Raw genomic sequence first — 72,089 nt, forward strand, 5'->3', positions numbered from 1 at the left:
GTATGGAGTAGAGATCATGTGTAGTAGCTATGGAGTGGAGGAGAGTAGGCGAATGAATTTTCCGATCCTTCAAAATGCAAAGGTCTTGCCAGTCGGCAGACCCTGACCAATCATACTGCTGATGCGGTAATCCCTTGATCACCTACTGTATCTCCACCGACCCCACCTACACACTTTGCTTCGCAAAGTGGGTTTTGATCTTCAATGCATAGGGTCCAGCTCAACTCTTCTGCATGGTTAGTCCTCCAAGAAACACAAAACACAAGAAAAATAAAAGAAACATGAAACTAAAGCAGTAATGGTCATACCAACGACCTTATTCTGGGTTGCCTCCCAGTCAGCGTTCTTGTTTATTGTCTCGAGCTCGATGTTGCCCATCCCTACATGAGTTGGATCAGGGTGGGCTTCAAGTTCAGGTCAGCCGGGTATGCAAGCTGACGTATGGCCTACGAGGCAGCAGCTGCCATCCCACGTCTCGCCGTACCGCATCACACAGTAAGCAGAAGATGAAAAGTGAAAAGTAAAATTATTGCGCGTCACTCCCCAACAACGGCGCCAATTTTGACACGCACCCGTCGTGCGGTACGATCAAAATACTTGTGTATGCTCAAGACAGACAATACACGCTCCTACGTCTCACAACCAAAGACAAATCTTAGTGGTAAGTATAATGTTGAATCCCACAGGGAATGAGGAACCACTTTGTTCTCTGACGACAAACAGAGGTGCCACTGGTCTCAATCTGTATACTCTGCACAAGAAATTAAACAAAGATCAATAATAACAAGGGGTAAGGTTTACGGTTAGGTTATAACTATTGTCAATATTTATTTCGGTCATAGGCATACTGATGATCCGTCCATGATCCGTAGACTCAAGGCATGGCCCAAAGACATTGGGGCGTTTCAAGAGGCTATACTTCACATTTAGGATGGTTGAGTCCATTGCGATCACTTGGTCCGAAGGTCACATAATCCCCGGTCACAAGGCAGTGCTTCACTCCTCCTTAGATAGTAGTCATACCCGTTACTCACCAAATATGACCCTCACCAACCTTCTCTCCCGAGGTCCCCAACTCTGCACTTTGAGTGACACATGCCACTTGGACACAACCATTTCCGGCTTGTCAACCGACCAGTCATAGACATGCTACGGCGCAGTAGTTACCTTCCTCGTTTGATAGCCATGGCTTTGTGCCTCGTCACAGTTGATGGGTAGTTTCTAGAGAAGCCCAAGACTGAGGAAGGACAGTGTATCCCATCAATCCTTTCCTCACCTTCCGAATCTACAACGCCTTTTGTTGACGCTGCTCAGCTACTCGGTCGTGGGTATACCGATTGTCACGCCATGGTATGCCCTGGCCTTTGCTTAACACGGACAGCGTTTTACCGAACGGAGATCACCCGTTAGGCCCCTACTGTCCATGACTTGGCACAGATCCGTCTGGAACCACGAGACTCAACCGAAAGAACAAATGCCTTACGAATGTTTACATATTGACAACAATTATTTCCACCCCGTAACCTTACCAAGGGAACTACTCACACATATTGAAAAACGTAAATGTAAAATAGAATGAACACATGAATGAAAGGGAATTTGAAATACTTAATATAAAAATACCTAAGGCAACAACCTTGGCTTTGTTCGTCACAACGGAATTTAAATACGAAAAGCAACTAAATCGTTTGGTGCGAAAAATGTAAAAGAACTGAAATTGGGATGATCCCTCCAACCTGGATTATAAGTGTTCAAATACGGGTCTCTCTTTGATGGTGGATCAGGGCAACTATAAAAATTATGGGACGAGTTTACTTGAGCATGGAGATCTTCATCGTTTCCATTGCATTGCAAGCTCGTGTGGCCAAAATTACCAAAATGCTCCACATGGTTTCTCCAGCTGTCCAGCACTCGCCACTTTCTCCACCACAGTACTTAGCATTATTTCCATCCTACCCAATCTTTCTTCAAACTTGTTCTCAAAGTTAGAGGAACTTGTTTGTGCAGCTTTATTAAGCAAACGAATTGGCTCATCATATTCTCTTGTCGCTTCCACCAAGTGTTGAAGAAGCTTTTTAGCTCCACTCACTCTGCAATTCGAAAATCCTCCTCCACTTGATGAGTTAACAAGATTCTTGGTGTCGACGGTCATTCCTTGGTAGAAATATTGCAGCAAATCTCTATCAGAAAATTTATGGTTTGGGCAACTATCCACCAATCTCCTGAATCATGTCCACTAAGCTCTCAAGGACTCGTCGTACTCTTGTTTAGCTCCACTAATCTCCTTTCCAAAAACAGCTTCTTCATTTCAGCCCATGTCGTTATGAAGTTCGGTGGAAGACTTGCAAACCAAGAATTCACCTCTCATTTTTGAGTAAAAGAGAATGCAGCCAATTTGAACTGTTCCTCCATCACTCTGGTTGGTCGTTTCTGCACCTTGCCAATCTTGATAAACTCGCTCAGAAAATTGTATGGGTCATCTCATTTTTTGCCATAAAACATGGGAAGAACATTGAGCAATCCGAGCTTTATCTCAATAGATGTGGCAGCCTTCGGCATCCTTATCGGTGTAGGAGGATCATCCGCCTCGTGACTAGAAAGGTCACACAATATGGGATCATTAGCAGCCATATCGCCTTGAGTGATTGCGACGAAAGTAGACTCAATTTCTTCTTCGGTGTCTGTTCCTGCTTCTGCGAAAGGATCCGTTTGGGCAAACAGATCCTCTTCAGTAGTTGAGGCACTGAGTTCAGTTTCGAAAAATGATTCTGTCTGGGCAGAAGGAGCAATTTTTTTATTCTGACAGATTCTGCTACTTTCCCTCCTTTGTCTCATTCCTCAACCTTTTCGCAGTTTTCTCGATTACAAAATCGTAAAGGAGATTTGACTTGGAAGACCAGCTCATAAACAACAGAAAAAAAAAATAATAAAAAAAATCAATAGGAACAAGAAAAACAATTAACACCGTTCCCCGACAACGGCGCCAATTCGGTGGACGTCGTCTACCACCAAATAATTCCTGCAATAGCTAAGAATTAGAATCGTATAACAACAAGCAGGGTCGAACCACAGAGAACGGAGTAATAATATTCAATTTCCTAAAGATCGGATTCGGTGTAGCCACCACGCCTTAATTTGGATAAAATACTAATTAACTACGAAAGCAAATAAATTAATAAAAATCGCGACTACAAATCAATCAAAGAAAGGTAACTCTGCTCAAATAAATCTATACTAATTTAATAACTCTGATCATCGACGCAATGATAAATTAATCCCTATTAACCAACCAGTTATAGGATACCGTGAATGCAGCGGACGTACCCCAATTCCTATTTACTTTGTCGATAGTCAGCTGTAGACGCCAGACCTAGATTTAATGTTTCAATAGCATTAAGATGAAGGAACCCAATTTAGACAAATTACCCAAGAACGCAAATAATTCGTCTACCAGTTTATCCCTACTACAAACATGGTAGCTTTATCACTAATCAGCCTTATTCCAACAATTACGGATTGGAGGAACCAATTGACTTTAATCCAATTAAATCTAAGTTGATCAGACTCAAATAAAATCGGAATTGAATCTAAACACATTGAATAAATCGAAATCTAATATAGGAATCAATTATATGAATAATTAGGTCTCACATAAATTAAATTAGTATTTCAATATTCTCTCCGAATCAAGAAAACAAATTATTGAAATTAAACACAATGAAATAAATATAGAACATAATAACAAAATCTAAGAATTGAAAGAATCAAAATATTGTTATCAGACAACTGATCGAAATCTTGAAAATCAATGAACAAGTCTAACTATGAAATTAAAATGAAATTAAGAACACGTCTCCTGCTCGCATCCAGCCATCAATGCTCTCTTTCTACTCGCCCCAAGGATCAGCCGCCAAGATGAAAGCTCTAATCTCCTATTGCACAATCCCCCTTAATTGATGGCCAAAGAACAATATATATTAAAAAAAAAAAAAAAAACACTAAACTCGTAAGCCTCCTATTAATGGGCCAAAAGGAATAATCTAATTCCTAGCCCACTAATCACAAACATAATATAATAATATTCTAATATCAGCATATCATGTTTTTTTCTTAATTAAATTCAATAGCTTTTCTTTTTCTTGTCTTATTCGAACAGTTCCAATTTTTCCACCAAAATTGCTTCTTTTCATCTTCCTTTCACTCGACTCTGTTGACATCAAATTCTTCAATTCCTGCACAAAAAATCACTTAATTGTGTATATTAAATTTCATTAAGGCACAAAATAATTCAAGAATATATGAACAACTAAAATACACACATCAAATATTTATTAAAATCAACAATCATAATTAATAGTAGTAGATATCTTACGAGACTGAGGGAATACATGGCCATATTTGAGTCTTTATAAAACAATTATAAACGATAAATGAAATAATAATGTTATTTGGACATAATATGTTCAAATATAAAGAGTAGAATTTTATTACATTAGTCGAAATAAATTTAAACTAGTGAATGTTGTTATTTATTTCATGTCACATATTTAAGTATATATTTTTGATTGAGAAATAAATTTAAACTAGTGAATGTTGTTATTTATTTCATGTCACATATTTAAGTATATATTTTTGATTGAGATATATCATGAATAAACATTAACAAGTTTTAAAATGGAGGGAATAAGTGTGACGGATTTGTGCGAGGGAAACACTTAATCCGATATTGTTTGGAGCCAAAACAAGTGAAGGACAAAATAATTACTCCAAATATTATGTAATATTCAATTAAAATTAAAATAGTAAATCAAAATCCGAATAAATCACATTTCATTATATGGGTACATATCATTATGTCTAAATAGTACTCCCTCCATCCTATTAGCCTTGTTCCATTTTTTTTTTCACGATTATTAAGAAAAAAGTTAAATTAATGTAATATAAAGAGTGTAAAAACGTGTGGCCATATTATTTATAGTGTAAAAATATTACCAAAAATAGAAACAAGACAAGATCAATACAACAATCCAAAAAAAAAATAGAACAAAATTAATAGGACAGTCCAAAAAAAAAACAGTACAAGATTAACGGGACGGAGGAGTACTATCGTATCACTCTAGGTGCTCGTTTGGTTCAAGTAGAGGAATGGAAAGAGAATGGAATCAAATAAATGAGTGGAATGGTAACAATAATCATTGCTTTTATTGAATGTTTGGTTTATCAATATAAAAGAATCATTAGTAAGGGATTCTTTGTTTTTTGTTTCCCCTCTATTTTGAGGGATAACAAATTGAATTATCATCAAGTAAGAGTAATGATTATCTCATTACTCAAAATTAATAATAAAAAATGGATTTAATTAATTGAATCCCCTTCCAATCTCTAAAAATATCTAGTTAAACGTGGGCTAAATGTAATACGGATAAGGTTTAAAATTTCGAGGGAACCATAGCAATAAAGTGGACGTCTTTGAATGGATAAATTCACCAACTATTCAGAAAGCTAGCTAGTATAAATGCAGCTTTCTTTTCCGTTTTTGGTGGGAGGAGCAATGCTGCTTTTTAATTCATTCTAGTACTATATTCGTCAAATAAATAAATAAATAAATCATTCTAGTACTCTTCTTTCTACCCGCAATGAGAAGAAATGTTCTCAATATCCATGTTTCGCATGGGATCTCTTTTTAGTTTGAGAAAAGTTAATTAATGAGGTTTTTCTTAGAAAAAAAAAAAATGGGGGAAGGAGATTTTGAATCTTAGACCTTGCTACTCTCTCCATTTCACCTATTTTGAGACAATTTTCTTTTTGAGCGTTCAATATATCTTGAGACATTTTTTTATTCGATAAATTTTTTCTCTTTATTTATATTTTCACTTTCACTTACTACACTTAACACAAAAAACATTAATTTCTTAAATCTCATGCCAAAAAAATTTGTCTCAAGATAGCCGAGACGAATGAAGTATTAATATAGGAGATTGTTTGGTCGTTTTCTTAATCATTTTTCGAGTCATTTTAGCTCTACGTCTCTTGTGAAAGTGTGTATATTTTGGGTGATTTCTATTTTGAATTGTCGAGTTGAGCTTATTATTGTGTTTTTAATGATTTAGGTACTCGGCACTTGAAAATGAAGGAATTTTTGGTGAAAAGAGGAAAACTATAGAATTAAGGAAAAATTGGAGTGAGCCGCGGCTGACCAGTGAACCGCGGTTGACTAAGGAAGCTGTCAAGGGCAGAATGACGGGTGAGCCGCGGCTGACTGTAGCGGTTATTGACGAAAATTTGATTTCAAAAGGAGTCTTTAGGAGTTAGAAAACCACCTCTCTTTCATTCTAACTTCTACCCTTCACTTTGATGAAGCACAAACATTAGTAGAACCTTAGTTTTTCATTTATTTCGATTTCTCTACGCTTTTGGAACGGATTACACTTTTATTTAGCAAGAATTTCTTTATTTTTCATCTTTGCTTTCATTGTATGGATTACTTTTGCTTTTTCTTTTATTTTTACAGCATGATGAACTAATTTCCATAATCTAGGGTTGGAGATTCAATTGGGTTTAATTGATTTGCTTGTGATGTATTGATGAACTTTATCCGATTCAATTGTTTGATATTCGATTTAGCAATTGATCACTGCTTGATTGTGTTTGCAACGTGTGAAATCGAGAGAATAACTCGTTGCTTGACCGTGGTTGAATTGGAATTAGACTTAATAGGAAACGTGTAGTCTAATAATTGATGAATTCATGTGATTTAATTAGCGTAGACTCATGCTTGAATGTGAAAACTACGCAAGAGAACGAGGTCAATCGTAGAGTGACAAGTTGACCCAAGTCGTATTCCACGAGAACGACTTAGCATGGCTAATTATCTATGTGTTAAACACGTAAAAATAATAACACCTAAACATTCTAACCAATTTTCAAGTGATCAAGTAGTGTATCAAAAACAACGAGAAATAAATTCAAGATAATAAAACAAATGGAAATTCAAGGATTAAAGATTCTAGGGCGACATATCATCTTCTTGGGAAATCAATAAACAAGTGAAGATCATGCACAATTCATAAACTCACAAAATTCTCCTAACGTAGGTGCTCAAACCATAGTTTTCACATTCAAGCATGAGTCTACGCTAATTAAATCACATGAATTCATCAATTATTAGACTACACGTTTCTAATTAAGTCTAATTCCAATTCAACCACGGTCAAGCAACGAGTTATTCTCCCGATCTCACACGTTGCAAACACAATCAAGCAGTGATCAATTGCTAAATCGAATATCAAACATTTGAATCGGATAAAGTTCATCAATACATCACAAGCAAATCAATTAAACCCAATTGAATCTCCAACCCTAGATTATGGAAATTAGTTCATCATGCTGTAAAAATAAAAGAAAAAGTAAAAGTAATACATACAATGAAAGCAAAGATGAAAAATAAAGAAATTCTTGCTAAATAAAAGTGTAATCTGTTCCAAAAACGTAGAGAAATCGAAATAAATGAAAAACTAAGGTTCATCAAAGTGAAAGATAAAAGTTAGAATGAAAGAGAGGTGGTTTTCTAACTCCTAAAGACTCCTTTTGAAATCAAATTTTCGTCAATAACCGCTCCAGTCAGCCGCGGCTCACCCGTCATTCTGCCCTTGACAGCTTCCTTAGTCAACTGCGGTTCACTGGTCAGCCGCAACTCACTCAATTTCTCCTTAATTCTATATTTTTCCTCTTTTTACCAAAAATTCATTCCTTTTCAAGTGCCGAGTACCTAAATCTTAAAAAACACAATAATAAGCTCAACTCGATAATTCAAAATAGAACTCACCCAAAATATACACACTTTCACAAGAGACGTAGAGCTAAAATGACTCGAAAAATGATTAAGAAAACGACCAAACAGAGATCGTCACCGTTTGGATGCCCTCGAAAAAAAATACTCCCTCCATCTCACAAAAATATGAACAATTGAGAGTGACACAGATCTTAAGAAATGTTAGTTGAGAATTATTGTGAATAAAAAATGGGTCTCACTTTGTAAAGTATTGTGAGAGTAATGAATTAATTGAGAAAAAGTAATGGTGGACTATGATGATTTTTTTGTGAATAAGTATGAAAATTAAGGATAAAAAATAAAAGAATAGTGTACAAAAATAGAAATGTTTATGTTTTGTGAGATGCCCCAAAATGACAAATTGTTCATATTTTTGTGAGAATGAGGGAGTATTTAACTGATCTTATTTCTTATTAAATATATTTAACACAATATTTTCGTTTACTCCCTCCGTCCACAAAAAATGGGCACAATTACTATATTTGGTGTGCACGAAAAATATGACACTTTCCTTTTTAGTACATGGACCCACTTATTTACAAAAAAAAAATCACATTTGAATCAATCTCAATCGCTCTTCTTATATATAATGGTGGGATCCTTTCTCCACTAACCACTCATTTTATTAAAATTTGTATCCAAAATATGTGCTCAATTTTTTGTGAACGGAGGGAGTAGTATTTAAATTTTAATTGTTCATAGAAAATACTTAGGGGGTGTATTCGTTGTGGATTTCCACAGACTTTAAAAAGTCCATGGAATTCACATAGATTCCAAACGACTTTCAAAGAATTCGTGGTTGGATTTCACCCTGATTTTCACTGATTTTCAAAGACTTTACGGGATAATTTTGGAATTGAATTCCATGAAACCAGCGTCCGCGGAGTCCCAGCACCGCTGGAAACCCAGCGACCACTGAGTTCCAGCGAGCGCTGGAAACCCAGCGACCGCTGGGTTCCAGCGAGCATTTATGATGTAAGAACATAGCAAATCCAAAGTCACCGGATCTGGTTCGTAACCGAGCTTGAAGATGCAGCCCAACATAGCAAATCCAAAGTTCACCCTCTTCACAAGGCAATAACAATTGATGGCGATATTCATCGTGCACAAATCTATAGGTGCACCTAATTGACGCATTTCGTCGAACATGTATAGGCCAGTCGTGTATTCTTCCATCTTCACAACAGCATTCAGCAGTTTGGCGAACATGGAAATACAAGGCCGTGGCCTAACTCTCATCATTTCACGAAACAGGAAACGAGCAAAATGTATGTCGTTTAAACAATTGAAATCTACTCGGAGCATAGATGAGAAATGTCTCGTACCTTGTAAACCGACATTACGCAGATCAGAAGGGTAGAGAGAGAATGGATGAGTCAGAGTACCGAATTTAATACCAATTCCTCTTCGAATGAGAGCTGTTGCAGAAGCCCTCATCTTCTACAACGAGATTTTGAAATTCCTCTTCGAATTTAACACCAATTCCTCTTCGAATGAGAGCTATTAGTGTGTAGAAATTGAGAGGGGGTGGGAGTCTCAACAATTGCTGAGTTCCAGCGCTCGCTGGCTTCTTGGCCGCGGGTGTTGGAACTCAGCGCTCGCTTAAAACTTCATGGATTTCAATTCTCGTGGTTCTTGGCCGGATTTCGTCGTGTGTATTTTTTGGATGAAATCCATGAAAGTCATTCCGGATTTTAAGTCAATGGAATAACGAATACACCTAGATTTGTATGGATTTTAAAAAGTCTTGAACGAATACACCCAGATTTATATGGACTTTTAAAAGTCTTGAACGAATACACCCAGATTTCTGTAGACTTTTAAAAGTCTTGAACGAATACACCCAAACTTTTAAAATCCATAAAAATCCATCAAATTCCACAACGAATACACCCCCTTAATCTTCTACTTTTCTTTCTGCCATTACTTCCCAGAAGTATAAACCTAAAACCACACTTACAAGCTTAAAGAAAATGTTATTTTAACATAATTGAACTTGTATTGTGTAGATAGTGTTCATAAAAATAAAAAAAAATAAAAAAAAAACTCATATCTTTCTTACGTTTGAGAATTTAATAAATATACTATTACTTTTAAGAAAGTTCAAAATGAATAACTTAGAGAAATAATTTAAAAAGAGTTTATAGCAAATTCAAATAATGAAAGGTATTCCGATGCTAGCTAATTAGTTTCATGATATTATTGAAAAAATATTAAAGCATTGATTTATCAATTTCAAAGAAAGGAAAAACAACGACATGATATTATTTAAAATAGGTTGAAACATTGTGCTGTCTTCTGGTAATTTTCAAAATTAATAAAGAAAACGATTAGAACAACACTGGCTCGAAGTCGAAGCCTTTCTGCTTTACCCAAGAGAAAGTCTGAGGTCTTTTTCATATCATCATCATTGGAATTTGGAGGTATCGAAGGGGGTTATCACTCATCTGGCTCGAAGATTACAGTTTTGTAAAAAGAAAAAGAAAAAGGGGTTTGGACTTGCCCAATTTATTGGGCTAAATTGACATCTCATGTCAAACCAAATTTCCTTTTGGACAAAATTTCAATAGGCCGACCCAACTGCCGAAGTTGGCAAGCCTGTCAGACATCCATAGATCATTAAGGGCGTGTTTGATATTGGCTAATACACTGTATTAGCTAATTTAGTACATATTAGTCTAGTATTTGGTACTCCCTCCGTCCCCAAAATAAGTTCCTCTTTGGGGACGGCACGGGTTTTAAGGAAAATGGTAAAGTGTATTGATAGTAGAAAAAAATATGTTATAATTAGTATTGGGAGTGGTGAAAAGGTGAAAATGTGTTATAATTAGTATTGGGAGTGGTGAAAAAGTGAAAAGTAAGAATAAATAAAATATTATTAGTGGTGGGGTAGTTGTCCAAAAATAGAAAGAAAGAAAGAGGAACTTATTTGGGGGACGTCCCAAAATGGAAAAAGAGGAACTTATTTCAGGGACGGAGGGAGTATTATTTAGTAATAATGCGGATGACCCGGTTTAATCCCACGACCCAGTATTATTATTCCAGATTTCTTAGGATTAATAATACCACCTTCCCCTAGGATTAACTTAAACCAGGATATTCTGTATTTAGTCATGATAGCAAACATCAACTGACTATTAATAATCTGTCATTATCCACGCTAAATATTCTTCCTGGTTACAAATTATCCTACATAATCCTTTACTGAAAACCAAACGAAGTTTTGCAGGTACTAATCGTCCCATTATCCATTATCATCAAAATTTTGGCTTTTTTCTTTTCATGAACCGGCCCAATGTAGTTATTATAGATTAAAAACCGATCCAAGCGGTTGGCAATGTGTGATTCTATTCATAGCCCCTATTTTATTTTTTATAACCTTATATTTAAAATAATAATTAAAATTGTATTATTTTATGTTATACATAGCCCCAAATATATTAAATTTGTAATAAATTAATAATTTCATTTATAGCTCACTGTCCTAATATGAAAATATAAATCCTGCAAAACACTGTGTAGCTCACAATTCTAAGAACTTAATAAAAAGAACAACTAATTAATTAATTTCAGAGTTTCAATTATCATCTACTAATTGCTCTGTTATCCTCAAACCATGAGTGCCACTTCACATAAATTTTGCGAAATCCATCAGCAATTTCTTCCTTCTCGCCCAACGAGACGTGGATCTTACTCTCCTTTTCGGGGAGGGAAGCCAAGCAGAGAAGATTGCGATGGAGCAGGGATTGGGAGAGCAACTGCAGGATAATCCATGGAGCTGCACGGCACTATATATGCTTCCACCATGGGAATCTCAAGGCCAGGAACGTGCTTCTCAATGAAAATCTGGAGGATAACAAATCACTTAAGTGATGATAATTGAAACTCTGAAATGAAATAATTGGTAAATTTTTTATGTGGTTTTCAAAATTTTGAGTTGGGGGTTACACAATTCAGTGCAGGGTTTATATTTTCAGATTACGATTCAGTGCAGGGTTTATATTTTCAGATTACGATTGAGAGTATTACATGTTTATTTTGTTTAAATTTTACTTAAATAAAATTGTTAATTTATTAAAAATTTAATTTAATTTGAAGGCTATTAAGTATAGAATAAAATTTACTTGAAGAGGCCCATGATTCTGTTCGGCTATATCCGGGCTTGAAAAGGCCCATGATTCTGGCCTGTGGCGCATACAGATTCAAGTTATTTTAAGCTTTCACTTATGTCATTCTAAGTTGGAGGAAACTCTTTATGATTTTAAATTGGAATCAATTCATAAATACATCGGAGTGACAATTAATAAGGGGAGTGAGTCGAGTGACATTGACTTAGAGGGTGTTTGGCTAAGCTTATTTTAAAGAGCTTATAAGATGTTTTAAGAGCTTAGAGCACTCCCAGCAGATCACCTAAATGCATCACTAACTCTAAATTTAGGTTAAAACAATTGAAAATGAGATAAAAAAATGTATCCAGCAGATCCCAAAAAATTTTACACCTACTTAAATTCAATCTTAAATTTACACCCACCCTAAATATATTTTAAGCTTATAATTAGTAGGGCCCACACATAATTATTGTTTTTATGTAGAAAATAGGAGATTTGGTGTATGCATTTATAAAATTGAGATCCTAAAATTAAATAGGGAACCTTTAAGGAGGAATATATGAGCATAATTTTTAAGAGCTTATAAGTTGTCAAAGTGTTTGGATAATTGAGCTTATAAGCTAGAGAGAGAATTTTTTGTTAGAGAGAGAGAATATTTTTTTAGAGAGAGAGAATCGAAGAAAAATGAACTTGAATGATATATAATGAAAATAATAAATTATATTTGAAAAATATTTGTAAAATGATTGTTGCACATGAGATTATAAAAAAATAAGTTGGGGTAGAGGAACTTATTTTTTGGAGAGCTTATAAGCTCTTGGAGCTTAAATTTGGAGCTTATAAGTTGTTTGGAAGCTTATTTTGCCAAATACTTTGAAGAAGCTTATAAGCTCCTAAACAGCTTATAAGCTGTTTTGAGGAGCTTATAAGCTCAGCCAAACACCCTCTTAATAAAACAAATACAATAGCCACAAACTTAATAAGCATACTTTCTTAGCTCATATATAATCTATAATATATTAAAAGATAATTTTTAAAATTAAGTGGCAATTTTGTGATTTTAATAAAATTAAAGATTTATTTATTTATTATATTTTTTCTTTTTATTTTTCTTTTCTTTATTTTTTACTTTATTTAAGAAAAATATAATATGCTCCACGAAGAGATACTACATTTTTTTAAAGAGATACTCCCTCCGTCCCAACTTTTAGTATCCAACTTTCCTTTTTTGTCCGTCCCATATTTTAGTATTCATTTCTATTTTTGGTAAAAGTAGGTGGGGCCCTTACTCCACTTTAATTACTTTAACTCTCACATAAAATGTGAGACCCTTATTCCACTCACAACACATCAATCACTTTATTCAAACACGTGTCGTTCTCAACTAGATACCAAAAGCCGGGACGGAGGGAGTACATTTTATTAATGAGTTAATTGCCCCTAAATACACCACATTTTCTTGAATTCTACAATTGCACATCACCTTTAAAATTCGCTCCTAAATACACCACCTTTCTTTGAATTCTACAATTGCACATTACCTTTAAATCCGCCCCAAAATACGTCACCTTTATATTTTTTCTGTTTTTGCACATGACTAAAAAATCCTCAGGAAATAAATTAAAGTGTTAATTTATAAATTTAAATATCTTTTTAGCAGCGGAAATATAATAAAATAAAATTCTTTATGAAGATTAAAATCATATATATATATATATATATATATATATATATATATATATACATATATAAATAAGTATTTTCGTAAAGAAATAAATTCTCTAATAAATTTTTAGAAAGAACTTGAATTAAAAAAAATAAACAAGTCATGATATTAAGAAAATAAAATGAAACTTTTATTTTAATAAATTTCACACGAATTCAATATAATTTGGAATTTAGAGTTACAATAATCATAAGTACCACATGAATAATATAATGAGTTTGAAAGAAACATTATTTTTTTTAAAGAGGTTCGACGCGCCTCCAATGTCATTTACCTGAAATATTAAATATGGGATAAGCATACAAAGTATACTTAGTGTGGGAACATGCAATTATTGTCCACATTAATAAAATGGTAACACATACGATCATAACATTCAAAATGACACAGTTTTGCCAATCTGGAAGTCACGTCATTTAAAGTGGTAACACCCTAATCTATTTAAAGTGTTAAATATAAATTTAAATATCTTTTTAGCAGCAGAAATATAATAAAATAAAATTCTTTATAAAAATAAATAAAGAATTGTTAAAAAAAAAGAGGTTCGACGCGTGGGAACATGCACTTATAGAGAAATTCGTGTGAAATTTATTAAAATAAAAGTTTCATTTTATTTTCTTAATGTCATGACTTGTTTATTTTTTTAATTCAAGTTCTTTCTAAAAATTTATTAGAGAATTTATTTCTTTACGAAAATACTTATTTATATAAAGTTTTTTTAATCTTTATAAAGAATTTTATTTTATTATATTTCCACTGCTAAAAAGATATTTAAATTTATAAATTAACACTTTAATTTATTTCTTGAGGATTTTTTTAGTCATGTGCAAAAATAGAAAAAATAAAAAGATGATGTATTTTGGGGCGGATTTAAAGGTGATGTGCAATTGTAGAATTCAAGGAAAGGTGGTGTATTTAGGGGCAATTAACCCCTTTATTAATTGTAGGCTTGTATCATTTAGTATCAATAGTTTAACCTGAAAGATATGCATTTTTTTTTATCAATTTCATAGCTACATTTTAGTATCTATATATGTTATGATTAATATTCAAGAATAATGTATAAAAGAAAAGGAGGTTGAGCCAAAGGGCCCGATGGTTGAAATCTATATATTATATGAAAACATAGTTTGTGGCAATTTAGCAAATAAAACAACATATAAAGGGCAAATATCTTGAACGTTGCGCATGCCAACAAAATCCACAAAAATAGAACGTCAAATTCAAGCACAACCCCACTAATACAATTTTGAAATAATTTAAAAAATGTAATAAAATCGATAAAATATTTTTAAAAAAAGACACCGTCGTTTTTAGAGTCTAACACACATAGTGTGAAAATATTTGAAGTACCGAACTTTGAACTTCACAACATCCCTGCTCAAATAGAGGTGCAATTCCTCCCTCCTTAATGTTGAAGAATATATTGTCAATGAACAGAGAAAAAGATTCGATTTTTTTCTTTGAGATTAATCCCCAAAACATTGCAAGATGCAACGAAAAGTGGAAAAAATAACTGTCGAGTCAGAGGATTTTTTAGGACAATAACTTATGTTGATTTGAAAATTAGGACAATAATTTTCGAACTTGTAAAAATATGACACTAATTAATAAGCGTTGCACCCGCAGGACATTTCTCGGTCAATTATCGAATTTTTGGACTTTTCCGCACGGATCAAGAACATGACAACCCGCACGGAGGGGTTGATTATGTGGCAAGCACGTCATTTTTACGGCTCCAGATAGGATGTCATGTGCTTGGTCCGTGTAAGGAAGTCCGAAAATTCGATAATTGACCGAAAAATGTCCTGCGGGTGCAACGCTTATTAATTAGTGTCTTATTTTTACAAGTTCGAAAATTATTGTCCTAATTTCTAAATCAGCCTAAATTACTGTCCTAAAAAACTCTTTGACTCAATAACTGCCACATACCTGATGCTATCTGAAACCAATAGAACGGCAATGGAGGAATCAATTGACATCAAAAGATCGTCAACATAAAAAAGAATCTACTTCAAAAAAAAAATGTGACGGCATTTTCAAAAGAAAAAATGACCAAAAACAAAAATTGACAAAAGGAAAAAAGAAGTGAACTCAATCTTTTTTCTACAAATAAAAATATTACAAAGAGGAAGAACGCCACACTGAACAAGAATGCGGCGTCCAATTTTAATATACATTGTTAATTCGTTTGGGCTTTTTTTGGGTATTTAGTTGGGCTTTTAATTTTTTTAGAGGAGTTGGGCTTTTAATTATCCTCAAAAAAGTTGGGCTTTTAATTTAGGACTACATTTTACTTATTTAGTATATAAAATATTGAATTTTTAAAAAAATTAAAATAAAATTTATAAATTATGACATATTTAGTTACTTTTATTAATTATACAATTAAAAGAAATAGAAAATAGTAGTATACATTAAAAAGTTAGAAATAGATAATTATTATGACTTAAATTTATATCCAAATGTTGTATGAAAATATAATTTTCTAACAGTAATATTTTCTTAGTAACAAGTTTGACATTTCTTCTTTTCGAAATTTTAGAATTTTTTAAAATAAATGTGTGTACATTTTGTTCATTTGTCTCTTAATTTCTCTAAAAATCTCATACTTTTCTATGTTCTAACAAAATTCGGCAACACGACCAACAACAAATCTTTCTAATAGATTTCAACAACACCAGCAAAAAAGATAGTATGATTGATGATTTATTTAGATTTAATGATTTTTAAGAAATTGAAGGAAAACAACGAAACAAAGTCTTTTTGAATGAATTTACTAAGATAAATAAGAAGAATTATTCAAAAATTTGCGGGTCATATATGAATACTGATGAAATTGTATTTTGATTTTGATTTATTTATTTTTTGTGGTTTTTTTAATTGACATCTTATCTTAATTGAAAAAGAAATGAAAATTTTAATATGTCGAGTGATGAGAAGAAGCATTTAGAAGTAGGCACTTTCAGTTTCGGCGAACCTTTTTTGTATTACTTTCAGCTTCGACGAGCCCCTATTCTCCCAAATTAACAGCGAGACTTTTTTTTTTTTGATAAATTAACAGTATTATATAAAGAAAGAAACTTAAAAGTTGCGCCACAAGGGACTCGAACTCAAAACCCTTGGCCTTAGACATTAACCCCTTACCGTGTGGCCAACACACGCACACACCCAAAATAAAATTTGATTCCCTTATATGTGAGCTGAAGGCGGGAGTTGAGGAACAAGAAAATGAAGAAGGCTTTGAGATAAGAAGATCAGTGCATAAATATTTATTTTTTAGGCACGCGCACAATTGGTAAAAGAAAGTAGAAATTCTTAAATATCTTTGTAGGATTTCTTAAATATTTATTTATATTATCATTGGGATAATTAGTTTAAACTATGAAATGAAATAACTGTTTATATTTGATTTTATATTAACAATGAACATTATCCATTATAATCATCCATTTCTACTTCTCTTCCAAATATGAATGAGGTTTATTCTATAATTTCAAGAAAGAAAATAAAGCTTTTCATAAAAATGATGAAGATTAAAATTTGAAGATAGTAATAACATTAAAAAAAATATGGCTCAAATAAATTATATGTATATGATACATAATTGTTACTCATTATTACTTATACTTGCTTTATTTTTTAAAATAATTTATATCTTTATACTTATTATCAATTAAAAATAATTATTACTCCCTCCGTCCCAGGCCAATAGGCCCAGTTGTTTTCGGCTCGGAGATTAAGAAAGTCACTTTTTGGTAGGTAAATGGTGTGGTCCACCAACAATTAATGTTTTAAGTGTTCTCTTATTTCCTTAATCACATTTGTTCACTTAAACGAATTCAGCAACAATCAATGCAACAATCAAATGCAGCAACAATCCATGACAAACTACAGCTACTGCAGAAATCGAAGAGTAAGAATCTGATAGAGAAAACAAAATTCCAAAAATCAAGAAAAAAATTCCCTTATTTCATTCTTCTTCAACTTTCAGAACTGAGAATGAAGAACCCTAAATCAAGATCTGCAAATGAAGAACCCTAAATCAAGAACTGAGAAATCAAACTTTAAGAAACTTTCTACCAAATCAAGAACCCTAAATCAAGAGCTTAGAGGCGGCGGCAGAGACGGAGAACGGCGGCGGTGGGGGCTCCGAACCGTCCACCGACAAAGGAGAGGCGACGGCGACACAGCAGGGGCTATAGTCTTGAGGCGGCGGCGAATCTGTGTGACCGGAGCTCTGGAGAGTCAGCGGCACCGCTCGTCGTTGAGAGAGAGAGAAGGGGGAGGGGGCGACGGTGAAGAAAATGGCGAAGGAGAAGGGGAAATGACGGAAAGGGGAAGGGGAAGGGGAAGGTTGCCCGTCGAGATAGAGAGGGGCTTTGAACCGTCCACCGACGAAGGAGAGGCGATGGCGGCACAGCAGGGGCTGTAGTCTTGAGGCGGCGGCGGATCTGTATGGCCGGAGCTCTGGAGAGTCAGCGGCGCTGCTTGTCGTTGAGAGAGAGAGAATGGGGAGGGGGAGGCGGTGACGGAAATGGCGAAGGGGAAGGGGAAATTAACGGAAAGGGGAAGGGGCGAAGGTTTCCCGGAGAGAGAGAGAGGGGAAAAATCTGGAGAGGCGTTTTCTTGAATGAGTAGATTAGGGTTGATTAAGGGGGTATATCCCCTTTAATTAAGTAACTGTTGATTTTTATTAAAGCCCTAATTATTTGCAACTTTAGACTGGGCCTATTGGAGTGGGACGTCCCAAAAAGGAAAACGAGCCTATTGGAGTGGGACGGAGGGAGTAGTGATTTATGCTTAATTGTTCTAAATTTTGGGGTTTGAATGCGCATATTTTAAGTTAATCTTCTGGAAATTGGTGCGTTTTATGTGTTGTTTTATGCTTTGCAGGAGATTTAGGTTTTATAGATGGAAGAGTGCAAATTTTGGAGATTTTGGGCTAAGAATCGTGTTTATGTGCATACTCTGGACTGCAAAGCTAAAAGCCCGCGCCAGAGCTGAAGGCCCGCTCGCCAGAGCAGAGCCAATATCCAGAGCAAAGCCGAAATTTTCAGAGCTGACATCTCCAGAGCAGAGCAGAGCTAAGTGCCAGAGTCAACCACCAGAGCTGACTTTTCAGCTCTGTACTTTACAGAGTCAAAACGCCAGAGTAAAACGCCATAGTCAAACGCCAGAGTCAACCGACAGAGCTGACTTTTCAGCTCTGTACGCCAGAGCTGAATTTCCAGAGTCAACGATCCAGAGCTGAATTTCCAGAGTCAACGATCCAGAGCTGACTTTTCAGCTCTGGACTTTCCAGCTCTGCCCATTCTCGCCAGAGCTGACTTTTCAGCTCTGGACTTTTCAGCTCTGCCCATCTCGCCAGAGCTGACCTTCCAGCTCTGTCATGCCGTTCCAGAGCCGAGTTTCCAGAGTTCGCGTATGCAACCAGAGCTGCGAATTTCGCCAGAGTTGAGGAGTTTTCAGAGCGCGCGTTTAGCTGGAAGTTGCCTTATCTTGCACGATTTTATTGCCTTTAGAGTTCTACTTTGCATGGCAACTTCCATGGTGATCAAGAAGGATTTGAAGTCTATAAATAGGGCTTTGTTATTCATTGTAAAAATAATCCTTCTGCCTCCAGGCGTGTAGTTAGATAAACCCTTTGCCCTAATCTTTAGTTTCCGCCAAGTTAGCTAAAGCTTAGGTTTATTGCTTGTTTAGTCTTAGTTTCAAATTCATGTTCTTAGTTAGTTTAGTATAATTCTTTTAATTCATGTTTTAGATTAGTTCTTCGTTTAGAGTTGTAATTACGTGACAGATTACTTCTCGAGACGGTTTTACGGTATTTCTTTAATCAAGTTTATTTATTTGCTTTTACTTATGCTTTCTTTAAATTCTGCAAATTTACTTATGCGTTTTTATGATGCTTTCTTTAAATTATGCACTTTGGTTTCTGCCTAGTTAGATTAGATTAGAAGTTTTAATTAAAGTTATTTAAATTCAATTCGTCTAGTTAATTCTTTACTTTAAGATGGTTTAATTCTTGCCTTGGGTTTAATAGTTTCACGCCTAGATAATTTTAAGATTAAGTTTTTAGTTAAGTTTAAATTACAAGCATTAGTTAATAATTCCTTTTTGCCTAGTTAAGTTTAATTCACGTTAATTTACTTTCCATGTTTTAGTTTAATATTCTTAAGTTTACAGCTTTCTTGTGACATAATTAATTTCCCTTTAAGATCTTCCTTGAGAGATGACACTAGGTCAACTTACCATCACTAGGATGTCCTTGTTCTATTGCAAGTCAAACTAGAGGTGTTCTAGGTTGAGTCAAATTTTGGCGCCGTTTCCGGGGAAGGTTTTAGGCGTTTAGTTGTGTCACTTTTCTTTTCAGTTTTTAATTGTTTTCTTTACTTTACGATTTTATTTTTACTTTTCTTTTCCTCCCACCCGGTGCGTTTAATCCGTGTGTTAAGTGTTGTGTATGCAGGGACGCCGTAGTCTGAAAAGAAAATTGACTTCCCCGCTGGATAACACTCGCACACATACCAGAGCAGACGTGTTATACTCTGACTCTAATTCTGAGGCGTACTTTGAAGCCAGCTCTGCCTCTGACCGAGCAGAGCAGAACGCAAAGGAGGACGCCAGCTCTGCCGTTGACCAAGCAGAACAGAACACAAACAAGGAAGAGATGGCGCAAAACATGGAGTACATGGGAGATTTCACCCGGCCCGTCATCGGAGACACCAACACATCGGCTATTGTGCTTCCCACCGCCGTCAGAAATTACAATCTTAAGCCGAATGATTCAAGTCTCCTACCTCTATTCCATGGGATGCCGAGCGAAGATGCCCTACAATTCATCCGTGATTTTTGCACACAAGTTCAAACCATTCCATTGCTGAATCTCACGGAGGACCAACTTAAGCTCAAGTGCTTCTCCTATGCACTTAAAGATCGGGCGAGAACATGGATGCTAACTCTGCCGCCCAACTCTATCACCACTTGGGGAGAAGCTTGTGAGAAATTCATGCTAAAGTACTATCCCAGCCACAAGACACAGGAGCTCAAAGCGCAGATTGTAGATTTCATCCAAGGACCAGACGAGCCTTTACACGAAGCTTGGGAAAGATTTCAAGAATTACTCCGTCAATGCCCACAACATCAACTGACAAACGTGATGTTAATGCAATACTTTTATGATGGGTTAGTGCAAACTGCCCAATTCATGGTGGACAGCACTGCAGGAGGTAACGTAGCTCGGAAGACTGCAGCAGAGCTGAAGGAGATATTCAAAACATTAGCGGAGAGCTCTCAACAAAAGTCGGTGCGTGGAAAGAGAGTTGAGGCCAGCGCTGTGACGAACCAGTTTGAGATGCAGAAACAATTGGCCTCAATCATGCACGAAGTACAGCAGCTCAAGATGAGCCATACGGAAGTTGCACCTGTCCCTGCGCAGAGCATAAATTATAATCAAAGCAATGGTGGATGGAGAGGTCAGCACCAAGGGAATTTTCAGCGCAATCAATTCCAGAGTGCACAGCAAATTCCAACGCAAAAATAATCTCTGGAGGATACGTTACAAGCGTTTATGGAGGTTAGCAAGTAGAGCATGGAGTCTCAGGCTGCCACTATTAAACGCCTTGAGACCACCGTAGGGCAACTGTCGGGCGCGCTGGACCAGCTACAGCAGCAGCAGAGCCAAACTCATCAAGTGCTAGCTCTGGCGAGGATGCCAGAGCAGACTAGGCTGCCAGCTCTGGCTTGGCAGCCAGAGCAGAGGAGAAGGATGCCAGAGCAGAGGAGAGAGTCAGCTCTGGCTTGGCAGCTAGAGCAGAGGAGAGAGGAGAGAGTCAAATTTTGGCACCGTTGCCGGGGAGGCAAGCTATCATTAGCGATGGAGGCAAGCACTTCTGCAACAAGTTGTTTGCAAAGCTCATGAAGAAGAATGGAATCACGCACAAGGTAGCAACACCTTATCACCCGCAGACCTCTGGCCAAGCCGAGACGAGTAACCGGCAAATCAAAGGAATTTTGGAGAAAACAGTGCAGCCCTCGCGCAAGGATTGGTCCGCAAAGTTGAATGATGCTCTCTGGGCGTACAGAACTACCTTCAAGGGCGTGCTTGGGATGAGTCCGTACCGTCTCGTCTATGGCAAGGCCTGCCATCTGCCGGTAGAAATTGAGCACAAAGCTTATTGGGCGATCAAGGCTGCCAGCTATGACTTGGACTCTGCCATGAAGCAGCGCACGCTGCAAATGGAGGAGTTGGATGAGCTACGCAACGAGGCGTACGAGAATGCGAGGATCTACAAGGACAAAGTGAAGCGACTGCATGACTGTCGTATCTTCCATAAGAAGCTTTGCCCCGGGATGAAGGTACTCTTGTTCAATTCTCGACTGAAGTTGTTCCCGGGTAAGCTGAAATCTCGATGGAGTGGTCCGTTTCTACTTAAGGAGGTGTTTGAGCATGGTGCTGTCGAGCTATTCAATGAAAACATGAAGGAGAGCTTCAGAGTGAACGGTCACCGAGTGAAGCCATATTACGAGCACCAGAGCTCGTCCATGGAGGTGGAGCCTCAAGCTCTGCACAATCCGAGCTAAAGTTCAGATCTGAAGTCGGGCTGGAGACTTTAACTCAAGCGCTTGGTGGGAGGCAACCCACCGTGGTTTGGTTTTTGTTTTTGTTTTTCTTGTTTTTTTTGTTTTCCGTTTTTGTTTTGGGTTTTCCTAAGTTTTTGGTTGCTTGTGCGGATACTTTGATTTTTGGTGTTCATGTTTTCTATTCAGCGCTGCCCAGATCCTGCGCTGCCCAGTTTCAGCGCTGCTCAGAGCCAGCGCTGCCAACCCTGCCCAGGCTGCCCTGCCCAGTGCAGCGTTGCCATCTCTACGCTGCCCAAGACCGCAAACCTCACTTTTCGCCGCCTCTCACGATGGTTCAGCTTTCCAATGCCGATAATCAGGGACGTTTTCTACACTCTTCATATTTCTTTTCTGCCCTGAGGACATGGCATGCTTTAAGTGTGGGGGGGGGTGTTGTGTTGCTTATATTTTCAAAAATTGGGCGAGATCAATCTTTCTATGATTAGCTTATGCTTAGATACTTGCTAATTTTTATGAATTTGTGGAAGAGAACATGGTTTTCGATGTGAATTTCGGGATTGTGAATGAATGGTGGTTATTCTTGTTTTACTTTTGATATATGTTTCTTGATTGTGCAAAGAATTAAGAGTTTTGTTGCAACACGATTGTAAGTAAGTAAAACGTGATTTGTCCGGTAGATGCTAGCAAAATTTGACTCAACCTAGAACACCTCTAGTTTGACTTGCAATAGAACAAGGACATCCTAGTGATGGTAAGTTGACCAGTGTCATCTCTCAAGAAAGATCTTAAAGGACAATTAATTATGTCACAAGAAAGCTGTAAACTTAAGAATATTAAACTAAAATATGGAAAGTAAATTAACGTGAATTAAACTTAACTAGGCAAAAAGGAATTATTAACTAATGCTTGTAATTTAAACTTAACTAAAAACTTAATCTTAAAATTATCTAGGCGTGAAACTATTAAACCCTAGGCAAGAATTAAACCATCTTAAAGTAAAGAATTAACTAGACGAATTGAATTTAAATAACTTTAATTAAAACTTCTAATCTAATCTAACTAGGCAGAAACCAAAGTGCATAATTTAAAGAAAGCATCATAAAAACGCATAAGTAAATTTGCAGAATTTAAAGAAAGCATAAGTAAAAGCAAATAAATAAACTTGATTAAAGAAATACCGTAAAACCGTCTCGAGAAGTAATTTGTCACGTAATTACAACTCTAAACGAAGAACTAATCTAAAACATGAATTAAAAGAATTATACTAAACTAACTAAGAACATGAATTTGAAACTAAGACTAAGAAAGCAATAAACCTAAGCTTTAGCTAACTTGGTGGAAACTAAAGATTAGGGCAAATGGTTTATCTAACTACACGCCTGGAGGCAGAAGGATTATTTTTACAATGAATAACTAAGCCCTATTTATAGACTTCAAATCCTTCTTGATCACCATGGAAGTTGTCATACAAAGTAGAACTCTAAAGGCAATAAAATCGTGCAAGATAAGGCAACTTCCAGCTAAACGCGCGCTCTGAAAACTCCTCAACTCTGGCGAAATTCGCAGCTCTGGTTGCATACGTGAACTCTGGAAACTCGGCTCTGGAACGGCATGACAGAGCTGGAAGGTCAGCTCTGGCGAGATGGGCAGAGCTGAAAAGTCTAGAGCTGAAAATTCAGCTCTGGCGAGAATGGGCAGAGCTGGAAAGTCCAGAGCTGAAAAGTCAACTCAGGATCGTTGACTCTGGAAATTCAGCTCTGGATCGTTGACTCTGGAAATTCAGCTCTGGCGTACAGAGATGAAAAGTCAGCTCTGTCGGTTGACTCTGGCGTTTGACTATGGCGTTTTACTCTGGCGTTTTGACTCTGTAAAGTACAGAGCTGAAAAGTCAGCTCTGGTGGTTGACTCTGGCACTTAGCTCTGCTCTGCTCTGGAGATGTCAGCTCTGAAAATTTCGGCTCTGCTCTGGATATTGGCTCTGCTCTGGCGAGCGGGCCTTCAGCTCTGGCGTGGGCCTTTAGCTCTGGCGCGGGCCTTCAGCTCTGGCGCGGGCTTTTAGCTTTGCAGTCCAGAGTATGCACATAAACACGATTCTTAGCCCAAAATCTCCAAAATTTGCACTCTTCCATCTATAAAACCTAAATCTCCTGCAAAGCATAAAACAACACATAAAACGCACCAATTTCCAGAAGATTAACTTAAAATATGCGCATTCAAACCCCAAAATTTAGAACAATTAAGCATAAATCAACCCCCCCACACTTAGCCTTTTGCTTAGGAAGAGATTGATTTCAACAATACTAATTTCCATCCAAACATTCACAAAGTCAATTCAAAATTTTACCAACAACACACATCTCTCGATCATGCAAGTAACTCAAAGTTTAAGAAGCAACAAAAGAGTAATGTAAGCAATTCGATCAGACCCAATTCTCCGCTAGAAGTGAATTCCCTAATGTGATCGCCTTTATAATCAATATCACCATTTTCACACTTTGTGTGCTTAAATTTTTGACAGTTGAGCCATAGTTCGTGAAATAAAAACCATTTGGATGTAATCCAAAGTCTTTTCACGTGGTTTCCCATGCTCATAGTTAGACTAGAGGAGCAGAGTCTCAGAGCTGTCACGTTTCAGAACAGGCCAGATGTTTCAGAGCTGGCAAAATTAGAGCTGATTTTCAGCATTTTTCACAGATAAGATACGATCGTAGGCAATCAAATGACAACACTCCTTCTAGCATCTACCGGACAAATCACGTTTTACTTACTTACAATCGTGTTGCAACAAAACTTATAATTCATTGCACAAACAAGAAACATATATCAAGAGTAAAACAAGAATAACCACCATTCATTCACAAACCCGAAATTCACATCGAAAATCATGTTCTCTTCCACAAATTCATAAAAATTAGCAAGTATCAAAGAAAAAACTAAGCATAGAAAGATTGATCTCGCCCAATTTTTGAAAATAAAAGCAACAAAACTCCGCAAGAGTTGAGCTGCGAGCGTAGCTCTGTCTTCAGAGCTATGCTTGAGCTCTGCCCATCTCGCCAGAGCTGAGCTGCGAGCTCTGCCCATCTCGCCAGAGCTGAGCTGCGAGCTCTGTCCTTCTCGCCAGAGCTGACTTTTCAGCTCTGACTATCTTTCCCGAGCTGATGCACCAGAGTTCGCCTTCCAGAGCAGAGTTACTTTCGCCAGAGCTAAATTTCCAGAGCTGACTTCCAGCTCTGCCCTGACGCTAGAGCTGACTTTCAGCTCTGCACTGCCCTTTTCAGAGCTGAACGTGCAGAATTGTTAATTCTCGCTAGGAGGAGATTTCTTGAAGAACACGCCAGCTGGAGTTACCTTATCATACATGATTCTATTACCTTTAGGAGTTCAGCTTTGGATGGCAACTTTTGAGGAGAAGTCTATAAATAGGGCTTTGTTTTGCATTGAAAAACGAACGTCTCTTGCCCTAATTTTTGGTGTTCTGCCGTGAAGAAGCATTCCAGCGCTGCACTGCTCCAAAACTTAGGATTTTATTTGCTTTCTTAGTGCTTTCATAGAGTTCGAATTTCATTGTTTTTAGATAGTTTTCGATTTAGCTTTGTTTAGTTTTTATTCTTGGCTTGTGATTGAGTGACACGATTACACGTTCAAGACGTTTACGGTATTTCGTAATTCAATTCAATTTATTTTATTTAATCATGTTTATGCTTTTCGTTCATGTTTATGCGTTCTTTTTAATTATGCAATTTAAATTGTGCACTTTAGTTTCACGCCTAGATTAGTTGGTTTTTAATTTACACGTATTTAATTTCTTAAGTTAAGTTTCATTTAAGTTATTTAAAATCTTGCCCAGGTTTAATAGATTAATTCGCCTAGTAATTTTATAATTCGGTTTTAATTCAGTTTTCAATTCTAAGTTTTAGTTTAATAATCAAACACTTTACTGCTTTCTTTTATTGCTTTTTCCTACGATACTACTAGAAGCCCTTTAAGACTTTCCTTGTGAGATCGACTTGGGTTAGCTTACACGTTACAATAGATCTCGTACTATTGCGAGTCAATTTAGAGTAGTGTTTAGGTTGAGTCAAGTAGTATTTCAACTATTTAAAAATAATAATTTATATAATATATTGATTACGGTTTACATTTATATTTATTTATTTAAAATATAGTTTTTTAGGTCCTGGAAGATCTAGAATAGATGTATGGGGGAGGGGAATACACCTATAGGCTATTTTTTAAAACACACAGAACAACCTTTTGAAGTTAACTGAAAAAGTATCAACTGATACTGACAGTTAACGAAAACTCAGTTAAACAAAAGTTGAAGACTATACTGAAATTACTTCAGTAAAGATATCAGTTAGGCACAAGGCTTTAACTGATATTAGTGAAAGGGTTCAGCCTTGATTTTAAAACAGAGGAGTGTTATGAATCTTACTGATTATCCAAAGATTTATCAGTTAGACTAATAACATTGGCCGCAGAAAACTTATCTTTTGAAATAGCCTTTGATTATCACGTTGCCAGATTATAGTTTCACTTTGCAGTTAATCGGTTTCTGTGATTCTGCTTGTGCTTTTTAATCGGTGAAGATTGAAGTGATCCCCTAGCTCTATTTATAGGAGAGGTCTTGAATAGATCTGTTGGTGGAGATGGTCTTCAAGAATTCATCCGTTGTGAGAGTAATTCAAATTTGGCTGAGGCTTCAATCTTCGAGGTTCCTTGTTTGGTGAGAAACGGCGTCTTAGGTACAGGAGGTAAAACGCGTCTGAAAAGTAATCACCAAAAAGGAATTCTCTACAGAGAAAGGACGATCCTCAATATCTCTGCATTTAATGCGGCTGTACTTGAAAGTGTGTGGCTTCCTTTTAACTCTGGAGATTCAATCCGATGAATAATGTCAACTGATACTTGACTTTAGTATCAGTCCGCTAAGTCCACGTAGCCAGAATTTGATGAATCAGTCATAACTGATTTTTCAGTTGAGAAACTTGTTCAGTTAAAATATCAGTATTTGACTTGACCTTTTATTGCAACATCAGTTGAGTTCTTCAGTCTTTAGTCTTCAGTCCTCCGGTCTTCAGTCTTCAGTCTTCAGAACACTAGACAAACTAAAAAGTGATCTCCAACAGTTGAGTTCGAAAAGTTCTAGTCTATTGCAAAGAAAACCTAAGGATTTTGGTATCATCAAAACTAGGGCTAGGATATTTCATTAACTTCTCAACAATTTCTCCGTTTTTGATTATGTTAAAACCATACAATCAGTTCTAAGACAAGAAGCGACTGAAAGCAAAAGGCAAGATACTAAGCATGGTGAATAGTATTCCCCCTTAACAAAATATCCTAAAATCTTGCACTCAGAGGAAAAACATAACAGTTAAAAAATAGAACGAAGACAAAACTGAATTAAGTAATCAGAGCCTGGACAAAAAGACATTGTCTTCAGGTTGAGATCAAAAAGAGTAGTATTTTCATTTCAAAGTAACTAATGAAAAATTAGTTTTGGTAAAGAGCAAAACATAAGAAAAGAAAACACATACAAACAAACACAAAATCAAATTTGTGTTTCAATCCATCTTGATCTTGATCTTCATCTTCATCTTCTTCTTGTTGTTCCTTTGCTTGTTTCTTCCACACTTGTTCTCCATTGACTCGAGGTCTTTCCAGTTCGTCTCCCTTTTGAACTTCTGGTGATCCTTTTACTTTACCAGCTTCAGTCTCTGAAGGTTTTTCTTTGCCTTCTTTCCCCCTTTTTGGCAACATCAAAAAGGAAGGATGACTGACGTTGGAAGCAGTGATCAGACGATACCCAACTCTATTTCTTAGAAGCTCGTGAGAAGATTCGAGAAGAGTTTAAGTAAATATGACTCGGAAGAGGAAGACACCAGTGGGTGAGGAAGATGATGAGGGAGAATGTTGGGAACTTAATGGAATATCCTAATCCTTGTTTTGATGATACCAAAATCCATAGGTTTTGTTTGTAATAGACTAGAACTGTTCGAACTCAAGTGTTAGAGTTCTTTTCTAGTTTAGTTGCGGTTCTGAAGACTGAAGACTGAAGGACGAAGGACTGAAGACTGAAGTTGCCGACTGAAGTATCAGTCGAAGAATCAGTCTTGAACTGATTACTTAATGCGTGCCACGTGGAATCAGCGGACTGATACTAAAGTAAAGTATCAGTTAAACATTCTTCCTCGGACTGAACCTCCAACGTTCAAAGGAAGCCACGTACTCCAAAAGTACAGCTGCATTAAATGCAGAGATCTCAGGATCATCCTTTCTCTGCAGAGGTCATTCCTATTTGGTGACTACTTTATCAGAGACGTCGCATCTTCTGCTCTTCAACATAGCCGTTCTCACCAAACAAGGAACCTCGAAGATTGAAGCCACAGCCCAAATTCAAATTACTCTCTAACAGAAGAAATCTTGAAGACCTTCTCCGCCAACGGATCTATTCAAGACCTCTCCTATAAATAGCGCTCGAGTATCACTTCAATCTTCACCGATTCAACGACATAAGCTGAAACTCTGCCAAAATTGTTTCTCAGCCAAAAGCTTAAACTCTCCGAAGCTTGAATCGAAGAAGAGAATACCAAAGCCAAAAATCAGTCACTGCTGATTACATAAATTCTCTTAGACCTTAGGCAAACTTTGTTTACCCAAAGCCTAGGTCAAACTAACTCCAAAGAACTTGTTCTTTGAAGTTTAGTTGGCAAGATTTCAAACCTCCCTTCGACCGATAGAATCGAGTGTTTGAGTTGCAAAGGAGTTCAGGAAGGTGCTCTGTCTCCGAGAGATCCTAGTGCCAGTTCGTGCTAGGAGTGAGAAATCCAACAAGGTGTGTTGGTACTGAAGATTGGATCTTTAGTTGTTTCGGTTGTATGCACCCGCAAGCACACGGTTCGGTTTGCTGTGCACCCGTAAGCACAAGCATCGGTTTGCAGTGTACTCGTAAGCACTTGCAGAGTGAAGTTGTTCGTCTGATCAACCGACCGTGGATGTAGGAAGTATTTTTCGAACCACGTAAAAATCTCTGTATTATTTATAACTTTCAGTTTTTCATTCCTACTTGTACTCTTCCTTTCTTAAACTGAAAACTAATTAATTGCAAAGAGAAACTTAAAACTAACAACGTGCTCAACTCTAAAGGCTATTGTGAAACAAAAGATTTCTGCTGTGTGTGTTATCAGTCTGACTGATCTATCTTCTGATGGTCAGTGAGATTTAAAACATCTCTGTTTATCAAACTCGACTGAAGCCTTACGTGCATCAATTAAGTTCTTGTGACTTAACTGATAACTCCTTACTGAAGTGTCTTTCAGTATCAGTCGTTAACCCTATTTTGGTCAAATCTCTTTTCAATAAATAACTGTTTGTGTTTGTGATTAAAGTTTCATTTTGATCTTTGTATTGAGATCTTCTTGTTAAAAATAGCCTATAGGTGTATTTCTCTCCCCCCCATACACCTATTCGAGACCCTTCGGACCTAACAGAGAAGGGGGAGAGGAGTGTTTGTGGAGGTGAAGGTGGGGGATATCGGTGGGTATGCATGGCTCTTGAGAAAAGCTATGATAGAACAGCCATGCATATGGACCTTAAAGGGTGGGAAGAGGGTTTAAGATGGAGAGAGATGGAGAGTACGTGAGATGGGTGTGAGATGGGAATATCGAATTAGTGATAGTCGTGAGGACTAACACTGTCGATTTGCCTGCATTAGGTCTATCTTGAGAAGATCATGTGTGGCAAGGGATGCCGGCGGACAATGAGTGAGGGCTCGTTGTTGTTGCCATTATGAGAGGTGTGCAAGATACACGAGATAAGCTTGATAACTAGTTGAAGTAACTATTGGAAGTTGTTACCTCAACTTTTATCCTCCTGAAGCTTAGAAGCTTCTTTGCGCCTGGCATTATGATGGAAGACACTCGAATCTCCGGATACAAGTGAGAGAAGAAAGGAGCTTGACTTCGAAGAAGGATCTCAATCCAGTTGAATGGTCCTGTGTAGTCCAGGTAGGCGAGCATCATTTTCCCACTCCATGATTTCTTTGCCATTGGTCTCTCCATAGTCGGAACAAGATTTTTCTGTGAAGAGAAAGTATTCTCACAGAGAAGTCTGTGGAAGATGTTATGTTGTGATGAAGAAAAGTATGTAGGCTTAAGGTATTTAAAATACTAGGATTGTGAAGGTTTATCGATTTTTGTGCCTTAAACCAATTTTGAAAGAAAACTTTCGCGTCCGCCGTCTCTGCATGAGACGTGTGCCTTAAAAGTATAAAGAATCTCATCATGGTATCTTATCAAATCAGCGAAATTTACAAGATTTTATTGTAGAGGCAAGGAAAAAGGCGGGACAAACTAAAACATTTTTTTTAAAAGCAACTTAAAATTTTTGTCCAGCAAGGATATCAATTAAAGTTTCCAACAATCAGTTACGATATTTAAAAGTCACTCATCAATTAGAGAATTGATTTTATCAAAACGAAGGTTCATAACTGAAATAACTGATATACTACATAAATTGAATTACTTACTGGTCGACTGATCATTGTAGTCAGTCGATACCATGTCTTCAGTTGAACTGTTGAGATCAGTTCCCCGTTAGAAAGATACATCTTCCTAGGTAGCCACGTCATCAGTTGAGAAGCTTCAGTTGACTGACCATCAGTTGTTGAGACTTCAGTTGAAATCTTTAATTTCAGCATCATTCTTCGGGATTTAGTAGTCCGATCCTTCCACATAGATCATTGAATCTATCTTCCGAAAGTGCTTTGGTCAGCAAATCGGCTCATTGAATTCTTGTATGGATTTTCACAACTGCTACATCTTTCTTTTCCACGTGATCACGGATGAAGTGATGACGAACTTCGACATGTTTACAACTGGTGTGATGTACATGATTCTGTGAAATCACAATAGCACTGGAGCTATTGCAATAGACGGGAACTTCTCTTTCTTCGATCCTACAGTCCTTCAATTGTTGGACTAGCCATAGAATTTGTGAGCAGCAACTTCCCGCAGCAATATATTCAGCTTCAGTTATAGAGGTCGCGACTGAAGTCTGTTTCTTTGAAAACCATGAGATAAGTTTGTTGCCTAAGAATTGACAAGTGCCGGAAGTTGATTTCCGATCAATTTTGCATCCTAAAAATCTGAGTCTGAGTATTCTGAGAGCTTGAAGTTGTCGTCAGCTGGATACCAAAGACCTATATTGGGTGTGCCTTTGAGATATCTTAGAATGCGCTTTGCAGCGTCCATATGAGCTTCTTTAGGATCTGACTGATATCTCGCACAAACTCCGACTGCATAAGCTATGTCTGGTCTGCTTGCAGTTAAGTAAAGTAGTGATCCAATGATTTCTCTGTACTTAGTTGATGATACAAAATTTCCTTCAGTTCCTGGATTCACTTTCCAGTTGGTGTTCATTGGAATCTTTACTGACTTCATGTGTTGAATGCCAAACTTGTTGATTAGTTTCTTGGCATATTTTGACTGATTGATCAGTATTCCTTCCTTGGTCTGCTTCACTTGTAATTCCACAAAGAAATTCATTTCTCCTATCATTGACATCTGGAATTTATTCGTCATAATTTCATCAAACTTCTTGCACATCCGTTCGGATTTGGATCCAAAGATGATGTCATCGACATAAATCTTAACAAGTAGGAGATCCTCTCCTTCTTTTAGTGTGAACAAAGTTTTGTCCGCTGAACCCTTCTTGAATCCTTGTTCAATTAGATACTCAGAGAGAGTATCATACCATGCTTTTGGTGTTTGCTTCAAACCATAGAGCGCCTTCTTCAGCTTGTACACTGCCGGAGCCCGTCGTTGAGACTCTGGACAAATGATATTTATATTTTTCTATGCCCTGCAATTAAGGTTAGTTTAATGGCAAGTAATATGGTCGAACCCATAGGGAATCAGTGTATCACAGTACTCGTGTCACAAGCTTAATATGGGGTTGCCCGTCTCTGGGCAAAGGTGTCATTCGCCAGTATGCGGCCAAAACAGAATTGAAATCTATCTACGGGCAAGATGTAAATGCTGAAAAATAAGACACAAGAAAATAATCAGCAATAAAAAGAACCCGGTCTGGGCATAGTCTTGGTGTCATATGGGATAATTCTTTTGGTCACAGGTTCAAGGAATTTCATTGTGTGGTCACATCTTTGGTTATGGACGATCGTCAATAGGATGGGCCCTTTTCAGGTGTCACGTGCACATCCTACCCTGTCCTCATCCGCGCTCTTCATGTGGCTTCACTGCATCAAGGTTGTCGGACCCAAATGGTCAACAGGTATGTCCAAAGATATACTACCACTCGCCCACATTTGCCGCACTATGTGGAGCCGGATTTTTCTTAACTTTGATCCACTTGTTGCTTGTAACTTGGTTGTGCCCAGAACAGTACTGGCCGGATAAAGCGCCGGGTTTGCCCAATTTGTGTTGGCATCAGGTCAAATGCTTCAGGAATGTGACTGCACAAATCTTGTGCCCGTTTTGACCTCACGAATTATTATTATCCCATATCAACCTTAACTAGCCCATACCGGGTAAAAGAACTTAGCTACTCATAAACGTAAAAATAAAGGCAAAGAATGTAAAAGAAAACATACTTGAATTGAAAATTGTCTAGGCGAAAATCAAACAAAGTACTTGCCGGCACCAACTCCGGGCATAGACAAACAAAACATAAAATAGAAAAGTAAAGTGGCATGTGGCCGTGTATCTGCCTCACAGTCACTCAACACATGAACATAAACTAACGTAAGCTGTTAAAGGAAAGTGGCCGCGTAGGGGGTGGAACTGGATCAGTGCACTCGCCGGACTTCAACTCTCAGGGCTATCGAAGACTCTCCGAGCATGTAGTGCATCCATATTTATAGAGAAGGCATGGGCTAGGACTTGGCCCAGAACAGGCGGCAGCTGGGCTAGGGTTTGCATGGTTGGTTCTTTTCTTCCATGGCGTACCCTAGGATCTGCAGAGCCTCCGGTATGGCAACGAATCTCGACTGTGGAAGGTAAGTGGATTTTCTTCCTTTTCTGGACCCGAGGGGCATATTCTCCCGCCTATGCCTATTCATTCCAATTGTGCCCAACTGCAACTTCTCTCTTGGCCTCCTTTCCTTTGCCTTCAATCCCTCCGTCTTCTGCTCATGTGGCTTCCATCTGGGCCTCCTGCCTGAACACGACCCTATCCCACGTGGTACTCGATGTAGGTACAACTTGGGTTGTGCCCTTGTTTGAAGTCGGGTACTTGCATCTTTCGCGGAATGGAGCCGATTTTCTCCTTATGCCTCTTGTACACTTCCTGTGCCCAAAACATGCCCTCCCAGGCACAAGCACACACAAAAACATGCAAAAAGACTCGATCTAAACCTAAAAACAGTCACAAAAATAGCACAGAAAATGGGCTCGTCATACACCTTATCTGGTCCAGCAATCTCAAAGCCTAGAGGTTGTTCCACGTAGACTTCATCAGTGAGCACTCCATTGAGAAATGCACACTTCACATCCATCTGGTGTACTTTGAATCTTTTATGAGCGGCATAGGCTAAGAAAAGTCTGACTACTTCCAGTCTAGCAACAGGGGCAAAGGTTTCATCGTAGTCGATTCTTTCTTCTTGACTGTATCCTTTGGCCACTAGCCTTGCTTTGTTTCTAACCACGTTTCCTTTCTCGTTCTTTTTATTCTTGAAAATCCATTTTAGTCCTATAACTTTTGCATCATTTGGGTGATCCACAAGTTCTCAAACTGAATTCCTGTTGAATTCATTTAGTTCTTCTTGCATTGCGATAACCCATTGAGTGGACTTCAGTGCTTCTTCAACATCTTTGGGTTCTGCTTCTGACAAGAAACAACTGAAATTTTCATCTTCATTGATGCAGTTCTGGTTGATGTCGTAGATGAGGTTGCACATTGAACTTCGAGTCTTCATACCGTCTGATGGTTCTCCAATAATGTTGTCCTTAGAATGTAGCTCAAACCATCTTTTGTACTTCTTAATTTCCTCTAGTGAAGGTGGAGGTTCTTTAGTCAGGATAGATCGTGGACCTTCATTTGACTGTTGTTCCGTGATGCCTTCAGTTGCTTCTCGAGCAGGGGAGTGTTGAACTGGTGGTGCAGTAGGTTCTACACGCTCTTCAGTTGCAGCCTTTCCAGTTTCTCCAGTCGTTGGAGTTCCCCCTTGACTGATACCTTCAGTAGCAACTTTAGTTGGACCTTCAGTTCTTTGACTGATCTTCTGATACTGAAGCTTTTCAGTATCTTCATCTCTTCCTGGTCCCCACACCAACACTTCTGTAGGTTCGATGCTTTTCACTTCAGTATTGGAAACTCCAATATTCTTAGCATTTTCTTCAGTTTCCTGTTTTCTGAAATCATCAAAAGACTCATAAAAAATAACATGAGCAGTTTCTTCCACAACTAGAGTTTGAGAGTTAAACACCCGATAGGCTTTACTGGATTCTTCAGTTCTAGAATATCCAAGGAAAATTCACAGATCAACCTTGCTATCAAACATGTTTAACTTTCTTTTGTCATTGTTATGAATGAAACACCTAGAACCGAAAGCATGAAAGTAAGAAATTGTTGGCTTACTGTTCTTCCAAAGCTCGTATGGAGTTTTCCCATGTCTTTGAGTGAGGAATGAGCGATTCTAGGTATAGCAAGCATTGTTGACGGCTTTAGCTCAAAACTTCAGTGGTAGTTTTGATTCAGCTAGCATCGTCCTTGCTACTTCCTTCAAAGACCTATTTCTTCTTTCAGCTACTTCATTTTGTTGTGGAGTTCTTGCTGCAGAGGTTTGGTGACTGATCCCTCGCAGTAGTTCCAAATAACTGAATTGAGAAATTCAGTCCCTCTGTCTGATCTGATATTGATGATGTTGATTTCTTTTTCAACACTAAGTCTTTTCATCAGTTTTGGTAGTTCCTTCAGCATCTCACTTTTCCTATATAGAAAAATAACTTAGGTATATCGTGAATAATCATCTACTATTACTAGGGTGTATTTTCTACCGTTATAACTTCTGGGAGAAACTGAATCGAAAAGATCCATCTGAAGCAGTTGAAGAATCCTTTCGGAGAAGTGTCCTATTTTTGACTTGAATGAAGCTATGATTTACTTTCCTCTTTGACATGCTTCAAATTCTTGCTTCTTCTGAAACATAATAGAAGAAAATCCTTCTACCAGTTGATGTTTGACCAATTTGTTGATTGTCTTGAAATTGAAGTGGTTGAGCCTTCTGTGCCATAGCCAGTTAAGCTTTGAGTTGCTTTTGCTGATGAGGCATGTTTCAGGTGGGCTCTCTTCCCATGACACGACGTAGAGATTTCCTTGTCTGATTCCTCTCAGCACCACCTTCTACTGGTTGTTTCTCACAGTGAACTCATCCTTCTTGATTTTCACTGCGAATCCGCTGTCACAAAATTAACTCACAGACAGAAGGTTATGTTTTAGTCCAGAAACATAGCTAACATTACTGATACTAGTGTTACCCATGTTGAGTACACCATAGCCTTTAGTTTCTCCTAGTGAGTTGTCTCCGAATGCAACTTTTGATCCAGCTTTCTCAACATATTGCGTTAGATATTCTTTGTAGCTCGTCATGTGCTTCGAGCAGCCACTGTCTAGATACCATGTTTTGATTGAAGCTTTAACTTCTTCTTTCTTCTTATGTTTCCTGGTTTTGCCCTGCAAGGAAGAGTTACTTTAGGTACCCAATCAATGTTTGGGTCCTTTATCATTAGCTAGTGTTTTCTTTGAAACCCAAATCTGCTTCAGTACTGGTCGTTGCACCAATCCTCTGTGGTTGACTGATCGTCTGACTGAAGTTGTTGATACTTCAGTTGGCACATGAGCTTTTGTCAGATGAGCTTTCTTCTTTGAAACCTCTTTCTTGTAGTAGTTTTGTCTGGTGTACATCGGAGGTCTCCTTTGCTTTGATGTGTATCTTCCTTGAGATACTGGTGTCAATCTTGGCTGATGGGGTCTTGACTGATAAAGTGGAGCATAGGACTGATGTTGTCTGAGCAAAGACTGATGTGGTCCAGTCACATGATGTTGTGAGTGATATTGATCTCACCTAGACTTGTCATTGTTTTGTTTCCATGGTTGTTGCTCTTTTATGAACTGAACAGGTTTCAGTTTTTGGTTGTTCTTGTTGTTATTCCCCCTGAACTGATGAGGAAGACTCTGTTTCTTTGCTCCATTTGCTTGTTGTCATTTCTGTCCGGATGTTTCTTCCCCATACTTTGACTGAAATCTACTCTCCAGTATTTTCAGGAGAACGAACTGATTTAGTGCCTCTTTTGCTCGTCTGTAGTTCTGTGGAGGAGGAACATTCTTATTCACCATCAGGTTTCTCTTCTTAATTTCTTCCTTGTCATAATCCCTTGGTTCTTCTGCTGCGTCATCGTCGGATGCTTCAGTTACATCCTGAATCATGACTTTCTTTCCTTTATCAGTGGGGATCACCTTTCTTCCAATACTTTCCACAAGGGCTTTTGATGGAAAGTTGTCCATTAAAGGAGATTTCTTCATACAGTCCTTGACTGTTTGTTCTAATTTGTAATTGAGCCTCTTGATCTCATGGGAGGCCCTCTCACATTCTTCTGTTGATTTCTTGAGCTCTGTTTTCAGTTGGTGATTCTCCAAAATCAGTCTGTTAAGACAGTTTTCATCTGGATAGTAGATGACTGTTTCTTTCTTGCATTGATCTTTACTAATCTCCTTTTCCATTTCCTGATTTTGTTGCAGAAGTTTCTCGAACATTGTTCTTAACTTTCGATGATCATTCATGAGCTGATCATACTCATCAACTTCATTGATTGAGCTGCCTCCAAATTCTGAATTATCTCCTGTAAACAACAAGGAGTTATCAATATTAAGAGTTCTAGAGTAAGAGTTTACCTCAGGCCCATTCATTCAGCTGTCATAGTTGTTGCCTAAGTTGTCGGCCATGCTTTCAGCATCCTTGGCCATGAGGGCTTGGCTCTCATCATCTGAGCTAGTGGAGTTGAAGGCTGATGATCCAGATACATATTCAGAAGATCCCGCATCTTCAACTACCATTGCCTTCTTCTTCCCATACTTGCGATCCCTCTTAGCTCTTAACTCTTTGCGCTCTTCGTGCGATAATTCAGGGCATTCAGATCTGTAGTGCCCTTTCCTTTTGCATCCAAAGCATTCCACATCCTTGAGATCTGTTGCGGATGATTTCTTTTCTCCACTCCTGTCTATGGAGTGTCTGGATTTGTGCTCTCTTTTTTTCCCTTGAAGTGCTTCTTGTGAAACTTTCTGTATTTACGGAATTTGGATTCCATTTTGTTGAACCTTTCAGTCAACAAGGCATATTGACTTAAGAAGTCTTCTAGCTTCAGTTCAGTTGGTTCCCTCGGCTGCTTCTTGCTTTCCTTCGCTGAGGCTTTCAGTGCAGCTCCTTTTGATGTCGATGGAGCATCTTCATCTGATCCTCCAGCCTTCTTGGTTTCTCGATTTCTCTTAATATCGAATTTATTTGCCACAAGATCTGAGAAAAGCTTGTTGGTCGGGAGTATGTTGAATCTAGGTTTGTTCTGATGAGCAACTGCGTAAATTTGTCATTCGCCTCGCGGAAGTGCTCGTAAAATCTTTATGTTGATTTCTCGTTGGGTATACTTATCTTTTGAGATGGATTGAACCTCGTTCAGGATTTGATTGAATCTGTACTCCATCTCTTCAACTGATTCGTTTTTAGCATCAAGAAGGTGTCGAACTTTTGACAAGCTATGGATAGCTTATTCTCTTTTATTTCTTCTGATCCGACGCACATTCCTTCAAGAATGTCCCAAATCTCCTTTGTTGTCTTGCATTTGATGATCTTGGTGACATATTTGTCTAGGACTGTTCCGGAGATGATACTTTTGGCAAGATTATCCAGCTCATCTTGCTTTATTTCTTCGGTGGTGAAGTCGGCCTTTGGTTTAATCTGGATTTCATCATATATGGATCTTTTGTGGTGTCCAGTGGTATCTTCTTGACCACTTCTGTGATGATGATTGGTCCGTTGGAGATGACTTCCCACATCCGACAGTGTTGAGCAGTGAGGAAGCTTTCCAGTCAAAACTTCCATACATCGTATTTTTCAATACTGAACGTCGGGAGTGATGAGGTTCTGCTGTAGTTAGTTTCCATTGTACAAAGAAAAGAGATATAACAGATAAAGAACGCAAGTAGCACTTTTAAAAAAGAAAAAGATTTAAGACCTTCTTTTTGAAAAGGATCTAGTTCAGTAGAACCGGGTCAAAGCAAATTGTTCTTGCGAACAACCTGCTCTGATACCAATTGTTAAGTCCCGGAAGGTCTAGAATAGGTGTATGAGGGGGGAATACACCTATAGGCTATTTTTCAAAACACACAGAACAACCTTTTGAAGTTAACTGAAAAAGTATCAATTGATACTAACAGTTAATGAAAACTCAGTTAAACAAAGGTTGAAAAGGATCTAGTTCAGTAGAACCGGGTCAAAGCAAATTGTTCTTGCGAACAACCTGCTCTGATACCAATTGTTAAGTCCCGGAAGGTCTAGAATAGGTGTATGAGGGGGGGAATACACCTATAGGCTATTTTTCAAAACACACAGAACAACCTTTTGAAGTTAACTGAAAAAGTATCAATTGATACTAACAGTTAATGAAAACTCAGTTAAACAAAGGTTGAAGACTGATACTGAAATTACTTCAGTAAAGATATCATTTAGGCACAAGGCTTTAACTGATATTAGCGAAAGGGTTCAGTCTTGATTTTAAAATAGAGGAGTGTTATGAATCATACTGATTATCTGAAGATTTATCAGTTAGACTAATAACACTGGCAGCGGAAAACTTATCTTTTGAAATAGTCTTTGATTATCACGTTGTCAGATTATAGTTTCACTTTGCAGTTAATCAGTTTCAATTAAAGAGACATTTGTGCACAGATAAGAAAGTAAAACTGAAAGCGATAAACGACAAAGGATTTTTACGTGGTTCGGAACAAGTTCTTACGTCCACGGTCAGTTGATCACACTGACAAACACTCTGGGCTAGTGCTTATGGGTGCACAGCAAACCTTACAACTGAAAATTAGATTTTCAGTACCAACACACTGGATTGGATTTCTCGCTCACTCTTAGCACGCTAAGACACAACAGTGCCTTTTCAGCGGATGGCTAAGATCTCTTGGAGTCAGAACACTAGTCTGAACTCCGCTCTACTCAAACACTTTTTTCGCTCAGTTGAAAGGAGGTTTGAAGTACCAACTAGATCACAGAGAACAAGCTCTCTGTAATCGAAACTTTGGCTTTGGATATACAATGTATTTGCCTAAGGATCTAAGAGAATATATGAAATCAGTAGTCTGATTTTGGGCTTTAGGTATTCTCTTCTTCGATTCAAATCTTTGAAGGCTTTGAATTGCTGAGTTACAATTTTGGCAGCGTTTCAGCTTGTGCTTTTGAATCGATGAAGATTGAAGTGATCCTCGAGCTTTATTTATAGGAGAGGTCTTGAATAGATCCGTTGACAGAGATGGTCTTCAAGAATTCATCCGTTGTGAGAGTACTTCAAATTTGGCTAAGGTTTCAATCTTCGAGGTTCCTTGTTTGGTGAGAAACGGCGTCTCAGGTACAAGAGGTAAGACGCCTCTGAAAAGTAATCACCAAAAAGAAATGCTCTACAGAGAAAGGACGATCCTCAATATCTCTGCATTTAATGCGGTTGTACTTGAAAGTGCGTGGCTTCCTTTTACCTCTGGAGATTCAGTCCGAGGAAGAATGTCATCTGATACTTGACTTTAGTATCAGTCCGCTAAGTCCACGTAGCCAGCATTTGATAAATCATTCATAACTAATTCTTCAGTTGAGAAACTCGTTCAGTCAAAACATCAGTATTTGACTTGACCTTTTAGTGCAATTTCAGTTGAGTTCTTCAGTCTTCAGAACACTAGACAAACTAGAAAGTGAACTCCAATAGTTGAGTTCGGAAAGTTCTAGTCTATTACAAAGAAAACCTAAGGATTTTGGTATCATCAAAACTAGGGCTAGGATATTTCATTAAGTTTCCAACATAGTTTAATGTCGATATTCGCCGTGCATCGCACGGGCGTGCATACTAGTTACGATTAAGCTTCACATGCTTTGTCTTCTAAGTATGAGAAGTCCCACCTGTCGTTTTTGGGACGGATGAACTAATGTCTTTCCATCACTTATTTATTAATCTAAACCAAAAAAATGAATATAAGTAATAGCAAATTCCATGTTCGATTTATTATTGTTGTGAAAGAAAGATAAAATGATCGAAATAATATACTATTTCCTCTATTTACGATAAGTGTGGTTGTTTTATTATATTCATTCGTTCATAATAAGGCTGTGCTTAATTGTCTTGTAGTGTTGAGACAATTTAGCCAAACTCAAGGAAAGATTAATACTAGTGGACGTGTTACGATTTATAAGAAGATGAATTTTATACCACTTGTTAAAGGCGTGGTATTAGCACCCCATTAGAAACGTGCATAGTAACTGAAATGTCAAATATACCCTCCTCAATTTTTTATATTTCCAAGCGTGTTTTTTTCTCCCGTCGATATGTGAAATTGAGAGGGAAAAAAATTGGTGGATTTATATATGATAAATCATCGAACCCACAGAAACTATACTTTCGATTCGTCTGCCAAGGATTCGTGGGAAATCAATTCCAGACGACTATCGACCTCTAATCCATTGATATCACCATGGCTTCTGCACAACAAGGTATGAAACTTTTTTTAGCTTCTCATACTACATTTGCTAGGGTATACCGCGTAATATGTGTAAATCCCTCATCCTAATTTTTAGATATAAGTTAGCATCGTTGTGTTAGTATTTGTTGATTGGAATTGTGTGAAATATGTTCGTTTGTTGGAATGGCGCTTGTTGTCGTTCCATTAACTAAAATGCGACATCAACATTTGAGTGTGTAACTTGTTATTGCGCTCATACTCGATGTCATCTTGTTGCACCGTGACAATGGAGTTGTTGTTTTGTTGGGGTTAATTTTGGTCTACGATGTGATTGTGTTGAAAATGGGGAGTTGTGATATGAGTCGCGCTTGCATCAACAAAACCGAGAAGACACGGCGGAGTTGGACCAACAAAGAGGAAGAGACCCTTCTTAGCTCACTCAAGAAGCTAGTTGTTAAGGGATGAAAGTCGAACAATGGCTTTAGGGCAGGGTATCTAACTAAGCTTGAAGATGTCATTAAGAATGTGTTCCCGGGGACGGATTTGAAAGTTGTACCACACATAAACTCTAAGATTGCACAAAAAAAAAAAAAAAACTATTGCAGCCTATCAGCGATCCTTTCATGCAGTGGGGTAGGATTCAATGTGAACGGTGATCACATGATTGAGCACACTGCTGAGCAGTGGAATCAAATTGTGAAGGTCTTATCGCATACTCTGAATTTGTTTGACGCATAAACGTATTTATTGAGCTTATTGTTTGATTGATGTGTGCAGTGTGACCCGAATGCATGGCTCATGAGGTTTAAGTTGTGGCCATTACTTGAAAATTGGAAGAAGTGTTTGGTAAAGATCGGGCGACAAGCGAGAACGCCGAAGATCTGATGAATGTTGTTATTGATATGTATCGCCGCGGGAACACGCCACAGAGTGTACCTGATGGTGATTACAACGTTAATCTTGATGATGCACTGGAACACAAAGTCGTTAAGGAGAGCGTTGGGCAAAGCAAGAAAAGCAAATGGAATGCAAGTGGGAGTAAGAAGAAGCGTAAAGAGATAGATGAGATGGGAGGTGTCTACGAGCTTCTAGGTGAGATCAGTCGCAACATTGATCGGAGGCTGGAGACATTGGAAATCGTATTGGGTATGAATTTGACCTAGGGAAGGCCAGGAAACAAGTGTTCGAGCAAGTAAGCCTGATCCCGAGGCTAACTCTTGAGGAGATGTTCGATGTGACTGAACTGCTTGCTTACAAGGTGGACCGCTTGGAGATATTCCTAGGGCTGCCAGCCGAGGCTTGCCTTGCGTATACGATGCATATTATGCTGGGGTAGATCAAGTGAAATCTGAAAAAACTTGCCGATATCTATGATGTTGCTTTTATTTTGAGTATTAGTTGAAATATGTATTGTTGGTAGTACATAAAGATGTTTGCTGTGTTTTGAGGTCTGACTCAAGTAGATATGTTACACCCATGCAGTTTCTATGTTTTTGTATCCTATATCATGATTAATTTTATGATGCAGTATATGTCCCACGTTTTTAAGCTTATGTACAAATTAAATGGCTTTTATTTTCATTGTTTGTGCATCTAATTGAATTTTTTTTTGTTGGCACTCCAGTAAGGTTGCTAACAATTATGAGATAGCATTCATTAACAATTTCTTAGGGGTAGTTCGTAATGAAGTGAGCTACAAAAATAGCATGTACTTCATAAACATGCTAGATCATAAAAAAATATTGCAATAATTTTTAAAAAATAAATTCTACGAACTATGGCTCGATAGAACTAAATCGTGCCCACATATGCTCGATTAAATGCATCTTGAAGGCAGGTGTGCATTCGGCGGTCGCGAAGGCTTGCATCTTGAGCCAGATAAGCGTCGAATTCCCGCAGAGCTCCGATATTGATCTAATGTTAAGAACCGCTTCTTGATCACTCGTCATTCGCCTCGGTCTTCCAATTTGTTGCACGCTCTCCTTCATCCTCGATTACCATATTGTGCAAAATAATGCACGTAAACATGACATTGGTCAATTGCTCATTTTTCCATAAACGAGCCAAGCCTTTAATAATAGCCGAACTACCTTGAAGAAACCAAAAGCTCGTTCTATGTCCTTCCGTGCAGCTTCTTACATCACTTTGAACCTTTTCTTATTCTCCTCACTAGGAAATGGGGGGCTGTTGAAAAAAAATGGCCAATCCGGATAGATTCCATTTGTTAAATAGTAGCCCGTAGTATGATGGCACGGTTGGCATCGAAGTGCACTGCCAGACAATTTCCCGAAAGAAAGTCGTTGAATAACGTCGATTGATTCAATACATTGATGTCGTTGTTCGAGCCTGCGACTCTAAAGAAGAAATGTCAGATCCACAGATCTTAAGATGCTACGGCCTCAAGAATAATAGTTGACTCGCTGTCATCCCCTCGAGTGTATGCTCCTTGCCACATCACTTGACAATTCTTTCGAGTCCAGTGCATGCAATCTGGGCTCCCTAGCATTCTCGGGAACCTATGCTTTGCCTCGTGTATAACAAGTAGCCTACAAGCGTCTCCGCATTGTTGGAAGAATGGATCGAACACCACCGCATTTACGACGCGCAAAATTAAGATCGACATATATGAAAACGACGTTAGAAAAATGGTTCGCCATAAATAGGGATCGAGGGCAAAGTAATCCCAATAAAATTCACCATCGGCTTCACGATCGCGGTAAACGTATACTTTCTTTGCCTTCTTTTTTGGAGAAGGGTCGAACCCAATTGTACTTGTCACATTCATAATTTTTTTTGGCAAAATGCATGAAAAAAGCTTCGAGATCAACATTGGGTTCACGCAAACCAGACACGTGCTCGCTCCGTGAGCCCTGCTATGCATGCTCTCAGTCATCAATATATATATATTTTCATTGCACCATTATATTATACTCCCTCTGTCCATAAAAAATAGTCAATTTTTATCATTTTAGGATGTCCACAAAAATTAGTCCATTCCACTTTTAGAAACTTTCTATCACATGGTGGGTCAATTTCTCTTTTAAGTGTGACCCTTTCTCCACTTACAATAAATTAAACCATTTTCATTAAAATCTGTGACGTCCCTTCTAGGACTAGTTTTTATGGACGGAGGGAGTATGATGATACACCATAGTAAAATTTGCAAAAAAAAAAAAAAAAAAAAAAAAAAAAAAAACACTACATTTCAGATAGGTGCCCACGTTTTAATTTAATCACCTTTAATTCAAAATTTGAAAAGATTGTAAAAATCCCTTTTCTCTCTCTTGTTTCAACTTTTTTCTGCTATTGGTTTGTGTACATTTCATATTGTTTTACTGTTCATGCAAGTTTCCAACACGACCTGTCAATATATATATATACATATACGCACACATGTAGAGTCATAAATGCAACAATTCAACGCTTTCGAAATTTACGCTTGTTTTCCCTCTCTAGTCTCTCCTATTTTATTTCTCTTCTTCGGCAAAGTCCAGTTTCTGCATAATGATGGAAGAGCACAATTAAGGTGAGATATTATAATCTCTCTATTTTTTATTTCATGGTATTTTCGTGCAGTTTAATGATGTTGGTTGGTGATTCTTTCTAATCCATTTCTTCTTAAGCATTCTTGTCCTAATTTATGTCAAGATATTGTTTTTTGTTTAAAAGAGTATTTTATCCAATTTTTCATATTAGTAGAGTGAACCTTCTCTCTCTCAGCCTTGCTTTATTCCGGTAAATATTTTAGTCTTTTGGTGAGTCTTTCTTTCTTTTGGAGAAGATGGCACACTTTGCTAGAGTTTATTTTCCATTCTAGTAAAGTTTTTCTTTTTTCTTTTTTTATAAACTCTTCGACTAACAAAATGAATTAATATACAGAGTTAATTTTGGATTTAATGGGAGTACATCTGTGCATAGTTCTACAAAAATGAGTGGGGCTATAAAGCCAAAACGGTCTGCATCTTTTTTCATAAAATTGATGTGCATGGCTTCAGTGAGTAAGACTGTAACCAAAAACTACTTTTAACACTTTTCAAGAAAAGCAGTGCTTCAATGGCCTGATTATATTCTCTCACGGGTTCAAAAAGTATTTTCGTTTTTTGAGGAAAATAAATAAACATCACCATTCACCACATCATATGCATTCTTTTTTTAATCAGTAAAAAAAGTGGTACATTATTATACTCTCATGTTTTAGTCCCTGATTATCTCATTTCAATCTTGCAGAATCAAACTCATATTGTAACTGCAGAGATGCCAAGATCAAGGTATTCAAGAGAATAATTATCTTGTTTTTTAATAAATGTGTAGGGAATGATTTTGATTGTGTGTTTTGTGGCAACAGAGCGAGTGAATTGCCTCAACGGCCGTCTCCTCGGGCGCCGCACAGCCTCTGGACGTCGTCGAGCTCCGACTCGGATCCAGTCCATCAACGGTCGAGGACCACCGAGCGGAGCCCGAGGCTGTCGGACGGGCGGTCCCCACGGTCGGAGCCATTAAATCAGAGGAAGCTAGGAAGCCGCATTGCTGATCTAGAGACTCAGCTTGGCCAAGCCCAGGGTGAGCTCAAATGTCTCAAGGATCAGTTGGCCTCTGCTGAGGCAGCTAAGAGAGCAGCTCAAGAACTTCTTGATAAGAAATCAAGGAAACCTAACAAGCTTCCAAATTCTCTTGAAATTCAAGACAAGAAACAAAGTAATGAGGAGTACTATGATGATGTCTTTGAAGTCCCGGTGGAGAAACCAGCTCTTGAGTTCAAGGAATCACCGGCAACGCCAGCGCCAGACAGTTTGTTTTCATGTGATGAGCTGGCATCGAAGAACGAGGAGATAAGCACGCTCAAGGGCAAGCTGGATGAAAAGAGTAAAGAAGCTCATGTTCTTGCTGAGGAGAACGCCAAGATGAAGTGGCAGCTTCACGAGAAGTCGACCAAGATATCATCAGCGGAGTCTGAGATAGAGGAGCAGAGTTTGAGGTTGAAACAGGCTGATGATGAAATACAGAAGAGTAGAACAAGTGCAGCAAGAGCCAAGGCAGAGTTGGAGAACGAGATGAAGATGCTTCGTGTTCAAACCGAGCAATGGCGAAAGGCGGCTGATGCTGCAGCAACAGTCTTGGCTGGGGAAGTGGAGATGAATGGGAGGAGGATATCTGAGAGGTGTGGATCCATGGACAAGCAGCTTTATGGCAGCTCGTTCGAGCCCGTTGGCAGATACACGGGCTCACCGGGGCTGCCCGATGATTCTGACGATGTTTATGGAGGCGGCAAGAGGAGAGGATCTGGTATCAAAATGTTTGGAGACCTGTGGAGAAAGAGAGGGAACAAGTAGAAACTCAGTGTGTGTGTGTGTGTTTTTTTGTTAGAATAGGTTCAGGAAAATGGTTTCTCACCATTTGCATTTGTTTTCAGTTTCGCTGTACTAGTAGACCACTTGTTTTATGTTAGCAGACATTAAATATGGTGTTCATTTATGATGGATGGCAATGAAAAAGAATTTTTGGGGAGATAGATGACAATCAGAATATTTCACTAAATTTATCAATACGCTTCAATCTGACAATCATACAGAGCAATAAAATCTGTATGAAAAGTAAAGATAGATATTACATTTTCTTTTCTTGTATAAATTGTGATTACTCGTCTTCATCACTTCCATACTGTTGGAATAAGGATTGCAATACGTTGCTGGTAGCAGCGGCAGGTTCAGCATGTTGCTGTTCATTCTCAATGCCTATAGTTGAGGATTGTGGCGCGGATTTCTTGATGATGGAGAATTTGATGGACGGCGTCTTCATAACAGGTTTACCACTATCAGAAGCCCCATCAACACTAGCATTACCTATCAACAACAGACATGCAACGTTAAGCGTAGCACGTCTACTTATATTGAAAATTGCCAAAACGCAAATAGATAACAGTTTGTTGAAACAAAAAATCTCAAGGATAATATATATTGCATAAAGCTAAAAAGTTTAGGTTGCAAACCTTGATTCTTCGAGCCCTCAGTGTCACTGTTCTTCGTCAAAATATCTGTTGGTTTAGACAGATCTTCATCAGGCACCTTCGCCCTCTGCACCAAAACACAAGGTTTCTAAGTAATATGGATCCCTGTATGCATACATACAATCAAATAAGTTTATATGAGATTAGATAAGAGACATTCATAGATGTGTACTCTGATGTTGCATATTTAGAATATGATTTTGTTTTCTGTAATATACAGACTAAATATTAGCTGAGAAGATGGTAGCAGATCCTTCCCACCTTATGCCCAATAGCCACATCCCTTAGATAATTAGTGGGTCTTAAATATCATGAGGAGCAAACACTCAGACCGAACACGCTGAGCACGCTACTCTTTTAAGGCGCCCCTATAACCTAACAAACATAAACTGGAAACTAAAGGTTGAGCATTGGGTGCTTAAATGTTTCTATATATGGTCAGTGCCTCAGGACAGTTCCTAGTCCTACTTCCTATATGGAGTATAATTATTCTCTGCATTAATAAGAAATTAAAATGAATCATTTTCAATATGAACACAACCACATGATGGCTCGGAAGTATAATTTTTTCCCTTCTACTTACATTTGAAAGTGAAACCCCCATCAACGTGTTAGCACATGTAGAAGCTAAGGAGAAACTATGGAAATCAACATATTCCGTTGGTGTTGCTTCTATGGCAAATTCAATAGCAAAAGTAGCTAAAAGTTTAGAATTATTAATAGCACAAGGATAAACATCATCATCGACTCCAGCACTAACATCTGTCGTCGCATACTACTATTGACCACATTTCTTCATCTAAGTTCCAAAAGAGAACTCTTAATTAGAGATAAAATTAGATAAGAAGCTGATACATCCACATTCCTATAGAAAAGCATAACCAGAATATGGTGTAACAAAATAAAGATACCTTCAATGGGCGAGATGAAGATCCCACAGCGTCAAGAGGGAAAAACTCCAAATCTTCATCATCTTCGTCATCGTCATCGTCTATATCTTCATCATCGATCCTTCGAACAATAGGAGCCTTTTTTTGCCCCTGAGTTAGAGAAGGCACATAATGGCAATTTCAGAGGAAAAGTAAAGCAAAAAATGGAAGAAAGGCTGGACTGGACGTAAACAACAAACACACATATGAACAAGCTGTATTATATATCCTTACCTGAAACACTGCTTTTATGTAAGCTTCTTCTTCTTCTAACAGCTTCCTTTCCTAATACATATAAAGCACAGTTCAGTTCAAGACCAAACAACTATTACCAAAAGTCCCCGACTGTGTAAAATTGTAGATGAAACTGTACACATTTTTTTAATTTTAATCGACAAAAGAAACTGAAACTCTGATATTCTAATGTTTTAGAGTAAGCTGGTATAGTTTAATGAATGATTTTCTTCTAGAATTCACACAATAACCTAAATGAAATTTGAAAGGGTTTAGCAACCATGCCAAATGTGATTTATCCTGGATAATTAGGCTCATTAACCTATTAGCCTTGATATGTATCCAAGCAAGCCAAATTGGTCTCAATCTAGGCATAAAACGGAAGAACCGATGAGATCAACTCTATGCCATCTACTGCATACTGCCACACCAAAATATCAAGATTTATGTCTTCTTCTCGAATAGACTGACACTCGAGTCAGCTTATTATATGTCAGTCTAGTATCCAAGAAACTAGTTTTCAGGGTAAAGTTTCCAAGGTAGGAAGACACTAATAGCATTCAATACTTTCAGACATCACCTATTGGCCTGAGGTAGATAACATTTCACACATGTTTCGTACTGAAAGATTAAAATAAATAGCATCACGATAGTACCTTTTGTTCATTCGAGCGCTGCAGAGCTTCCAGCATGGCATCTACACTCACAGTTGCATGCCGCGACTGAATACAAGAGGAAAGAGGAAAATCATGTTAGCATCAGCAAATTCATATATAAACTACTATTAATAGCTGGTTTAGGAACTGAATCCAATTACTACAATAGAACAACCATTACCTTCATCGATTTCATTTCATCCAAAGCAGCAAGGATATCCATCTCTCTCTTTGAATCTAATGTTCTATTCTCCAGAGATTTCATGGCATCTCCCATCTCTTCAGCAATCCTCTTCTTTTTCTCTTCCTCCGTTTCTTCATCCTCTGCGCGCCAAGGCTCGAAGTTCCTCGACGCTCCGGATTCAACGATGTAATCCGAGTTCTGAGGATCCGTCTTGAATGTTATTTCAGCCGAGCATTTAGTGCACTTGAAATAAAACCTGAAAATTTGGATCCCCAAGTAGGTCTGCAGATAAACAAGATGCCGAAGTTAGATGAGAATTAATAATAAAAAACACAGAAAATAATCCAAGGAAGCAAAAGAAGCGAAATTATAGCGAAAACCCCCTACCTCTCCGACGACGTCTTCTTTGCGGGAATTGAATTTGGTTCCCTTGTAAATGTAATTCCCGCAGGTGCCACAACGGATGCTCATCGGAAGCATCATCCGCACCTTCATCTGCTGGTTCTTGGGCTGCCGCCGCCGCGGAATTTTCGCCGGATCGAAGTCCGGCGGGTAGTACTTGTTCAAAACTTTCCGTTCTCCCATCTTTCCTGCTCGCTACTCGGCTAACCGCAAACAATTGGATTCGTCGGGGACGGCAGTGCGATGGTGGATGGGCGGAGGCGCGGCGCCGCTGTAACCCTAGACTCTTCCCCCAATTTTATTAAAAAGCAATATGCTGGGTCCCAAATACCTAATTTAATTAAATACTCCATCTGTCCACGAAAAAGTGTCCTACTTATCCCTTTTTTTTTCCACGAAAAAGTGTCATGTTTACCTTTTTGTACATTCATACCATTTATTTTTCAATTTATTTACAATTTATGTCATTAATAAATTCACACTTTTATTTAATCTATGTAATTAACCCACACAATTAACTCACTAATTAAAACTACTAAACCAACTCCCTCATGCCTAATCAATCTCATTTCCCCCAAAATTAAATTACTCTTTCTTTGAACTCAAACAAGTGGAAGAAATACACACAAACCCTCCAAATTGTATCTCCAATTATATCTACAACCCGATTTAATGGCTTTTGAGCTATGTGTGTTTGTTGATTAGCTCAATGGAATAATAAATATGTTCTGAAAATTAACTCCACTTCACGTGTGAATTCTGCACTACAAGAAATTGAGTTTTTACCCATACATAATTACCCACACATAATAATGGGTGGTAGTTTAGCCACACATAATTTCAAAATGTGTAGATAATTCACACAAAAAAAAATCATTAGTTATTGACATTTAAAATGTGTGGCAAAAATATTTTCGTGACATTTATTATTTTACGATTATTTTTAAGTTTTATTTATGTATAATAAAATTTATTTTTAAATTTGTTGCGCCAACGTGTCAAACTAATAAAAGTTATTAACCACACATAATTTTAAATTATCTATGTGTGGGTAATGAATTTTTATCATTATTTATTCTTGACATGTAAGAAACGTGGGAAAATATTTTTAGCTACATTTATATTTTGGCTTTAATTAATTTTTTATGCAAATCTTAATTGATGTTTTACCCACACATAATTACCCACACATATTTTAACAAATGTGTAGGTGAAACAATTTGAAACTTTCAATTAGTTATTGACATTTAAAATGTGTAGCACAAAATTTATTTGTAACACTTATTATATGGCGGTAATTCTTTTTTAAGTTTTATTTTATTTAATGATGAAGTTTATTTTTATATTTGGTGTGCACCTCTATTAATTTTTTTAAACCACACATAATATAGAGTTAATATATAAAACTATCCACTTTCATATTGTAAAGATAAAAATTGTCCACTAACATAAAAATAATAAAAACTGTCCACTTTTTGATTGAAAAGACGGAAATACCCTTAACATTAAAAACATAAAAATTAACCATTTTTCTCTCATTCTCTCTCTCCTCTTTCTCTCTCTACGCATTCTCTCCCCCAATCTCATCTCTCTCATCTCTCTCTCCACTCTCTCTCATCTCTCTTTCTCGAGCGACGCTGCGGCGGAGCAGGTCAAACAAGGCGGCGAGGTGCGGGCAGATGCGGCGGAGAAAGCCACCGTCGGCAGAGCCGGGGGAGGTGGACATCGACTGGAGGTACGCCTACGCCGCCTGCTTGACGAGGCGGTTCCGGATGCAGATATCGGATCCGCCACCGCCGTCACCTCTCCCTTCCTCCGCCACCTCCTACTTCACCCCACCGCCACACTCTCAATGCCGACCTCCGTGCCACCGCCTACGAGATCTTCATCTGCGCCAACCGCTCATCCGCCTAATCTGGAAACCGCCATTGCTGCTCTTGAGATTTCTCAAAGAGGAAATCACAGGCGGTGTGCCGCTGCTCGAGCTACCGCCGCGCCAATCGATTCTCTCCGTCGGCACCCAGGTGGCGGGCCTTGTCGAACTTCGGAAGAGAAGGGACGCCGGAGGCGACGGAGCTAAGGGGTTTTGCTGCGGAAACCCTAGATCTGAAGCGGCGTTGTCCTCGCTACCGGAGCTAGGGTTTTGTCGGAGCCACCGTGGCTTTCAAATAGGGATTACAGAGGCGTAAGACGATGGCCGTGGGGAAAGTACGCGGCGGAGATAAGGGATTCGAGTAGGAAAGGAGCGAGGGTTTGGCTGGGGACGTTTGAAACGGCGGAGGAAGCAGCGTTGGCATATAATAAGGCGGCTTTGCGAATCATAGGTCCAAAAACACATCTGAATTTCCCTCTGGAGAGTGTGGCCAAGGCATCTGCGAATCATGGAGCTGTTGGCAGAGATCATCACTGGAAAAGGGCAGCAGTTCTAGATGAATATGAATTAGAGAGATTGTGATTCAATGTTGCGTGCTTCGTCTCTGATTCGTTGGTTGAAGATTGAGATAATATTGTTGCGTGCTTCATCAATCTTATTCATAAAAATAGCACTCGATTATTTTTACTTTTTTTATGTTAATGTTGGTTGATAGTGGGCACCCTCCACTTTTCATGGTTAAAAGGTGGTCTGTTGTGTAGAAAATAGAATTCACGGCAGCATAAGCCATATCAGAGATATGATATTGTGATATGATATTTATTGATAATTTCTTGAATTCACATTTTAATGTTTTTGAATTCACATTTAGATCTATGAATTTATAACTTGATATTTTTAAATTCACAATCAAATCTATAAATTCACAACTTAATGTTCTTGAATTCACAACCACATCTATGAATTCACAACCACGTCTATTAATTCACAACTAAAACTCTAATTGAATTCTTGTTTTAGTCGTGAATTCAAACTTTAAAAACTCAAATTCACAACTACTTGAATTCACAACCAAAATAAATTCTAGTTGTGAATTAAATCAGGTTGTGAATTCGACTGATTGTGAATTCACAACCAACATAAATCTGGTTGTGAATTAAATTTTGGTTGTGAATTCGTTTGTTGTGAATTCACAACCAAAAAATTCTAGTTGTGAATTAAATTTTGGTTGTGAATTCGACTGATTGTGAATTAAATTTTGGCTGTGAATTCGACTAGTTGTGAATTCACCAACAAAAAATTCTGGTTGTGAATTCGACTGGCTCAATTCACAACCAGTGTGAATTCACAACCAAAAATTTTTGGTTGTGAATTCACACTGATTGTGAATTGCGGGATTTTTTAAAGGGGTGATGTAAAGTGGACATTTTTTTAATTTTTAATGTGAAGGGTATTTTGGTAACAGTGGACATTTTTTAAGTTTTTTATTTTAGTGGACATTTTTTATCTTTACAATATGAAAGTGGCCATTTTAAAAATCCACTCCATAATATATGTGTGGATAATAATTTATATATATATATATATATATATATATATTTTGACAAATTAAAGTAAATTTAATTTAATTTTTATATATTAGTGCCAACTAATCAATTGATTTCTCTACAATTATACAATAAAATAAGAATTAAATAGTCTTTAACATTAAAATAGGCATAAAAAAACAAGAATGAATATGTTAAAAAAAACACAAGAATTAAAATAAGCATAAAAATTAAATACTAGTCTTTAACATTAAAATCGAACTCAACAAAGAGTAGGATTGTTTAAACTCTAAACAACGAAAAGACAAGAAAATATTAACAAACTAATCAATGTCATTAGAATTACCCCTATTGTAATTTTTACCCCACTCAAAACAACTTTATCAGCTTTCTTAGTACCCGTGCCAGCACCCAAATGGGGCACTTTTTCGTGGACAGAGGGAGTACTTATTACACAATTATAGTAACTGTAACACCCCAAATAAATTTTATTTATTATAGAAGTCAAATTATTACTCCCTCACTCCATGATTCAGTGCTCTGTTTGACCTTTAAAAAATGTTCACAATTGAATATCCTATTTTGTTTTTTTGTACCCTTTTACACTCCCTTTTTATTTAAAATTGCTACCCTTTGCCATTCATTACCCCACCCCTTCTTTAAAAACAATTAATTAAAATTTGATTAACACCTAATTATATTACTCTCTCTCTATTTTACTACCTCGGTCGGCGCTCTCATTAAGTATTCTACCTTATCATTTATTCTCTCCATTCTTTCGAACCCAGCGCTGCTTCCTCTCTCACTCTCCATGCTGAAAACCCTAGAATCATCTCTCTTCCCGATCTTGAGACTCTCGATTCATGAATCCACCTCCATCCAAATCTCCTCCATCTTCATCGATGGAGGGCATTTTTATGGATTATCTAGATGGATTTGGGTTGCGGGAGACGATTGTGCCAGAAACTGAATTTCCTCTTCCTGATCTCTCTGAATCGGTTGATTTCGTGCCCGAATCCGAAGTGGCGCCGTGGTTGCTGCCGGAATCCGTAACGGCGCGCCTCCCTCTCTCTGGATCGGAGTCGATTGTGCCTGAAACTGAAACTGGGGCTTACCTCTCTCTTTTAGGTGAAGTGTACCTTTTTCCCTCCAAACTTTTGGAGAGAGCATTTTCGCTGCCATCTAGGCCAAAAAAACTGTACTGTCAGCTTTTGTGTTTGGAATGAAAATTCATTTTGCCGCCATTTTGTACTCTAGCTTTTATTGTGAAGTTGTGTATGCTTTTTCGATTAATTGAAATAAGGCAACAAGTGTATCTCAATTTTAAAAATGGGGAAAATTAAATGGCAGAAAAATTTAGCCAAAAAAAATGAAATTTAAGGCAAAATGGGGCCAAAAAAATAAAATTTAATAAACTGAAAATTTTAAATTAAAAAAATAAACCCAAATGGTACTAAAAATAAATACATAAATTAAAAACGCTCTTTTAACACAAAATTAGTAAAAGTCATCTAATCTCTTAATCACTACCCTTATACTTTATCCACGTCACCTTTTTCAGCTTTTCTTATACTCCGTGCCCACACCCAAATGGGGCACTGAATCATGGACGGAGGAAGTAGTATTTATGTTTTCTATTAGAACTATAATTCTTTTCATCATCTTTTATTTTATTTTTATTTTATTTTTCCATAGAATATAATTTTTTTTCATATTAAAATTTATCGGATAATATTAATAATAATTAGAATTATAATATTGATTAAGGTTGTACTATATCTTTTTTCTAAAACAACTAGTTTTGCCCTTCGTGCGATGCATGATAATAATTATTAAATTAAGTTAATAACAAAAAATTAAAATTAAATTATATACCACAATTATATAGGTTAAATTAAAATATATTTTAAACTTTCAGAAGTATATATTATAAGAAATCTAAGTATGAAATGTATAATCATATCACGAAAATATAAAAATACACTAAATAAGATTTATTTTTTTTGGGATAAAATGTATACAATATTACAACTTGTCACACCCCAATTCTTTGAAACAATAACTATAACTGGGGTACGACTAATCATCTAAATGAACAAGGGAGAATCCTTGTGAAATCCGAATAAAAGGGATAATAATAATCGGGCTTAGCCCCTTTGGATGAAGAAAGACAGGTATTCAAGTGATACGAATCAATCAACAAACATAACAACTTCAGTATCACAAGTTTAGTGTCATGTTTCAGATAACCAACATTCACTGATCGAAATACTTGAGAGTCAATAGTTTAGGCTCAACAAAAGATATTGTTTAGAGTCACAACATAATAGGTCTTAAGTTAAGGATCAAAAGACAGAAACTGGCTAGTTCTACAGCGGAAGTCAAAATAAGGAGTTGAACTCTAGCCTCAGCTCTGCCCCGTCACCACCTTCCGTTAACCTGAAAAACATTTGAAAGTATTTTTGGGCTAAGTACTAATGTACTTAGTGGGCTGCAACTTTAAAACATTTCATAACCTGAAGAACAGTTTATCCAATTATACTTGACATGACTTAGAAGGTTTTAAAGTGAAAGAACTTTTAAGCATGTTAAAACATTTCATTTTATATATATATATACTTAATTTGCGCGCAGTTGTCACACTCATTTCTGTTACTCGCTGTGATCCCGGACCTTTTAGCCACCGACGGATCCGTTTCTCCCATTTATTTGAACTGAGGGCGTAACCCAGACAAGTTTACTTTTGACCTTGGGACGTTACCCAGGTAGGCCCTTACATTATATGCTTCGGAACATATCCAGCAAGCATCCTTATAACGACTCTTAGTTAGTGTCCGAATGGAGATCAACCCACCGAGTCAGCTAACGGTGTACACAATTCTCAAATAACGTGTCAGGCTATAAGAGAACCTCAATTGATTCGTTGTGGCGAGCCTTAAACAGAGCAGAGTGCACAAAAATATTTATTGGATAAACAGTTTATAATTCACGAAACATTTAAGCTCATTAGCTCAATCATACATTTGGAAAATAAGCCCACCTGATTAGGCAATGCCTGTCGTTTAAACTTATCTCTGAATCGGAATAGCAGTGCTAATCCTCCTGGTGCTCAAAGCCTACAAGAAATCTATTCTCAATAGGTCTCCTTGAATCTTAATCTTAAGTCATGGTGTAGTGCTTAACATTCTATGATTCACTTAGCCGGGTTTTCAAAATTTAATGAATAAATAATTGAAAACATTTCTCTTGAGTTAAGAACACCAACAATATTCTTACTCGTCTTTCTTTAATAATTGGAATTATAGTTAAAACCAATTAAATCATAAATACTCTTATTGCGAAATAAATGCAATTTCATGTCATGCTTAGCATATAATAAGTAATTACTTAAAATATGCACATAATAATAATATAATATTATTATGCAAATTAAAATAATTAATCAAACTTATTAAGTCTAATTAATTAAAATAGTGCAGTCCATTTAATGAGAAGCTGCACAGCCCAATTGAATAAATTTAGGGCCCAAGGAATTAAATAAAACATTGGCCCATCTGAAAATTTAAAACAAAAATCGGCCCAAATAAGGAGCCCAACACCCAACCCTTCTTCTCCCCCCTATCAGTCACGCCTCCCCTCTCCCTATCAGTCGGATCTCTCTCCCTATCAGTCGCACACATCAGTCTTTCAACTGCTCGTCCCTCTCCCTCTCGACTGATTCTCCCCCTCGACTGCTCGTTCATCGCGTCCCATCTCTCTTCCTCGAATCCCCATGTTCTCTCTCCTCCTCGGCGACGACGGAACGCCGCCGTCTCCCTCCCATCTCCCTCAAAACTCTCTCTCTCTTGGCCCAATTCCGGCGACTGCAGCAGCAAGCTACCGCCGACCGCGACTCCCATCTCTCCCTCCGTCTGTGGCCGAGCGACAGCGGCAGGGCCGCCGCGCCCTGGCCTCCCTCCGTGCAAACCTAACCACCGCCCCAGCCCCTGTTCCTGATGGCCGACGACCCCTAGGCCGCCGCCGCCCTCTCCTTTCCCATTCTTCACCGTGGCTAGGCAGCAACGGCAGAGCCGCCCGCCGGAGCCCTAGGCTCAGCCTCCTCTCCCCCCCCCAAGTACCTCTCGGCTCTCCCCTCAAGCCCTCGCCGGAGCAACAGCGATGAGCCGCCTCACAGCCTTCGACTCTCTATCTTTCCAGCCAGACCGACAGTGGCGCCGAGCCACCGCCCCCGACCTTCCAGCCCAAAATCGACAGACATAAACAAAGCTCAAAACTTTTCTTTCTTCTTTTATAAATCATGCTCTGATGTATGTAGAAACACAGATTGTATGCTCATGTATGTGACTGTCATTTTGCTTCACAAACTTGATACACGAAAACTGAATTTCAATTTGGGTTGCTCAATTGAAATGTGAAATAAAGAAACAAAGGAGTTAAAGTTTGAACCTTTAGAAGTTCACTCAAATTCTGAAATGGTTGGCTGCTGAGTTTGCTTGGTTGCTCTGCTCTTGAACTTTGATTGGGGGTGATGGAACGAGGGGAGTGAGTGAAATGAGATAAGGGAACTTGGCTGTTGTATAATTGGATTGGCAGAGGAGGGATTGGATTGCCTGCAAAGGCATGGCAGGGTTGGCTAATTAAAACTCGTGAAAATGCTTGAATGCTAAATTAAATAAATATGCAATGCATATAAATTTAATAACTAAATTTACAAATACTTTTTGTAAATCACTTTTGTTGGAATTAAATAAATTCATTTTCTTTATCCGGCGTGAATCATCTTAAATCTAAGTTCAAAATTAATCTAAACTTAGCTCGAGGAAACGGGGTATTACATCCCTCCCTCCTTAAAAAAAATTTCGTCCCCGAAATTACATACCTTGATAATCTAGCTGGGGATACTTGACTTTCATTGAATCTTCAAGTTCCCATGTGGCCTCTTCCATCCCGTGATGGTTCCACTTCACTTTAACGAGAACGATGTTCTTGTTACGTAAAACTTGAACCTTGCGATCAAGTATCTGGACTGGTTTCTCTTCATAACTTAAGTCCTGGGCTAGGACCACTTCATCGTGCTTAATCACATGCTTTGGATCAAACACATACTTTCTTAACTGAGAGACATGAAACACATTGTGCACGTCTCCAATACTGGGCGGCAATGCCAACCTATAGGTTACAGGGCCTATCTTATCTAGGATCTCAAAAGGTCTTATATAATGGGGTCGTAACTTGCTCCTCTTTCCGAAATGTATAACTCCCTTTGAGGGAGAAACTTTGAGGAAAACTCGATCCCCAACATTGAATTCTAACTCCGATCAGCGTTTATCGGCGTAAGACTTTTGTCTTTCTTGAGCTTCTTTGATTCTTTGCTTGATGTGGTCGACTTTCTCAACCATCTGTTGGACCAGTTCAGGACCTAACAACTTTCTCTCGCCCACTTCATCCCAGTAGAGCGGTGAACGATATTTTCGGCCATACAAAGCCTCATATGGAGCCATTCCAATTGTTGCTTGATAACTGTTGTTATAAGCAAATTCTACAAGAGGTAACAAATCCTCCCAACTTTCACCTTTGTCTGCGACAATCGTTCGCAGCATATCTTCTAGGATCTGAATCGTTCTTTCTGACTGTCCGTCAGTCTGAGGGTGGTACGCTGTGCCGAAATTCAGCTGAGTGCCCATGGCTTTTTGTAAACTTTTTCAGAACCGTGATGTGAATCTGGTGTCACGATCTGACGTGATAGATACAGGTACACCGTGAAGGCGTACTATCTCTTTGACATGTAACTTTGCAAGTTTCTCCAATCCAAAAGTCATTTGAATTGGCAGAAAGTTCGCTAACTTTGATAATCGGTCCATTATGACCCAAATAGCTGTGTTTCCACGTGCCGACCTCGGTAAGCTTACGACGAAGTCCATGTTGATGTGCTCCCACTTCCACTCGGGGATAGGTAGTGGTTGCAGCATTCCATACGGCCTCTGATGCACGACCTTCACTTGTTGACAAGCGAGACATCATTCCACAAACAACGCTACATCTCTTTTCATTCCTTTCCACCAGAAAATTTTCTACAAATCCTGGTACATCTTTGTGCTGCCTGGATGTGCAGTGTAAGGAGTATCATGAGTCTCGCTCATAATCTCGTTCTTTAATTCTTCTTTGTGTGGCACACACAATCTTTCACCAACCATCAGTGTGTTATCCTTTGCTTCAGTGAACCCTTTCGTTTCATTCGTTCTTGCAGCGAGATGCATCTTCTCCAAGAACCAATCCTCTCTTTGTGCTTGCACAATTCTTTCTCTCAAATCAGGTTTAGCTGTCAGCGCAGCTACACAACCCGATACTGAATCTGGGGGACAAACAATCTCTAAACTGAGTGAGGCGAACTCACGAATCAGCTCCTTCTGTTGGGTGATGAAATACCCTAGCTTAGCCTTCGTCTTTCGACTCAGGGCGTCAGCTACTACATTCGCTTTTCCTGGATGGTAACTGATGGTGCAATCGTAATCCTTTACTAATTCGAGCCATCTTCGTTGTCTCATGTTTAAATCCTTTTGCTCGAAGAAGTACTTCAAACTCTTATGATCTATATGATGGAATATTAAAATGAATTAATGCTCCGATTGCCCGATGATCGTTTCTTGGATTATTATTAATTCATCATACAACGATTAAATTCTAACATGCTCCTATGAATTTAACAGCTGCACATAGATGTTAGGAAAACTTACTTGAGAATCGGATGCACAAGTTGTTGATGATCGTGTCGAAAGAAACTGACTCCAGTTCTGATCTTCTCGACTGTATCCCGCTCAATTCCCAACGTTGGATGGACAACGAGCTATGGAAATTCCCAAGACAGAAATCACCTCACGTTTTCCTGCGCCTCTCTCTGCTCTCGAAACCCTAATTTTTATCAGTGTATTTTCCTGAGAGCTGACAGCTGTATTTAATAATACAGAAAAGAAGAGGGGGCGCCAGTTATTGAGTGAGGGCCGAAAATCTGCCCTACTTGGGCTAGGAGACATTGGGCCAGCCCAGGGACCAGATACAAGGAATAAAGATGGGCCTCAAATAAATTAATTTATCTATGGTCAGCCCAGACCATAATTAATTTATAAATATCAGTTCATTCCACTAGAGAACCGATACTGACTTACCCCTTTATTGCCGGTGATGAGTCGGGGCTTGTATTTAGACTTATTAAATCTCCGTATTTAAAATATCCGACATCCATTAATTAATTAGAGCTCTGACAGCTTAAATTAATTAATCTCTTAATAATTCCTTAAGCAGTACCACTCAAACTTTATTATTACGCCTGAACTTAATCAACCTGCAGGGTTTAGCGTAATAAACCTTATTGAGCTCCTTAAGGGGATGTCATTATCCTATACCGGATACGGGTACTAATACAGATAATCAAATATCATATATTAACCGCTATCACCCAAGATACAAAGTACTCGAGTTAGTATATAACTTTCACCCATAGTAAGTCAAAGTGATATACGAATTAATATATATCTGAATACTTATTAGTATTAAGATTTATAAGTCACCGAGATCTTGATTCTTCACTTAAGTCAGATAGAAGAATACATCTCAAACTGTGGTCCTATCAATACGTAATGACGTACCAGTATAGACAAGTAGCCAAGACAAACTACTTCCATCTATACTGCAGCCTAAACCAATAACTTGTCCTAGAGTTATTTCGGCTGTGATCATATTATATCTCTTAAGATTATTCCAATTATATGGTCTTCTGTGATCTACAACACACCATATAATCTACTCATACAGAGATAAAGAACATACATATGCAATCATGAACACAATCAGATAGGAGATAAGAATAGTGAATACAGGAATCATTATATACAAGCATAAAGTTCTTGCTTTCAGTATACAAATCCAACACTGTAAAGATCTCACACTTAACTCCATAGAGGTAGTGTCTCCAAATCTTCAGCGCGTGCACGACGGCTGCTAGTTCTAGATCATGAGTCGGGTAGTTCAGCTCATGGGGCTTCAATTGACGAGACGCGTATGCTATCACTTTCTGATTTTGCATCAACACGCAACCCAATCCTAGTTTCGAGGCATCAGTGTACACCACGAATCTTTCATTCTCTTCTGGTATTGCTAACACTGGTGCAGTAGTCAGCCTAGCCTTGAGCTCCTTAAACCTTTGTTCACACGCTTCAGACCAAACGTATTTAGTCCCTTTTCTCAAAAGCTGAGTCATTGGCCTAGCCAATTTCGAGAATCCTTCGATGAATCTTCTGTAGTAGCCTGCTAGACCGAGGAAACTTCTGATCTCATTGACATTTGATGGTGCCTTCCATTCCTTAACTGCTTCGACCTTGGCGGGATCTACTTTGATTCATTCAGTCGATACTATGTGACCGAGAAACATCACTTCTCTCAACCAAAACTCGCATTTGCTGAATTTGGCAAACAGTCTCTCATTACGCAGGGTTTCGAGTACGATGCGCAAGTGTTCCTCGTGTTGTTCTTCAGTCTTAGAGTATATGAGGATGTCGTCAATAAACACTAAGACAAAACTATCGAGATACTGATGGAAAACTCTGTTCATCAGGTCCATGAAAACGGCTGGGGCATTCGTTAATCCAAAGGGCATCACTGTGAACTCGTAATGTCTATAACGCGTTCGAAACGCTGTCTTTGGGATGTCTTCTCTTTTCATCTTGAGTTGATGGTAACCAGATCTTAGATCAATCTTGGAAAACACACCGGCTCCTTTCAACTGATCAAACAGGTCGTCTATCCTCGGAAGAGGATATCTATTCTTTATCGTGAGCTTGTTCAATTCTCTATAATCGATACACATCCTTAGTGAACCATCTTTCTTCTTGACGAATAAGACTGGTGCTCCCCATGGTGATACGCTAGGCTGTATGAAACCTAGATCCAACAGTTCTTGCAACTGCACTTTCAATTCTTGTAACTCTGGCGGAGCCATCCTGTATGGTGCCTTCGCCACTGGCGCTGCCCCGGGTTCTAGATCAACTGAGAATTATAGTTGTCTGTTTGGTGGCATACCGGGCAATTCTTCGGGAAAAACATCCTTGATATCTCGCACCACTGGAACTTCTTCGATTGTTTTCTCTGCTTCGCGTTCTCCTGTCAAACTGACTAGGAAAGCCTGACATTCTCCCTTCCTCATTATCTTTGTGGCCTTCATCGCTGAAATTACTAGTACTCTTCCTCCCATTCTTATGCCATGAAAACTTGCCTTCTCCTTTCCAACGGATTGGAAAGAGATCTTTTTCTCGCTACACAGTATCGTGGCACCGACTTGAGTAAGCCAGTCCATCCCTAGGATGATGTCGAATTCTATCATAGAGATGACGTACAAATCTGCCTTAAACGTTTCAGCACCTATGTTCAGCTCTAAGTTCGAGATAATGTCCTTAGCAGCCAATCTTCCACCACCAGGGGTGCTAACCTCTAAAGTTGTCTCAATCAATTGTGGAGTCAGCTCTAATCTCTTACAAGCAGCATGTGAAATGAAATAGTGGGACGCTCCAGTATCAAACAAAGCTATAATCGGCACGTCGAAAACATTAATCATACCTGCCAAGTTTCCTTGGTTTCCCGCTGCTTGGTTTTGGTTAAGGGCATAGGCCCTAGCATTTTGGGGCGGCCCCCGATGTCCTCCACGACCCTGGTTCTGTTGCTGTTGAGGTGTTCCTCCTCTCTTCCTTGGGCATGCCGGAGCATAGTGCCCAGTTTCTCCGCATGTAAAACAGACGTTCACTCCTCTTAGGCATTCTCCCAGATGGAGTTTCTGACACTTCGGGCAAGGTGTTTTAACAATTGCCTGATGCTGTTGGTTCTGAGGCTGATTCTGATTTTGGTTTGCAGCCCATGGTTTCTTCCCATTTCCATCTCCAGTTCCAGGATTTCCACCCGTTCTCTCGTTCCATTTCCTTTTTCCTTTACCACCATCTTGAGGTGGTACAAATCCCGACTGTCCTGGAGTTTTTCCTTTCTCCCTTGGTAGCAATGACTCAATGGTGAGAGCCTTGCTCAAAGTTTGTGCATAAGTGAGACCTCCCTGACTTGCTAGGGAGATTGATATCTCGTGGCGCAGTCTGTTCCTGAATTTCTCGGCGCGTTTCTCATCAGTGTCCACTAAGAGTGGAGCATATCTTGATAGCTGGTTAAAGGCCCTATCATACTCAGTCACTATTCCAGCCCTTTGCTTCAAATTCCAGAACTCGTTCTGTTTCTTCTGTCTATAGCAGCCTGGTATGTACTTCTCATACAACTCAGTCTTAAAATCTTCCCATGTGAAATTTTCCCACTGTTCTTCAGTCATTGTACGCCTCACCGATTCCCACCAGAAGTCGGCTTCGTCTACCAGTTGGTAAGTCGCGCAAGTCACTTTGTCTTCGTCATCGCAACGGATGTAACCGAAGATTCGCTCCCCAGCCCTGACCCATTTCTCGGCGTCCGTAGGATCGCCCAGACCATCAAACGTTGGAGGCTTTTCTTTACGAAATTTTTCCTCAGCAGTACGTAGGGCTGTCAAACCTTGCGGGCTAGGCCGGCCCGGCCCAACCCAGCGGGCCTAGGCAATTTTTTGGGCCGGGTCGGCCCGGCCCAAAATTTCAGTGGGCCTTGAACAATGAAGCCCAGCCCGGCCCTATACGGCCGTCGGGCGGGTCGGGCCAAAACGGGCCAAAAATTGATAAATTAATATATATATATATATATATATATATTTTAGTTCCAAAAATTAATAAATTAAATCAAATTTAAAGAAAAAAATTGAAGACAAATTCGATGAAACAAAAAGTGCCTTAAACAATCTACATCTAAATTATGTAATTGACTAAAATTAAATATAAACAAATATGACTAAAACTAAATGTAAACAATATGAATACAAGTAAAAAACAAAAACTAATTGCAAAAACAAAAAAAAAAAAACTGAAAATGATTTATTCACAAATTAATTAATACAGTAATCAAATCAACTGGAATCAAATAACAACCACCAAAAATAATAAAAAATAAATAAATCTTTCAAGTAAAAATAATTTAATATTGATTGTTGACTGCTAATTTAAATCCTAAGTTAGACTTCGACTCGTTATTGTCGTCAATTGAAGAAATGGACTTAGATTAGGTTGGGTCCATTGGGATTGGCCGATTGGAATTAAGGAGGAGATATAAATTTTCGAAAATTTCACCTTCTATACTAACGGGCCGATTTAGGCCCGAAAGCCCGGCGGGCTTTTTGGCCCGCGGGCAGGGTGACCCGGCGGGCCGCATGGGCCGGGCCAGGGAGGCCCGGTTTTTTTTGGGCCTTGAAAATCCTAGCCCAGCCCGGCCAATACTACGGGCGGGCCGGGCGTGCCCATCGGGCCGGGCCATTTTCGGCCCATTTTGACAGCCCTAGCAGTACGCTCTGGTGCTACTTGAGGGATAGGCTGTTCAGGGATGAATCCCCTGCCTCGTCCGCGACCACGTCCTCGTCCCCTACCACGTCCTCTCGGTGCATCTTCCATTCTGATTAACGGACGAAATCAACACAAATGTGAGACTCATTCCGCATGCATGCATACCTGTATACATACATAGATATACCCAAGGTATATTGCTTCTATAGTGTAACCCTGTGAAGGCTAACTCTATGTGGAAACTGATCTTAACTTAGTGGAGTACTTAAGTGAAACCTTAATCTCATCTCATTGCTTCTACGTTATAACATGTCTATGTTAAACGTTTCTATCTTATCAGTCCTTACTTAAATCGATCAAGCGAAGCTATCACGACTAACATTCCCAAGGTATCCTCGGGTGGTACTCAAACAGTTGTAAGAGGACCCTTCATTCTGATCGTATAGGCAGTAAACCTAAAACGATAACATAAACTTTCATTCATTCATTCATTCCTTCATTCATTCGCTTCTTTTGAAACCTTTAAAACACGTGGACAATAAATGTCACATTCCTTAAAAACTTTGCTTTTGCCGGAAAGATTCAAGGAATCTAACTCGACCATTCATTATTAGTTCGTTAAGGGCTCGGTAGTCCCAAACACGATACTAACTTATCTTATCGTTAAGGGCTCGGGTTGTCCCAAACACAATACTTAGCTTGGTTATATGAGTCGAAGACTCAAAATAACAATATGAAAGCGATTAGCAATTCATAACTTATAGCATATGGAAAGCGATAAGCAATTCACATAGCATCATTCATTGAAAGCGCGCACTTATTGGAAACCTTCAAAACATTTAATAACTTTGAAACTTTTAAATCGTACCTTTTTCTTACGGCAGTGTGACGGCGAGCTGAGGTTCAACAACTTTCTTAGAGGTCTAGTGGTACTAATCTAGACTCAACATTAGAAGCTTTTGGTTATCAGAGACATGAAAGAAAACTTATGCTCTGATACCATTCTGTCACACCCCAATTCTTTGAAACAATAACTATAATTGGGGTACGACTAATCATCTAAATGAACAAGGGAGAATCCTTGTGAAATCCGAATAAAAGGGATAATAATAATCGGGCTTAGCCCCTTTGGATGAAGAAAGACAGGTATTCAAGTGATACGAATCAATCAACAAACATAACAACTTCAGGATCACAAGTTTAGTGTCATGCTTCAGATAACCAACATTCACTGATCGAAATACTTGAGAGTCAATAGTTTAGGCTCAACAAAAGATATTGTTTAGAGTCACAACATAATAGGTCTTAAGTTAAGGATCAAAAGACAGATACTGGCTAGTTCTACAGCGGAAGTCAAAATAAGGAGTTGAACTCTAGCCTCAGCTCTGCCCCGTCACCACCTGCCGTTAACCTGAAAAACATTTGAAAGTATTTTTGGGCTAAGTACTAATGTACTTAGTGGGCTGCAACTTTAAAACATTTCATAACCTGAAGAACAGTTTATCCAATTATACTTGACATGACTTAGAAGGTTTTAAAGTGAAAGAACTTCTAAGCATGTTAAAACATTTCATTTTATATATATATACTTAATTTGCGCGCAGTTGTCACACTCATTTCTGTTACTCGCTGTGATCACGAACCTTTTAGCCACCGACGGATCCGTTTCTCCGATTTACTTGAACATAGGGCGTAACCCAGACAAGTTTACTTTTGACCTCGGGACGTTACCCAGGCAGGCCCTTACATTCTATGCTTCGGAACACATCCAGCAAGCATCCTTATAACGCCTCTTAGTTAGTGCCCGAATGGAGATCAACCCACCAAGTCAGCTAACGGTGTACACAATTCTCAAATAACGTGTTAGGCTATAAGAGAACCTCAATTGATTCGTTGTGGCGAGCCTTAAACAGAGCAGAGTGCACAAAAATATTTATTGGATAAACAATTTATATTTCACGAAACATTTAAGCTCATTAGCTCAATCATACATTTGGAAAATAAGCTCACCTGATTAGGCAATGCCTGTCATTTAAACTTATCTCTGAATCGGAAAAGCAGTGCTAATCCTCCTGGTGCTCAAAGCCTACAAGAAATCTATTCTCAATAGGTCTCCTTGAATCTTAATCTTAAGTCATGGTGTAGTGCTTAACATTCTATGATTCACTTAGCCGGGTTTTCAAAATTTAATGAATAAATAATTGAAAACATTTCTCTTGAGTTAAGAACACCAACAATATTCTTACTCGTATTTCTTTAATAATTAGAATTATAGTTAAAACCAATTAAATCATAAATACTCTTATTGCGAAATAAATGCAGTTTCATGTCATGCTTAGCATATAATAAGTAATTACTTAAAATATGCACATAATAATAATATAATATTATTATGCAAATTAACATAATTAATCAAACTTATTAAGTCTAATTAATTAAAATAGTGCAGTCCATTTAATGAGAAGCTGCACAGCCCAATTGAATAAATTTAGGGCCCAAGGAATTAAATAAAACATTGGCCCATCTGAAAATTTAAAACAAAAATCGGCCCAAATAAGGAGCCCAACACCCAAAGCCCAACACCCAACCCTTCTTCTCCCCTCTATCAGTCAGGCCTCCCCTCTCCCTATCAGTCGGATCTCTCTCTCCCTATCAGTCACACACATCAGTCTTTCAACTGCTCGTCCCTCTCCCTCTCGACTGATTCTCCCCCTCGACTGCTCGTCCATTGCGTCCCATCTCTCTCCCTCGAATCCCCATGTTCTCTCTCCTCCTCGGCGACGACGGAACGCCGCTGCCTCCCTCCCATCTCCCTCGAAACTCTCTCTCTTGGCCCAATTCCGGCGACTGCAGCAGCAAGCTACCGCCGACCGCGACTCCCATCTCTCCCTTCGTCCGTGGCCGAGTGTAGTAGCCCGCTATTTTATTTTATGATTAAGAGCAACAAATGCAATATTTATTTTTACATCTTTTAGTTGTTTTAATCCAGTGATTAATATTCAGTTAATTCAGCTCAGAGTTCTGAATTAGATGCCATTACCTGAGATGACTACGATTGAATTATTGAGTAGTCAATGATTTATTTCAGAATGATAATTGACTTAGCGAAGTCGAGTTATTATTTTATTTGTAATCGAAATATTATTTCTATCTATTACTTTACTCAGTCGTGGATTTAATCCCGACTAATAGAGCGAGTTAAATTAGATATTTTAATTCGCAGAGGCTTTATAAAGATAAGTAGAATCCAAAAAAAAAATTAGATTTACAGATCCTCAATTGATACAAAAACTACTATGGGATTCTATTTGTCACCTCAAGACTTTCAAACACTTACAATCATAGTCCTCTTTCCTACTCTATTGCATACTACACGCATGCTCTCCAACAAATACCATCAACAATCATTTCTACACTACTATTCACTATCTAGCACTTAAAGAAAAAGGAAAAGAAAGAAAAGAATGAGAAGGATAAAACGTGTGTGCTGCAAGGAACATCTACTGCAGCTACATTTTTTTTTCCTTTCTTTTCAACAACTGTTCCAATTCCCCTGCCACTACACCCTCCCATATTCCTTAGCATGCTCCACCGCCTATTTGTATCTTTTTGACTCCAGCCAGTTTGCACATTTTGACTAAAACAAGTGTGCATTTCACACCCGAACACCTTCATTTTGTTCCAGACTTCATCAGCTATTAATCTCCATTTTGTTTCCATTCCACACTTAGAAAGTTCAGGACAGCAGGGGCCTTCATACATTCTCTGCGAGGAGGTAAACTTCTTTAACTCTCTTCAACTCCTCCAAGATTTCACCTACATTAATGGAAAGAACATTTATTTCAGTTCAGTTCAATCATTCCAGTTCGTTAAACTCAACGGCAATCAGCCAACCAACAGTCATTCCCAAGGTATTAATTCTATTTCGAATATCTATTCTAGCAAGCATTCGCACCAGAGCATGATCAGTTCATTCATGTAGAATTCCATAGCATAAGTATTGCTTCACAGACAAAAAGAAAGAGAACACCTTAGCTCATAAATAGAGTTTAGCCCTGCTACAGCATGCTCACACACACGTAGAGTGCTAAGTACTAGATTCTTACTCGAGGGAATTTATGTTCGATTCGAAACTCAATCACGCAACGAAGAGAAAGGAGACGGAGATTCAGAACTTAGCTTAGGGAAATGAAGCCGACTGCCTGTTCGGTCGAGCCAAGACTACGGCGACGATGGCCGCAGCTCTTACTGCCTCGGCGGAAATCGTGTTACAGCAACAGCAGCATCGCGAATGGAGCAACGACGCTAAACCGCCGATTGAAATGGGCGGGGGAGATGGCGGCAGAACCATGGCGGTAGAGGCGAAAAAGAAGCAGGGCTCGACTCCCTGCCCACCTTGACATCTGAGTCGGGACGTGAATGGCTCGGAGGAGAGGACGAAACGACGTCGGCCGTCGATTGATGGCCAGAGAACCGCGACGGCGACGCTTCCAGATTTGAGAGAATTAGGGCTCCTCACCTGGGGATTTCCCATTAAATCAAGGAAGGAGGGAGGACGAGCGAAGGCGGCGGCCTCAGAGACGCAGACGACGGCCGTTCGTCGGACACCCAATTGCAGCGGCGACGGCGACCTTCAATTCGTGAATTAGGGCTCGCTCTCATCGCCTTGGACGAACTGTCAGCAAGAGGGGTTTTAGGGAAAGGAGGCGGCGCGGTCTACGATTGGACGCCGGCAGCTCGAACAGCCGGAGAAGGAAGCGGCGGCGTCGGATGTCGACTGAATCAAGAGAGAGAGACCTTGACTGATTCGAGAGAGAGCTCGTCTGATTATTGAAAAAGAGGGCCGATTGTTTTGAGAAATGAGAGAAATTCAGTTGGGCCTAACTTTTTAATGGGCCTCTTTCACTTAATTGATTATTGGGCTTTGTTGTTATATTCAATTGGGCCTTGTTTTATTTTTATGATTGGGCCACCTTTAATTGGTTTCGGAACGAGCTGAATTTTCATTAAATCAAGCCCAGTTATTTTATTCAGTTGGGCCTTATTTATTTATTCAGATGAGCCTTTATTATTTCATTTCAATTGGGCTGAATTATTAATTACAGCCGGGCCTAGCATACTTCATTTATTTGAGCCCAACTATTAGATTATTTATTCATTTGGGTCAAGATTTATTTAATTACTTAAGCCAATGAATTATTTCAATTGGGCCGTTCATATTAATTATTAGGCGCATGGCCTTATGCGAGCCTTTTTAATTATTTAAACCTACAACAGTACTTTCTCCTAGTTGTTAAGCCCGATTGAGTTTTACGAGGATAAAAGCGAGTAAGTCGAAGTATTTATTTATTCGTTTCTATCGACTACGAGGAGCGGGGTTTATTTAATCGGTGGAGTAGAACACCCTACAGAGAACGGATTAATTTTAGTTAATTATCCGGCTTCATGAGACGAGACTTAGCTTTTGTTTAAATCTAATAGCCTGGATTAACAATAGAAATTTCCCGGTTATTATTTCAGAATAATAATTCATGCATAAGAGGATCATGCATCGTTAATTTCATATTCTCATTATTTGAGGATTTTGCTCGAGCAGTATCTTATTTATATTCTCGTAATAAAGGTCAAGCACGAGATTAATAATCAGACAAGGAGCTACTGTACCACAGAAAGTTTCTATCAGGTGGGCATTACTTTTACTATACGTATATAGAGATCCCCTGCGTGTCGTAGGCCTCTTATACGAATGAATGCATGAGATGATCTAACTGTTAATTTCAGTTTCATATATATATCAAATGAGTTTAAATGTTACGTTCAAGCAAGTTATTTCATGACAAAATCTTTGAGTTAAAGTTATTTCAAGTATTTTCTTGCCATAAAATGTTTAAATTTTAGTATGATATCTATCTGCTTTGGCTTTGCCAATGATGCAATCGAATTCGGGTCCTGAGCAGTTGATAGCTATCCTGCCTTGACTAGTGTACACCAGTGACCGTGAGTCATCTAGCGGATTGGCCGGTCAAGTGACCGTGAGAGGTGGCCACCTCTCCAGCACACAGTTCCAGATATGATAGATTACAAGAGAACTTAGTCTGCAGACGAACCTTAAGAATCACAAATGAATTTAGTAAGCTTGGGCCTTTTTAGCGAAAAACCCCCTTGCTGTACTGTTTAAGATGGCATGACAATTTACAGTTTTGAAGCATGTATTTTTATACTTAGGCATACGTGCCCACTGAGTACTTTTGTACTCAGCCCTGCATATATTTCTAAATGTGCAGGTTGAGTAGCTGCCGATGGTGATGAAGTGACGAGCGGGACTCTTTTGTCTTATTATGTATTAATGAACTCTAGGGATACATGTCTTCATACATGTATTCAGAACCTTATTCCGCTGCGTACTCAGAAGTGTTATGTTATTTTGGCTAAGTCGGAGTTATCCGAACTTACTAGTTATTTGAGTCTATACGACGAAACCTCCGTTATATTATAAATATTCCTTTTGTTAACAATGATGAAATGCGATCCTTCCTTGTTTGATTATCCCCTTTCTACCCCGCTTCTAATCTCCCTCCATTAGTCACGGTTTCCCGGCTTAATTATCCTTAATTAGGTCCGGTCGTGACAGAATGGTATCAGAGCAGGTCATTTGCTCTGAACCCTAGAGTTAGCCCATTTTTCTGGTATGATCACTAGAATATATGAGTCAGTCAACCAAAGCTCATCACTTCATCACATCGTCATGCTCAGCAAGAAAGAAGGTGGTAATGATTTTAAAACATTGAGAAGTTCACGTTTTATATGAATGTACTGATGCTTACATTCAAGTTTTATGCTTTATTGATTGATTAGATATCTCAATGAACTTAGATGCGTTAAGAATGCATGATCACTGTTACGAGAAGAACAATAGAAGCTAGAAACTCAGTTATATTTCACTATAGCCATGGTGAAGAGCTAAGAAAGAGGAAGAGAATCCAATGAAAGCAGTGCAAGCGGAGTGCCACGCACGAATCACTGAAGCAGGCATAGTTCTTCATTCAGGTTGTTCACACGAGACGGAGCACCTAATCGACTATTGCCTTATTCAATGATAGTTTAAGTATGATATTGCTTATAGCGATGAGTATGACTTATGTAACCAGTTAGCTAATCCCTAATAAGTTGAGACTCACTTCTAGCCTCGATTATCACTAGCTATGACTTGAGGATAACTTTCATGATTCATCAATGAACTTCATAATTAGACTTACCAGGGGTCAAAATGCTTTGTATATGATGTTAATAATTCGATTAAAGCTATCAGCTTATAGTTTCAGGTATTCGGAACCATTCTGCTTACAGTACCTATCATATTAGATGAGGACATAACTGAGAATCCCTATTGATTACGATCACCTACTACGAATTGGAAAGATGAGATGTGATATGGGTACTGACAATTACCAACCATTATGATTGATCATAAAAGTTTACGCAAGTGGGTAAGACGAGAGAAGTTCTCGAAGATGGTTCAGAGTTTAATAATAGCTAGAAGCGCCGACAGTGGATCAATGCTGAAACAAATGAATTAAGATTCTAATGAGACCCTAAGGATATACTCAAGATAAGTATACATACCTTAACCTATCGAGGACATCGCCTCAGTTAGAACGTCTTGGATTAGGTATTTAGTCTGGTAGCCGGAATAAGAGCATTGACTAAGGTCATTCCATGACTTAGCATTACCTATGGTGACACATACCCTATAAAGGTGCTCAGATGAGCAAAGGCTATTTCCTTATTGAATGTGTGATGATTCAGAAGGTCTTTTGCAATAACACGGAAGA

The 72,089-nt window shown here is 38.4% G+C and overlaps 4 protein-coding genes across 4 annotated transcripts; 2 read left to right on the top strand and 2 right to left on the bottom strand.

Annotated features, from left to right (window-relative positions):
* Positions 1 to 21,907: 21,907 nt before the first annotated feature.
* LOC131008373 (uncharacterized) lies at positions 21,908 to 22,252 on the top strand. The gene has a single exon (XM_057935257.1). The coding sequence runs from the start codon at positions 21,908 to 21,910 to the stop codon at positions 22,250 to 22,252; it is 345 nt and encodes a 114-aa protein (XP_057791240.1).
* A 9,137-nt stretch (positions 22,253 to 31,389) lies between these two features.
* LOC131008374 (uncharacterized mitochondrial protein AtMg00810-like) lies at positions 31,390 to 31,857 on the bottom strand. The gene has a single exon (XM_057935258.1). The coding sequence runs from the start codon at positions 31,855 to 31,857 to the stop codon at positions 31,390 to 31,392; it is 468 nt and encodes a 155-aa protein (XP_057791241.1).
* Positions 31,858 to 44,296: 12,439 nt separating this feature from the next.
* On the top strand, positions 44,297 to 46,492 carry LOC131012181 (interactor of constitutive active ROPs 4-like). The gene is made up of 3 exons (XM_057940093.1): positions 44,297 to 44,513; positions 45,215 to 45,255; positions 45,333 to 46,492. Exons 2-3 carry the CDS (start codon positions 45,242 to 45,244, stop codon positions 46,315 to 46,317), a joined length of 999 nt encoding a protein of 332 aa, XP_057796076.1. The 5' UTR covers positions 44,297 to 44,513; positions 45,215 to 45,241; the 3' UTR covers positions 46,318 to 46,492.
* A 6-nt stretch (positions 46,493 to 46,498) lies between these two features.
* LOC131012180 (uncharacterized) lies at positions 46,499 to 49,749 on the bottom strand. Its single transcript, XM_057940092.1, has 7 exons — positions 49,382 to 49,749; positions 48,992 to 49,276; positions 48,811 to 48,876; positions 48,155 to 48,205; positions 47,903 to 48,031; positions 46,974 to 47,058; positions 46,499 to 46,827 (listed from the first exon to the last, which is right to left on the bottom strand). The coding sequence occupies exons 1-7, from the start codon at positions 49,577 to 49,579 to the stop codon at positions 46,622 to 46,624; spliced, it is 1,020 nt and encodes a 339-aa protein (XP_057796075.1). The 5' UTR covers positions 49,580 to 49,749; the 3' UTR covers positions 46,499 to 46,621.
* Positions 49,750 to 72,089: the final 22,340 nt, after the last annotated feature.

Source organism: Salvia miltiorrhiza, chromosome 2 (assembly GCF_028751815.1).
Source record: "Salvia miltiorrhiza cultivar Shanhuang (shh) chromosome 2, IMPLAD_Smil_shh, whole genome shotgun sequence".
NCBI lineage: Eukaryota > Viridiplantae > Streptophyta > Magnoliopsida > Lamiales > Lamiaceae > Salvia > Salvia miltiorrhiza.

What these genes read in the sequence shown, in the direction of transcription:
- LOC131008373 (XM_057935257.1), top strand. Translation starts at nt 21,908, where the DNA reads ATGGAGGAGTTGGATGAGCTACGCAACGAGGCGTACGAGAATGCGAGG.
- LOC131008374 (XM_057935258.1), bottom strand. Translation starts at nt 31,857, where the DNA reads ATGTGCAAGAAGTTTGATGAAATTATGACGAATAAATTCCAGATGTCA.
- LOC131012180 (XM_057940092.1), bottom strand. Translation starts at nt 49,579, where the DNA reads ATGGGAGAACGGAAAGTTTTGAACAAGTACTACCCGCCGGACTTCGAT. An exon ending in AAGAAGACGTCGTCGGAGAG is followed by an intron (nt 49,277 to 49,381) that starts GTAGGGGGTTTT and finishes GTTTATCTGCAG; the next exon opens with ACCTACTTGGGGATCCAAAT. An exon ending in ATGAAATGAAATCGATGAAG is followed by an intron (nt 48,877 to 48,991) that starts GTAATGGTTGTT and finishes TCTTGTATTCAG; the next exon opens with TCGCGGCATGCAACTGTGAG.